The following is a 72,089-nucleotide window of genomic DNA, read 5'->3' as shown; positions in this document are numbered from 1 at the left end:
ATATATTCAACCCCTGTAATACATCTTGATATTACGATCAGAGGTTGAAATTTATATATTTATCTTATGCTTCCGCTGTGCATTATATAATTGTGTGGTTTGACTATATTGTTGCCAACATCGTCACGGTAATCCCCCACCGGGCCCACCGGTGAGACACGTGGAAATCGGGGTGTGACAGGTTGGTATCAGAGCCAACATTGAGTGAATTAAACAATATCCTATTGTGTTTAATCTCAGTGACACAATTGCACATACTTGAGTCTAGACAACAACTTAGGACAAATTCGGATTATTACTCCTTTTTGTCTTTATTTTCGATTTGATTTTTAATAAGTTTTGGAGCAGGAAAATGCCACCTGTTATATTCCGAGGAAGAGGAAGGGGACGAAGAGGCCGAGGAGAAATCGTGACACATCACGATAAAGAAGCTGGACCATCTGGTACAAGACATCCTTCGATGACACGGAGCGAAGAGCCACAACGACGAAGAGATCTTTACGAACCCGCGAGGCATTCCACTTCGCACAGCTCGACGCCATCCTACCGGCACTCCTTTGGGCCAGACTCAGAAAATAATCCCAACAACCCACAACCTTCCTTCATACCTCTACAACGTTCGGTATCGCACCGAAATTACGACGACCCTACTCCATACTACATAAGTCAGTTTAATCCGGCTGACTACATACAGGAACCTTCAGGTTTTGTTCCACTAGGGCCACAAGACCATTTTTCTGAAGATCCCATGGAGGAGGATGAGGATCCAACTGAACCAGCTCGTGGTACGCCCACGCATCCTATAGAAGTTTCTGATGGGTCATCCTTCCATGGAACGCCCTATCAAGGACCTGACAGTTTCCAAGCGATGTTTGACCGACATGAGTGGTACTACACGCCACCTCAACAGACATCTCAACAACCGAGACATCCACAGGATCCCTCTGAGGATTCACGCTTTGAGGCAGTTACGCCACCACCTCCGCCACCGGCACAACCAGTAATACCTGATCCGCCGAGGCGTAGGAGGACAAATGCTCGTATGTCTACACGAGGAGGAGGAGGTATCCACTTCAGCACTCCTCGACATTCTAGTAGTAGCCACTATCCGCCACTACAAGAAGAAGGACCTTCAAGTCCTATACAAGAAGCGAACTCCGCACCAGCTGCACGAAATTCGCCACCATTTGGGTATGACCAACCCATACCAGCTTACACAGGTCCAACGGCTTACAACCCGTTTGAACCATCACAAGCACAATACAACTACGGCTATGAGCGCGACCCATATGTGGTGTCGGCTAGATATAATGCGCGCTACCCTGACGGAGCACATGGAAACATGGGACCACCGGATTACTCAGCTCATGGGTATCCGATACCCCCCGGACCTCCAGTTCCGCATCAAGCGCCACAACCACGATTTTCTCCTCCTGAACAGGAAGAAATACTCCATCGACTAGATCATGTGGAGAGAGAGTTCGAGGAAGAAAAGAAAAGCCACCGAGGATTTCTCAAGGGCTTGGCGAACCTACTAAAGGGCAAAAAGAAGAAACGTGACCACTAGCCCTTAATAGTAGTACTACTGTAATTTCTACTTTAAAATAAGTCCCTGCGTGGACAACTTATCGTATTTCAGTCCCTACGTGGACTTATCTTTAGTCCTTGCATGGACACCTATCTTGTATTAGTCCCTGCGTGGACTTGTCACTTATTTTAAAACCTCTATGGAGGTATGTATTATTTGAAAGACCCATTTAGGGCAATATGTAATTGTATTTGAGATTTGGAATGTATGTTATGAGTTTTGTTTTAATATATATAAAAATAAATCAAAACCATTCCTTTTATATTGATCTGCCTAAATAAAGAATCTTAAAAGGTGAAACCTAGCTTGGGGTCTTTTAAGATCTAGTCAAGATGGTACGACCTAACTGAAAAGATTCTGATTCCCTGTTAACCTTTGTACGCATGTTAACATTCATGGCAGATGTGATTCGTTAAAATCACGCACGTCATTCTTATACAATAATCCTTTAAGGATTTCAAAACCCAACTAAATGATTATAAATCGTGGGTTAAATCACCAATAAAGGTGATCAATATTATTGAAACATCCATTAGTGATGTAGTGCCTACGGGCCAGTATTATAAAGACATCCATTAGTGATGCAGTGCCTACGGGCCAATATTATTAAAACATCCATTAGTGATGTAGTGCCTACGGGTCAGTATTATAAAGACATCCATTAGTGATGCATTGCCTATGGGCCAACATATTAAAACATCCATTAGTGATGCAGTGCCTACGGGCCAGAATTATTAAAACATCCATTAGTGATGTAGTGCCTACGGGCCAGTATTATAAAGACATCCATTAGTGATGCATTGCCTACGGGCTAATCATATTGAAACATCCATTAGAGGTGTAGTGCCTATGGGCCATAATAATTGTCTTATAACAACAAAAGACAGTGGTGGTCTATGACTCCCTGTCAAAAAGAGATAAAAGAACTACGGTTCAAATCTCTATGCCTTTGATTCTATGAAATCTCGGCTAATATTATAAAACATCATCATGATTAGGCTTTATGCCGCCAATACTATGTATATAGTTGAAATAGGATGTATTCAAATCCTAATATTAATGATATAATAAGTTAACCAAATATGGTCTCTGTACCATGGTTGATAAATTGTCATAAAAAGACAATTATATAATAATCTCCTAAATAAAATTTTGTTATCTTCTGTAACAGATTCAAGTTACAATGGCGGATCCCAATGGAGAGAACAGCCACACAAATGAAGATGACTATGACAATGCGTCAGTGCATTTGACAGGCGCACAACTGAAGGCTCTGATCAACAATGCTGTCCAGGCAGCTATTGATCGTCAACATACTGAGTCTCAAGGCAGAACTGTGTCAAAACCACCCTCTAAACCAAAGACACACTCCAAACCACCCTCTGAACCCAAGAAAGATGACGACAAACATTCGTCTACTGAGCACAGCGTTCATCGCGATAGAGAATATACTGATGCGTCAAGTGCTAAGGGTTGCACCTACAAATACTTTGTATCATGTAAGCCCCGTGAATTTACAGGGGAGAAAGGTGCGGTTGACTGTATCACCTGGCTAGACGAGATGGACACGATAGTGGACATCAGCGGGTGCGCTGAGAGGGACGTGGTTAAGTTTGTGTCCCAGTCATTCAAGGGCGAGGCCCTGGCGTGGTGGAGAGCTCTGGTGCAGGCTTCAGGTAAGTCTGCCTTATACAAAATATCATGGGGGGAGTTTATTACCCTCATAAAAGAAAACTACTGCCCTCAGCACGAGGTCGAGAAGATTGAGGCAGATTTTGTCTCACTAGTGATGACAAACCTGGATTGTCAAGCATATCTGACAAGTTTTAACACTATGTCACGCCTGGTGCCATATCTTGTGACACCAGAACCTAGAAGGATTGCCCGTTTCATTGGGGGCTTAGAACCGGCGATTAAGGCCAGTGTGAAGGCCTCTAGGCCGACGACCTTCAGGTCAGTTACTGACCTCTCCTTGTCTCTTACACTTGATGTTGTCCGTCTGAGGGCACAAAGGAGCAAGGAGGCCGAAAAGCGAAAGCGTGAGGATGATACCTCACGAAAGTCTGGGAAAAAGCACCGTGGAAACGGTGAGGGCAAGAGAGGGTTGGAGGCAAAGAAGGAGGGGCAAGCTGATGGAAGACCTTACTGCAAGGTCTGCAAGAAACCTCACTCCGGGAAGTGTAGGTTTGCGTCTAGTTCACAGTCGCAACAAAAGACTCCATCCTGTGGGCTATGCAAGTCCAGGGATCATAAGACAGTGGAGTGCAAAAAGATAAAGGATGCAACCTGCTATAATTGTAATGAAAAGGGGCATATAAAGAGTAATTGCCCGAAGTATGCCAAGAAGGCGGAAGAAACGAAGAAATCAAATGCGAGAGTTTTCCGCTTGGATGCAAAGGAAGCGGTTAAGGACGACAATGTGCTTACAGGTACTTTTCTCGTAAATAACATATTTGCAAGAGTACTGATGTGTGTAAAATGCAACATATAAAACACATCAATTAAGGCATAAAACTAACCCTTTTTAAGTACTAATGTTGGAAAAAGAGTGTTTTTGTCTTCCTTTTGTATTTTCAGGATGAAATGAGCTCAAAATCACAAAAGAAGCAAAAAGACTACTAAATCTACCATAAATACAAGAAAAGGAACAAAAGTGAACTGCCCGGACCCTCAACGGCACCTCCCAAGACAAAGAGAAGAGAAACAGAGCCTGAACACGCCCCGTGTCCAGTGAACACGGGGGCGTGTCCAGGAAGCAGCAGAAAAGACAAATCAGTAGAAGCTTCCATTGCTCACCACGGGGCCGTGCCCAGCGGACACGGGGGCGTGTTGAAAGTACAGCAGGCGCATTAATTGTAATTCGCAATTACAATTAATGAAGAGAGAGAATGTCAGACGGGCACGGGGCCGTGTTCAGCGAACACGGGGCCGTGCCCAGCGTTCTGTTCAGCCTATAAATAGAGGAGCTTGGCTTCATTCTCTCTCATCCCTTGGCACACCACCTCTCTCACACTTCATCCACCACCCACCACCACCATAACACCATCATCCACCACCATCATCCATTGTCCATCATAGAGTGTGTGAGTCGTCTCGGGATCCAAGATTGATCGTAAGAGTTCTTGACAATCAAGGCCATGTTTGCCTAAGTCTCTTACATCACTTGGTGAAGACAAGTGTTTAGTATAATACTTTTTATTTTTAATCTTTTGCACTTTTTATTTGGTTTTGTATTAATGACGTTAATAACTAGTTACTTATGTTGAAGGTGATCTTTCCTTATCGTTTGTCCGTGGTGTCTTGGCATTATTTTACTGTCTATATAAAATAAAAGATTTTCACCATTCATATCTCCACGGTCTATATGGAGGTATGTTGGCTACCTGGTCGGGGGTTAAGGGAACGGTTTGGTAAGGGTCTTGCCCTTGTTCAGCGTTTAGAGGTCCTGCTTGGGACCTGGGTCAAATTTAGTAGGATCTCCTTCAATGCCCATAGGTATTGGATGGCGGGAATCCAAACTCTTTGACCCCCTCATAAGCTAACTACTATTAATACTATAACCCGGCTATTTAGGACTGTATCCCTGCTGACTCAGACTACTTAGCCGAGGGTAACGTCACCGCCAAAAGCGGGGCCTACCATAATTTGCATTAATAACTTAATTCATTATCTTTCAATAATCCAACCCTTTAGGATTGTATCCTTGCTGACTCAAACTACTGGGTTGAGGGTAACGTCACCTCCGAAAAAGGGGCCTACTACAATAACTAAGATAATCTCTTAAACAAGTGCAAAAGTGCGAAAATAATCAAAGGTTATACTAATACACGTGTCGGATCCAAGTGATTCATCTTGTCTATCTGTTTTTATTTTATTTTATTTTTCAGCATTTAGTTAGTTTTTATTTTTCTTAGTTTAAAACATTTTTCTAACCTTTTGATTTGATTAGACGTTGAGGATAAACCGGTATTAAAAGCTCTTGTGTCCTTGGACGACCTCGGTATCTTACCAACACTATACTACGTCCACGATGGGTGCACTTGCCCATATGTGTGTTTAGTGTTAGTAAATATCGTGTTTTATAAATTTAAAACTTGGCTAAAAGTGTAAAAAGGGCTTAAAAATATATCTAAAATTATATACACACTGACACGCATCAAGTTTTTGGCGCCGCTGCCGGGGACACAAGGATTTTAAGAAAGTTAGGAATCAACGGCCTAATCATCTTTTTATTTTTCTTTAATTTTTTAGGATTTTTTTTTAGATTTTTCAGCTTCTGCAGAGCTCAGCACGGGGCCGTGCCTGGTCGGACACGGGCCGTGCTCAGCAACATTACTGGCAGTTTTTGTTTTTCAAGTTAACAGAAGGCTGACCACGGGGCCGTGTCGGTGTAACACGGGGCCGTGTCCAACTTCCAGTAACTGGGATCTGAAAAACAACCACTGTAACTCCGACCACGGGGCCGTGTTCGCTGAACACGGGGCCGTGGTGAACCTTCTGACCAACGTTCTTTTCTGTTTTTATTGCAGGACTTGGAACCCGACCCAACCTCACGTAGTGTATGAGCTCCAGTTCCAATAAAGACATAAAGGAACCATTAGAAGAACCCGAACGCTTTCTCAGAAAAAGGTTAAAAGCCAAAAATCAAGAGAAGGTTTCGGGTGACCCACCCCCAATGGCGGACCAACGTACCCTCATGGATTACTTACGGCCCACCGTAGGTAATCTCGGCGCCGCTATCAATGCCCCGAATGTCGAAGCTAATAACTTCGAACTTCGACCGCACTTGATACAAATGCTCCAAAACTCCGCAACCTTTCACGGGCTCGCGGACGAGGATCCCCATCTACATATAACTAATTTCTTAGAAATATGTGATACGTTTCGGATCAATGGAGCATCAAACGACGCCATCCGCCTTCGTATGTTTCCATTCTCACTAAAAGACCGAGCCAAAGCTTGGCTCAACACCCTCCCAGCTGGATCGGTAAACACCTGGGATGAACTAGCCCAAAAATTTCTATATAAGTATTTCCCTCCTTCTAAAACTGCTAAATTAATGGCTGAAATTAACACATACTCACAAGAGGACGGGGAATCCTTATATGAAACTTGGGAAAGGTTCAAGGAGCTACTACGCAAGTGTCCCCATCATGGTCTCGCGATATGGCAACAAGTATCCACTTTCTACAATGGATTGTTGCCACATACTAGACAGACACTTGATTCTAGCTCCGGGGGACTTTTAGGTAATCGACGCCCACACGAAATATATAATCAGATTGAGGAAATTGCTCAAACCAATTTTCAGTGGCACACCCCCCGGGGAAATAAAACTATTGCCCCGGGCGCCCATAAGGTAGACGAAAACACCTCTTTACAAGCCCAAATCGAGGCCCTTTCTTCAAAAATAAAAAAATTAGAAATGACAAAAACAGTCTCGGTTATGGCTTGTGAGGGGTGTGGTGGGTCACATGAAAATTGGAGTTGCATGAAAGAAACGGACGATCAACAAGAAATGGTAAACTACATTGATAATAGACCTAGGCCGTCGGGTCCTCCAACGGGGACCTACAACCAAGGATGGCGAAACCACCCAAACCTTGGTTGGAGGGAACCCGGCAATAGTAGTAACCAACAACCACAACGAACAAACTTTCAGCAATCAAGAAATGAGTCACAAAATTTCACTCAACAACAAGGTGGGAGAGAAAGGCTCGAAGATACTATATCTCGCCTCGTCTCTGACACTGACAAGAAAAATTCGGAAAGATTCCTACAATTAGAATCAAACTTTAGGAATCAACAAGCTAGCATTCAAAACATAGAAAAACAAATAAATCAACTAGCTCAAAATTTTTCCGAAAGACCACAAGGCGCGTTACCCAGCAATACCGAAACCAACCCGAAGGCACAAGTTCACCTCATCACGCTACGAAACCGAACCGTAGGGCCTGCAGAAGTACCTCCAACCGTGGAAGAATCAACGGCAACACATCTGCAGGAGAAGGAACCTCCCCCATCAACAGAGCCTACCAAGGCTCCTCGAGTTCCGTACCCCGGTAGGTTAATTCGTCAAAAAACCAACGAGCAATTCGCAAAGTTCGAAAGTTTGCTAAAACAATTGCATGTCAATATTCCTTTTATCGAAGTCCTAACCCAAATGCCCAAATACTCTAAATTTATGAGGGACTTCCTCACACATAAAAAGAAAATTGAGAATTTGCAATTAGTTAATTTAGGCGAAGAATGCTCTGCCCTCGTACTCAATAAACTACCCCAAAAGAAGATCGATCCCGGAAGCTTCACGATTCCGTGCTCAATAGGGGAATCGCCCGTTCGCAATGCCTTGGCCGACTTAGGGGCAAGCATTAACCTCATGCCCTCTTCAATGTTTAAAAGGCTTGGCTTGGGAACCACAAGCCCCACAAAAATAAGCATACAACTCGCTGATCGATCGGTCAAGTTTCCGCAAGGTGTCATCGAGAATGTCTTGGTAAAGGTAAGCAGGTTTGTTTATCCTGTTGACTTTGTTATACTCGACATGGAGGAAGACAATGAGGTCCCCCTTATTTTGGGGAGGCCTTTCCTTGCCACCGCACAAGCAGTAGTAGACATGAATGAAGGGACACTAACATTGAGGTATGGGGACGACGAGGTAAAGTTCGGAGTTGGGAAAAGAATAGAGGATGACGACCCGGTCCACTACATGAAGGTTATCGACTCAAGCTTGGATGCCGCTCTCCGACGGTGTAACTTGGGAGGCAAGGCACCCCAATCAAATGACGTGTAACCGGGAATTGGGTCTAGCCAAGGACCCTTATAAACGTGGCGCACCACGGAGGCATTCCGCGGACCTATCCTTAGTTTAAATTTAATCTTTTAGTTTTTGCAGAATAAAACACACTCATGGTGGTAATGGATGAAAAAAGGGAACGAGAAAAAATGGAACCATGCAGAAGAACAGAACAAACCGACAAAAATCTCCAAAACAGAAGACTCCACACGGGCCGTGCCCAACCAACACGGCCCCGTGCGGAGCCCCCTGCAGGAAATCTCCCAGTTCAGGTAACTGGACACGGGCCGTGTTCAGCGAACACGCCCCCGTGTCCAGGCTTCTGTTTCAATTCTATAATTTTTGTTACTGGCACTTGACCACGGGGCCGTGCCCGGTCAACACGGGGCCGTGTCCAGAGCGCCAGTAACACAAATCTTTGTTTTTAAACACACTTTTACATATTCTAATCAACCAAAAACTCTATTTTTGGACACATTGAGGACAATGTGTAATTTAAGTATGGGGGGGATGCTAAAACCTTGGAAATTTTGCAAAATCCTAAAACAAGCCTTACACAAAACTCTATTGGAACCGCTAAACACCCCAAATTTTTTTCAAAAACTTTTTCATTTTTTTTATTTACTTGTCTTAGTTTAAGTTGGGAATAACAAGTTATAAAAGGGTTATATTTTTACAAACTTACAACCGATAGCGTCGTGATAAAAAGAACTAACATAAGAAAATTATGAAACGGTATAACAAGTCTAGCTAAAATTCGATTATATATGCTTGGTCACATTAAAAACCCATTCCCACAAAAAGTGAGTTTTGAGCCTATATTGAGCATAAAAATACACATATTTAGATTAAATGCTCATTTTTCGTTTCTTGTGTGAATAGCCGCTCGGTCTTTACAAATCTAGAACTTGCCACGACGATACATTCCCGGTCCTTACCAACTTAAACCCAAGTAAGTAAATGATGGAGGCATTAGGACTAACTATTTTTCTTTCAAAACCATTATTTTTCATTTTTTTCACCTACCCAAAATCCCCCTAGAAAACCCCTTTGAGCCTAAACCTTTCATTTCATTACCCCCAAAACAATTTTCTACCCACCAAAAACCTTTTTCATTTTTTTCACTTTTATTTTAGTAACAAACTCGGTTTTTCATAAACATACCTTTACGTGATCAAAAAAAAAAAAAAAAAAAAAAAAAATATGAAGTCAAAAACAAACATAAGCTACAAAAAGCTTGTTTGGAGAAATACTTCAAAAATAAATGTCACCAAAAATAAGGTATTTTACAAAAACCGACACTTGTTACGATTTTCGCCCTTTTTACTAACCACTAACCAACCACCCACCTTTAAACCCAAGCCTTCACCCCAAAAGACCTCTTGATATTTACAAAGGTAAAAGTTAAAAAGGAGGAGGATTGATCGCTTGGCAAGCATATGGAAAATGTAAATCCGTGCCGCTCTCGAGCGATTCACTTAAATATACACCTTCGGCCGAGTGATTGAGTGATCTCCCGTGAGGTATGTGAACTTGTATATAAATGGAATTTTAATAAGGCATGCTATGCCAAATTAAATAGTTTATCTTATGAAAAGTTCAAAATAAACCATGACGAATAAGATTGTAAATAAAATAAAAATAGAACCTATACAAACCTTGGATTCCCGACACTCTAGGACAAGTTAAAAAAAAAAAAAAAAAAAAAAAAAAAAAAAAAAAAAAAAACTTCTCTTCTACCTATTCCATTTGGGAGTGTAAGCCACATTAAAAGAGTTTTGCTTGAGGACAAGCAAAAGTTCAAGTGTGGGGGTATTTGATGTGTGTAAAATGCAACATATAAAACACATCAATTAAGGCATAAAACTAACCCTTTTTAAGTACTAATGTTGGAAAAAGAGTGTTTTTGTCTTCCTTTTGTATTTTCAGGATGAAATGAGCTCAAAATCACAAAAGAAGCAAAAAGACTACTAAATCTACCATAAATACAAGAAAAGGAACAAAAGTGAACTGCCCGGACCCTCAACGGCACCTCCCAAGACAAAGAGAAGAGAAACAGAGCCTGAACACGCCCCGTGTCCAGTGAACACGGGGGCGTGTCCAGGAAGCAGCAGAAAAGACAAATCAGTAGAAGCTTCCATTGCTCACCACGGGGCCGTGCCCAGCGGACACGGGGGCGTGTTGAAAGTACAGCAGGCGCATTAATTGTAATTCGCAATTACAATTAATGAAGAGAGAGAATGTCAGACGGGCACGGGGCCGTGTTCAGCGAACACGGGGCCGTGCCCAGCGTTCTGTTCAGCCTATAAATAGAGGAGCTTGGCTTCATTCTCTCTCATCCCTTGGCACACCACCTCTCTCACACTTCATCCACCACCCACCACCACCATAACACCATCATCCACCACCATCATCCATTGTCCATCATAGAGTGTGTGAGTCGTCTCGGGATCCAAGATTGATCGTAAGAGTTCTTGACAATCAAGGCCATGTTTGCCTAAGTCTCTTACATCACTTGGTGAAGACAAGTGTTTAGTATAATACTTTTTATTTTTAATCTTTTGCACTTTTTATTTGGTTTTGTATTAATGACGTTAATAACTAGTTACTTATGTTGAAGGTGATCTTTCCTTATCGTTTGTCCGTGGTGTCTTGGCATTATTTTACTGTCTATATAAAATAAAAGATTTTCACCATTCATATCTCCACGGTCTATATGGAGGTATGTTGGCTACCTGGTCGGGGGTTAAGGGAACGGTTTGGTAAGGGTCTTGCCCTTGTTCAGCGTTTAGAGGTCCTGCTTGGGACCTGGGTCAAATTTAGTAGGATCTCCTTCAATGCCCATAGGTATTGGATGGCGGGAATCCAAACTCTTTGACCCCCTCATAAGCTAACTACTATTAATACTATAACCCGGCTATTTAGGACTGTATCCCTGCTGACTCAGACTACTTAGCCGAGGGTAACGTCACCGCCAAAAGCGGGGCCTACCATAATTTGCATTAATAACTTAATTCATTATCTTTCAATAATCCAACCCTTTAGGATTGTATCCTTGCTGACTCAAACTACTGGGTTGAGGGTAACGTCACCTCCGAAAAAGGGGCCTACTACAATAACTAAGATAATCTCTTAAACAAGTGCAAAAGTGCGAAAATAATCAAAGGTTATACTAATACACGTGTCGGATCCAAGTGATTCATCTTGTCTATCTGTTTTTATTTTATTTTATTTTTCAGCATTTAGTTAGTTTTTATTTTTCTTAGTTTAAAACATTTTTCTAACCTTTTGATTTGATTAGACGTTGAGGATAAACCGGTATTAAAAGCTCTTGTGTCCTTGGACGACCTCGGTATCTTACCAACACTATACTACGTCCACGATGGGTGCACTTGCCCATATGTGTGTTTAGTGTTAGTAAATATCGTGTTTTATAAATTTAAAACTTGGCTAAAAGTGTAAAAAGGGCTTAAAAATATATCTAAAATTATATACACACTGACACGCATCAGTACCATTCGATTCTGGCGCTGATAAGTCCTTTGTAGACCAGAAATTTTGCCAACTACTAAATATGCCTATCAAAACCCTCGACGTAAAATACGAAGTAGAGTTGGCAGACGGCACGATAGAAACCGTCTCTACTGTTCTAGAAGGATGTGAAATGTCCATTAGGAATCATTCTTTTCCTTTATCTCTACTTCCTTTCAAACTTGCGGGTTTTGACATTGTGCTAGGCATGGACTGGTTATCTCGTAATCAGGCCCAAATCATCTGCGGCAAGAGGCAGATAGTTTTAAAGACTCCGAGTGGTGAATCTCTTACCATTCGAGGAGATACGCATTACGGGTTGCCCGAAGACGTATCTATGCTGAAAGCTTCAAGGTGTTTGAACAGAGGCTGTGTAATTTACATGGCTCAGGTGATAATTGAAGAACCAAGGTCGAAGATCGAGGATCTTCCTGTCATTTCTGAATACCCCGAGGTTTTTCCTGAAGAACTACCTGGTTTGCCACCAGATAGACAAGTGGAGTTCAGAATCAACATCATTCCTGGAGCAGCTCCGATAGCAAGAGCACCTTACAGGCTAGCTCCAACGGAAATGAAAGAACTGAGGACCCAGTTGGATGAACTGCTGGCGAAAGGTTTTATCAGACCTAGTTCATCTCCCTAGGGAGCTCCTGTCCTATTTGTAAAGAAGAAGGACGGATCGATGCGGTTGTGCATCGACTATAGAGAACTGAATAAAGTTACCATAAAGAATAGATATCCTTTACCAAGGATCGATGATCTATTCGATCAGCTGCAAGGAGCAAGCTACTTCTCCAAGATCGACTTAAGGTCGGGTTATCATCAACTAAGGGTCAGAGATGAAGATGTACACAAAACTGCATTTAGGACTCGCTATGGTCATTACGAGTTCCTAGTGATGCCTTTTGGGCTCACAAATGCACCGGCTGCGTTCATGGATCTCATGAATCGCGTTTGCAAGCCATACTTGGACAAATTCGTCATAGTCTTCATCGACGATATCCTTATCTATTCCAAGAATCAAGCTGACCACGAGAAGCACCTCCGTTGCATTCTCGAATTACTACAGCGTGAGAAACTCTACGCCAAATTCTCGAAATGTGAATTCTGGCTAAGAGAAGTTCAATTTTTAGGACACGTTGTGAGCGAGCGTGGTATCCAAGTGGATCCCGCTAAGGTAGAGGCAGTCATGAACTGGCAAGAGCCAAAGACGCCTACCGAAATTCGTAGTTTCCTAGGGTTAGCAGGATACTACCGAAGGTTTATTGAGAACTTTTCAAGGATTGCTGCGCCCTTGACTTCCTTGACCAAGAAGAAAGAAAAGTACATTTGGGGCCCGAAGCAGCAAGAGTCCTTTGAAATACTGAAGCAGAAGCTAAGCAACGCACCTGTGTTAACCTTACCTGAGGGTACAGATGAATTCGTAATTTACTGCGATGCATCACACACGGGCATGGGGTGTGTGCTTATGCAGAAGGGCAAGGTGATTGCCTATGCTTCAAGGCAATTAAAGGTGCATGAAAAGAATTACACCACCCATGATTTGGAGTTGGGTGCCGTTGTATTTGCACTTAAGTTGTGGAGGCACTACCTTTATGGTATTAAATTTGTGATTTATTCTGATCACAAAAGCCTCCAGCATGTAACACCTCGAAAAAATTTCGTCCAATAATGTCTTGACACGTGTCATAAGATTCCGTTATGTGAAAACATACTTTAGAGGGACTAAAAGTGACAAACAGTGAAAACTATGGAACGTAAGGGTCCAAAGTGTCAACAATGGATAAATAGGCTCTATGATAACCCCACATAATGTTTATAACCTTTAACGGATGGTTCATGGATCATACGACGCGGAAATTGCACGAAAGTGAAGTATTGCAAACTATAGGGGCCAAAAGTGTCAACATGTTTAATTTATACCTCTGAGTGAACTTTTGGCAGACCCGAAGCTTTGTATAGCTAAAATATACTCACTAGAATATGTGGTAAAAATTTCATGAAGTTTCGTCAACGTATGAGAAAGTTGTGGCCAAAACCGTACTTAAGGGACTAAAAGCGTCAACGTCAAATTTCAGGGCTTTTCGGTTGAGCGCAAAGTTATCCGAGGGCATTACCATGTTGGTAAAAGTCCTAAGGTTCTTAAAAACCAAGTTTGGGGGTTTACGGGTCGAGAAAAATAGCCGAAACATCGCGTACAAGTTCAGGGGTCAAAGCTGTCAACAATTGAAAGTTGTTTGGCTGAACCAGGGGTCAGGCGACCCGCCTGGGAAAGACCAAGCGGGCCGCGTGGGTTGCCCAGCGACCAGAAATCGTATTTGGGTTGATTTGAGTCCGAATTTGAGTGCATTACAGTTGTAACTTGCCTCCAATTAGCCCAATAACATGCCATGCATGCCTACTACTACAGGAACCTCGAATTTGTACCTTTAAATCAGATTATTGATCATTTTCTTGGACATTTGCAATTGATCAAGAACACATTCTCACAAGAGCTCTCAAGAACTCTCAAGGCAAGCTTCCTGGAGACAATCTGATCATCAAGGCCGACTTCTAGTGTCCACTAAACATCTTTAGGACCATTGTAAGCTTTCAATTCGTTCTCTAATCCGTTCTTGTTGTGTTTATTGATAAAAGTCAAACTGGGTGTTCATAACCTTTGACTTTCTGATTAAACGGATTTCTTTCAGTCATTTCTCGAATTGAAACTTGTTATAGATTGGTATTTATGTGGGAAACAAACCCTCTAAAGGGCACTAACTGATTCCCACTACATGCATGCTAAATGTCGAGTCAAACCTATTTCTAAAAAGTCAACAGAAGCAATTTTTGTGAAAAATAACATGATTAATGATATAGATGACATGCAACCTGATTGATCATTAAAAATGACTTGTAATACATATAAGAATGTGTTCTAATCATCATCAACTCGACGATCTATAGTATAGCCACGAATCGGAACCGAAAGTCTTGTAAAACGATTATTTCGTAGACTATCGATTCGGATTCGTACATGCATGTTCGAGATCTGTATTGGAGAGTATTTTTGACTATTTTTATTTTAGTTGAACTTTCTGGAATTTTCTTTGATTGAGTCTATGCTTAGCCTATTCGAATGCATGTTTCCGGTTTATGCATAAAGTTGACTATTTTGCCCTTTTTGATTTAAAACGGGATTTTTGGAAAAGTAAAAGAGTAGAGATCTTCATTTTGATTATATAAACTTGCACCGAAAATTTCGGATCAGTTGGTGGTCCAGATTGTGAGTTATGGCCATTAGCGTAAACTATATTATAAATTTACATAAACGGTCCTTTTCGCGTAGAACCCGTTTCTGGCCACGTTTTGACACGAAACTTTTTACCAACTGATGTATTATAATATTCTGGGAATTTTGATGATTTTTAATTAATTTTTGGTTGAACGGATCCTAGATCGCCTAGTCATTTCGGCTTATGTTGGTTTTGACCGTTTTAGCCATAAAATGAGTTTTACACATCCTTTTGACCCGAAACCTTTTTCTACTGATTTTATATGATGAATAAATTATTTTAAGTGTTCTGGAAATATGAAAATCTCAGATTTAATTTGAAAACCCGAAAACGCCCTTGAATCGCATATTTAGCGTTTTAAGCGTATAGTAAGCGTTATACTTATTTTAAACCTATAAGACTTATACCTACTGATGTAAATTACATATTTTCATATAGTAACAGTAAGTATAATATTTTGAACTCAGGTTTCCAGTTTTGGCATTTTTAGCCCTTGTGAAATTACTAAATACCCCTACGGTGCATAGTTTGGTTTTAAATGATATATTTGGTATATGGGTCATACCCTACTGATATAATATGTTATATTAAGTATATTTACTGTATGAACCAGACCCGAAACTCAGATTTCTAATTTTACCCTTTTATTATCTTTTAAATGACCAAAATGCCCTTCTAAGGCATAAATTGGGTTTAAAATTATCCCGGGCAATATAAAACATAACTTACTGATATAGTATCATATTCTAAGCATATTACTTCAGGAAACTTGCATTAATCTTTTGGCTACCCGTATCGCCCTTATCGCGTTCGGTTCGGTTTACGTAACTAGTTTGCGTAAATTGACCGAGACGGGTCAAACATTATCATTTTTATCTCAAAATCCAGAATGTATTTAGTATACCCATATTATACAAGTATTCAAACTTGTCGGGTCTAAATCACATTCTATCCGGTCTTTCGCTTAATCGTGCGTAAACCGTATCATTCCTAAAACTAACCGGTCAAAGCTTAAGCTTAAATAAAAGGCCGTTAGGAATCTAATAGGTTAATTATAAACCTTTGTTCCAGATTAGGAAGCCCGGTAAAAGCTACCAACACTTATCGATTGTGACTTATACTTGCTCAGGTAAATACATTTTGACTTATTTTCCCTATACGGGCTTGGGGTACGGTATTTAAAATACCGCTTGATCGGGCGCACAAGTCCTGCGCCTTATGGGTGTACAGTCTTGAATAGCTTGTGCGACTCGTTTAAACAGTCTTGTCTTACTTTAGGCTTTGGGGGGTTATTGACCGTGTCCCGGATATCCTTGGCATTATCTTACGAGATGGCCACGACCAGAGCACGGGGTGTAGGCGTACACTCGGCGTGTATAACTCTTTAATGTGGTGTGTCATTTAATCTTTAGCCCGGACAGCAGATCCCGGGCCACCAAAGATACGAGTGCATGTAAATCGTTCACAAGTTTATATTGCATAATTATCCCAAGTTAATAAAAATATTTATGCCTTGTGCATTTAAATCAATTTTCAATCATTTTCAAAATGAGTCAGTCGATTTGTATTTACCAGTGTAAACTGACGTATTTTTCCCAAAAGATTAAGTGCAGGTACTATACGGAAATAGGCTGGCTGTTTCCTAGAGAGCGTCCACAATAGTCTCGCAAACTCGGACGACAATTATCTGTTGAACTATTTATTTCTATTTTTATTTGATCCGCCTGTGGATCCATTTCAACTACTGTGATATTTATTATTACACTTTATTTAAAAGTTGAAATATTTCTATTCTGCTTCCGCTGTGCATTATTATATTGTGTTGATTGTCTATGACGATGCCAACTACGTCACTGTACCCCACACCGGGCCCACCGGTGACACGTGGAATTCGGGGTGTGACAGGTTGGTATCAGAGCCAATGCTGAGTGAATTAAACACTATCCTAATGTGTTTAATCTCAGTTACACAATTGCACATTCCTCGATTTTCGAGTCTAGACAAAGAACTTAGGAAATGTTCAACATTTCGTTTAATTTCATTTTATTTATTATTGCATTGTCTTATATATATTGTTGTGCAACTCGTTTGATTTTTGACAGGATCACTATGCCGCCAAGAATGAGAGGTCGAGGAGGATTTGCTACTACCCACGACCATGAGGCAGGGCCCTCACATAGGCGAGCACCATCCGCCACACACAACACAGCCGCCAACGACCTTTGGAGGTCTTTCGCCGAGCCTGCTAGACACTCGGTGTCCGCCAGCACTTCACCGTCTTTACCCCACTCGTTTGGGCCCCACTCAGAGAATGGGCCCCATGGTTCGCATGGATCGTACATACCATTGCACCAGTCACCGCAGCAGTATCCAGCGCCAGCCTACCAGGGTTTATATAACCCTAATGCTTATGTGGAGGAGCCAGTGGGCCACAACCCACTCGGGCCGGAGGACCATTTTCCGGGAGAGCACGAGATGGACGTAGACGAGGATACGGACCCGTCGCTACCACCATCAGGTACGCCTAACCATCCGATTGAGATATCGGATGGGTCGCCATTTAGGGGATCACCCTATAATGGTGGGGACAGCTTTCAGGAGAGGTTTAAGCAGCATGATTGGTACTTCACCCCTAGCCACAACTCTCCGATGCTTCAATCACTCCATGGTACTCCGATGCTCCAATCGCTCCATGGTTCGCCGGTGCACTCGCAGCACCACTCGCAGCAGCTCCAGCAGCAGCCGCCTCTACCGCAGGACCTATCTGAGGCCCTGTGGCGTGACGTGATCACTCCGTCACCACCGCCGCCGCCAGTTTTACCTCCTCCACCTCAGAGGCCGAGGAGGAATGCGCGCATGTCTACGCGCGGAGGGATTCGCATAGGCACCCCTCCACGTGTTAGTAGCAGCCGCTACACGTCTCTTCCCGGGGAGTCCGAGACAGGGGAGTCTCAGCATCCCGTATCAGAGGTTACCTCTATACCGATCCCGCCTCTGCCGCCGCAGAATTTTGGAGAGCCGATTCCGGCTTATGCTAGTGCCGCTCAGTTCAACCCGTTCGAGCATGTACTCCCTCAGGGTTATGATTACACTAGAGACCCTTATTGGCAAGCTGTGAACTACAGCTTACTCCCTCCTAGCGGTCCATTGGGAGACACTTGGACTGCTGGGCAGTCTACTTTTGGTTACCCTCCGGGTTACCAGCAGCCACCGCAGCCGCAGCCTTACCAGCCGCCGCAGCCGCAGCACTACCAGCCACCACCACCGGCGCCTATGATGTCGCCGCCGCAGGTTCAGGAGATCCTGCATGGGATTGATAGCATGCGACGGGAGATGCAAAATGATCGCCGTCACAACCGTGGCATGTTCCAGAAGGTATTCGATTTGCTCAAGGGTAAGAGCAAGAAGGATCGTTGAATCCTTCGATTATCATTTCATGTACTCATGTCCCTGCGTGGACATTTATTCCAGTACTCTACCCCTGCGTGGGTATATCTATCTTATTCTACCCCTGCGTGGGTATGCTATTCTGTTGACCCCTGCGTGGGTTTGCTTTATTTTGTTTTGTTATTGTTGTTACTTGTTTAGCCCCTGCGCGGGCCTGTTATTCATGTTATCCATGTTATTTCAAGCCCCGTTTAGGGCAAATATGTACTGGTATTTTATTGGAAATTTAAATGGTTAATTTGAATTTATCATTTTATTTATATGCATGAATGATATTAAAATAATGGAAAATATCAATTTTTATTTGATTTGCCATTTTATAAGAATCTTAGTAAGGTATAACCTAGCCTGAATGCCTTATTAACAGGCCTGGCCCTGATGGTAAAACCTGGTTGAAAAGATTCAACTCTCTGTTAACATCTGAGAACATGTTAACATTCCTGGCCAAGCGTGATCTGTAAAATCACACAAGCCACATTTTTTTTTATTTTATTATCTACAGATTTTATCTGTACACAAGTCTGTTAATGACTTGATACCTACGGGTTATGACTATGTCATATAGTGGCAGTTGTGGTCTATGACTCCCTGCCTAGTGAAGAATTATCTACAGATTTTATCTGTACACAAGTCTGTTAATGACTTGATACCTACGGGTTATGACTATGTCATATAGTGGCAGTTGTGGTCTGTGACTCCCTGCCTAGTAAAGAAATATCTACAGATTTTATCTGTGCACAAGTCTATTAATGGCTTGATACCTACGGGTTATAACTATGTTATATAATGACAGTTGTGGTTTATGACTCTCTGTCTAGTAAAGGATTATTTGTTTAATTATACAATTTATAATCCTATAAAAATCTAAATTTATAATTTAGTAACTGTCCATGTGACTAGGCCTATGGTGCCAATATATATATTTTCATTCCTTGATTGCTAATAAGAGCCTGAATGAAATTTATTAAATTAACTGCTAAGGTTTTTGATACCATGGTTAATAAATCGTCTAGGACGATAATACTGTTAGGTTCTAAATAAGACCTTGTCCTTTATTGTAGCTTAAAGCTACGATGGCCAAATCGGAAGAAACCAACAGTCATTCTGGGGAACGCTCAGATAATGCAAAGATTCACGTTACCGGTGCAGAATTGCAAGCACTGATAGATAATGCTGTCGCCAAGGCTATGGATCGGCAGTTCAAGGAATCTAGTGGTACTCGGAGTAGGACCCGAACAGAAACACACGCAAAGCCCAAGACTCATTCTGAGGCTCATAGTAAGCCTCCATCTAAAAAGAGTGAGCCGAAGAAAGCTGAGGATGATAATCATTCCTCCAACCACAGCAGCGTCCCAAAGCAGGAGATTAAGCTGAAACATGACACGTACAGCAGGTCCTGTACGTACAAGTATTTTGTATCCTGCAAGCCCAGAGATTTCACTGGGGAAAAGGGAGCCGTCGATTGTATGACGTGGATTGACGAGATGGATACTGTAGTTGATATCAGCGGGTGTGCTGATAGGGACGTCGTGAAGTACGTGTCCCAGTCATTCAAAGGAGATGCGTTAGCATGGTGGAAGTCACTCCTACAAGCTGCCGGTAAGGCCACACTGTACGGTTTGTCATGGGAACAGTTTGTGGCCCTGATTAAAGAGAACTTCTGTCCGCAGCACGAGGTCGAGCGAATTGAATCGGATTTTGTATCCTTAGTCATGAAGAACCTCGATTGTCAAGCGTATCTTACTACGTTCAACACGCTGTCTCGTTTAGTGCCTTACTTGGTGACCCCGGAGCCGCGTAGGATTGCTCGATTCATTGGGGGTCTGGCACCGGAGATTAAAGCCAGCGTCAAAGCTTCAAGACCTACTACATTTAGATCCGTAGCAGATCTATCCCTCTCCCTCACTCAAGACGTGGTTAGATTGAGAGCTATGAAGAGCTCTGAGGAGAACAAACGAAAACGTGAGGATGACACCTCACGAAGATCTGAAAAGCGACATAGAGGGAACAACGACCACAGGAAAGGGTCGGGGTCTAGGAAAAATGATCATCAGTCGGGTGAAAAACCCAGATGCAAGATTTGTAGGAGACACCACTTTGGGAGATGTCGTTTGGAAACGAAATCCCAGTCTTCGGAGAAACGTTGTGGAATCTGCAAGTCCACAGATCATAAGGCTGTGGATTGCAAGAAGATGAAGGATGCAACGTGTTTTGGTTGCAACGAGAAAGGGCACATTCGGCCCAACTGCCCAAAGTTTGCAAAGAAGGCCGAGGAAGGAAAGAAGACTAATGCGAGAGTCTTCAAAATGGACGCAAAGGAAGCAGTCCTTGATGATAACGTCATTACCGGTACGTTTCTTGTAAACGATATTTTTGCTAGAGTTTTGTTTGATTCGGGGGCTGATAAGTCGTTTGTAGATAATAAGTTTTGTAAACTGTTGAACCTTCCTGTTAAAACCCTAAGTGTGAAATATGAGGTGGAATTAGCCGATGGAACCATAGAAACCGCCTCGACTGTTCTAGATGGATGTGTTATATCCATGAGGAATCATTCTTTCCCGCTATCCTTGCTTCCCTTTAAGTTAGCTGGATTCGACATAGTAATAGGCATGGATTGGTTGTCGAGTAACCAAGCTCAGATTCTGTGCAATAGAAAGCAAGTAATAGTTAAGACTCCGTCTGGTGAGTCACTTACTATTCAAGGAGACACCCAGCATGGATTGCCGGAGCAAGTGTCCATGCTCAAAGCATCCAGATGCATGCAGAAGGGATGTGTCATTTATATGGCACAAATTACCATTGATGAGCCGAAGCCGAAGATTGAAGATATTCCTGTTATCTCGGAATACCCTGAAGTGTTTCCTGAAGAACTACCCGGGTTGCCACCGGATAGACAAGTAGAGTTTCGGATAGATATCATACCAGGTGCAGCACCTGTAGCAAGAGCACCATACAGATTGGCACCAACGGAGATGAAGGAGTTGAGGACGCAGTTGGATGAGCTTTTAGCCAAGGGTTTTATTAGACCTAGCTCGTCTCCTTGGGGAGCGCCAATCTTGTTCGTTAAGAAGAAGGATGGGTCGATGCGTCTATGCATCGATTACCGTGAGCTTAATAAGGTCACTATCAAGAATCGGTATCCGTTACCCAGGATCGACGATCTGTTCGATCAGTTACAAGGAGCAAGTTACTTCTCCAAGATTGACCTCAGGTCCGGTTATCATCAGTTGAAGGTCAAGGAGGAAGACGTACACAAGACCGCGTTTAGGACTCGTTATGGACATTACGAGTTCCTAGTGATGCCGTTTGGACTCACTAACGCACCAGCCGCGTTCATGGATCTCATGAATCGCGTCTGTAAACCCTATCTAGATAAATTCGTCATCGTCTTTATTGATGACATTCTTATCTACTCGAAGAGCCAAGCTGATCATGAGAAACACCTTCGTTGTATTCTCAAACTTCTGTATCAAGAGAAGCTTTATGCCAAATTCTCGAAGTGTGGATTTTGGCTTCGAGAAGTCCAATTCCTTGGACATGTTGTAAGCGAGCGTGGTATCCAAGTAGATCCCGCTAAAGTCGAAGCAGTCATGAATTGGCAGGAGCCGAAGACTCCCACCGAGATTCGCAGTTTCCTCGGATTGGCAGGATATTATAGGCGATTTATCGAGAACTTTTCGAGAATTGCTGCGCCCCTAACTTCGTTGACTCGTAAGAAGATTAAGTTTGATTGGGGCCCTAAGCAGCAGGAATCCTTCGACATTCTGAAGTAGAAGCTGAGCAATGCGCCAGTGTTGACATTGCCCGATGGTATAGATGAATTTGTGGTGTATTGTGATGCATCACATACTGGCATGGGCTGTGTACTCATGCAGAAAGGCAAAGTCATTGCCTACGCTTCTCGACAGCTCAAGGTGCACGAGAAGAACTACACCACCCACGATTTGGAATTGGGTGCGGTTGTATTTGCATTGAAGCTATGGAGACATTACTTGTATGGAACCAAGTGTATCATTTATTCGGATCACAAGAGTCTTCAGCATCTGTTCAATCAGAAGGAATTGAACATGCGTCAAAGGCGTTGGATGGAAACTCTAAATGACTATGACTGTGAGATAAGATACCATCCAGGCAAGGCAAATGTGGTTGCCGACGCCTTAAGTAGAAAGGAAAGGGTTAAACCGATCAGAATCAATGCCAAGCGCATTGAAATAAGGAATAATTTGAATGAAAGGGTGTTAGCTGCACAGAAGGAAGCTGTGCTGGAAGCTAACTATCCTGCAGAAAAGTTGGGAGTAACTGAGGAGCAGTTATCCCACGACAAGGATGGAATGTTACGACTAAACGGACGAATATGGGTTCCAGTATATGGAGGACTTCGGAATGTTATCCTCCAGGAAGCCCACAGCTCTAAATACTCAGTTCATCCTGGAGCAGATAAGATGTACCAGGATTTGAAGTCAAACTACTGGTGGATTGGTTTGAAGAAGTCCGTGGCCGAGTATGTGGCCAAATGTTTGACTTGTGCGCAAGTCAAGGCTGAGCATCAGAAACCGTCAGGTTTGCTTCAACAGCCTGAAATTCCCAAATGGAAATGGGAAATGGTGACAATGGATTTTATCACCAAGTTGCCGAAGACGAAAAAGGGAAATGATACCATATGGGTCATAGTAGACAGACTGACTAAGTCAGCTCATTTTCTACCCATCAAAGAGACGTATAGCTCAGATATGTTAGCTCAATTATACGTCGATAAGATAGTAGCGCTACATGGTATACCTATATCTATTATCTCCATAGAGATACTAGATATACGTCGCATTTTTGGAAAAGTTTCCAACAGTCGTTGGGCACTCGTTTGAATTTTAGTACGGCTTATCATCCTCAGACTGATGGTCAGAGTGAGCGTACTATTCAAACTTTGGAAGACATGCTTCGAGCATGTGCGATCGACTTGGGTGGTAGTTGGGATAAGAACTTACCACTGATTGAATTCTCCTACAACAATAGCTACCATTCCAGCATAAAGGCTGCGCCTTTTGAGGCCCTATACGGTAGGAAGTGTAGATCGCCCATTTGTTGGGCAGAAGTTGGAGATGTCCAGTTTTCTGGACCAGATATCGTCTTTGAGACGACAGACAAGATCGTTCAGATCCGTGATCGTTTGAAAGCTGCCAGGGATAGGCAGAAAAGTTATGCGGATCCTAAGCGCAAAGATTTTCACTTCGATGTAGGTGAAAAAGTGTTACTTAAGGTATCACCTTGGAAAGGTGTGATGCGATTTGGAAAGAAAGGCAAGCTAAGCCCGAGATATATAGGACCTTTCGAGATAATCGAACGTGTCGGGGCAGTCGCTTACAAGTTAAACTTGCCTGAAGAGCTTAGTGCCATTCATAATGTGTTTCACATCTGTAATTTGAAGAAGTGTTTCGCTGACGATTCACTGGTTATACCGCATACAGACATACACATAGACGAAAGTCTAAAGTTTGTGGAAAAACCTTTGTCGATAGAGGATCGACAGGTAAAGAAGCTTCGAAGGAAGCACGTGCCTATTGTTAAGGTCAAGTGGGATGCCCGTAGAGGTCCCGAATACACGTGGGAAGTGGAATCCACGATGAAAGAAAAATATCCCCATTTGTTTGAATAAATCTCGGGGTCGAGATTTCTTTTAAGGGGGTGAGGATGTAACACCTCGAAAAAATTTCGTCCAATAATGTCTTGACACGTGTCATAAGATTCCGTTATGTGAAAACATACTTTAGAGGGACTAAAAGTGACAAACAGTGAAAACTATGGAACGTAAGGGTCCAAAGTGTCAACAATGGATAAATAGGCTCTATGATAACCCCACATAATGTTTATAACCTTTAACGGATGGTTCATGGATCATACGACGCGGAAATTGCACGAAAGTGAAGTATTGCAAACTATAGGGGCCAAAAGTGTCAACATGTTTAATTTATACCTCTGAGTGAACTTTTGGCAGACCCGAAGCTTTGTATAGCTAAAATATACTCACTAGAATATGTGGTAAAAATTTCATGAAGTTTCGTCAACGTATGAGAAAGTTATGGCCAAAACCGTACTTAAGGGACTAAAAGCGTCAACGTCGAATTTCAGGGCTTTTCGGTTGAGCGCAAAGTTATCCGAGGGCATTACCATGTTGGTAAAAGTCCTAAGGTTCTTAAAAACCAAGTTTGGGGGTTTACGGGTCGAGAAAAATAGCCGAAACATCGCGTACAAGTTCAGGGGTCAAAGCTGTCAACAATTGAAAGTTGTTTGGCTGAACCAGGGGTCAGGCGACCCGCCTGGGAAAGACCAAGCGGGCCGCGTGGGTTGCCCAGCGACCAGAAATCGTATTTGGGTTGATTTGAGTCCGAATTTGAGTGCATTACAGTTGTAACTTGCCTCCAATTAGCCCAATAACATGCCATGCATGCCTACTACTACAGGAACCTCGAATTTGTACCTTTAAATCAGATTATTGATCATTTTCTTGGACATTTGCAATTGATCAAGAACACATTCTCACAAGAGCTCTCAAGAACTCTCAAGGCAAGCTTCCTGGAGACAATCTGATCATCAAGGCCGACTTCTAGTGTCCACTAAACATCTTTAGGACCATTGTAAGCTTTCAATTCGTTCTCTAATCCGTTCTTGTTGTGTTTATTGATAAAAGTCAAACTGGGTGTTCATAACCTTTGACTTTCTGATTAAACGGATTTCTTTCAGTCATTTCTCGAATTGAAACTTGTTATAGATTGGTATTTATGTGGGAAACAAACCCTCTAAAGGGCACTAACTGATTCCCACTACATGCATGCTAAATGTCGAGTCAAACCTATTTCTAAAAAGTCAACAGAAGCAATTTTTGTGAAAAATAACATGATTAATGATATAGATGACATGCAACCTGATTGATCATTAAAAATGACTTGTAATACATATAAGAATGTGTTCTAATCATCATCAACTCGACGATCTATAGTATAGCCACGAATCGGAACCGAAAGTCTTGTAAAACGATTATTTCGTAGACTATCGATTCGGATTCGTACATGCATGTTCGAGATCTGTATTGGAGAGTATTTTTGACTATTTTTATTTTAGTTGAACTTTCTGGAATTTTCTTTGATTGAGTCTATGCTTAGCCTATTCGAATGCATGTTTCCGGTTTATGCATAAAGTTGACTATTTTGCCCTTTTTGATTTAAAACGGGATTTTTGGAAAAGTAAAAGAGTAGAGATCTTCATTTTGATTATATAAACTTGCACCGAAAATTTCGGATCAGTTGGTGGTCCAGATTGTGAGTTATGGCCATTAGCGTAAACTATATTATAAATTTACATAAACGGTCCTTTTCGCGTAGAACCCGTTTCTGGCCACGTTTTGACACGAAACTTTTTACCAACTGATGTATTATAATATTCTGGGAATTTTGATGATTTTTAATTAATTTTTGGTTGAACGGATCCTAGATCGCCTAGTCATTTCGGCTTATGTCGGTTTTGACCGTTTTAGCCATAAAATGAGTTTTACACATCCTTTTGACCCGAAACCTTTTTCTACTGATTTTATATGATGAATAAATTATTTTAAGTGTTCTGGAAATATGAAAATCTCAGATTTAATTTGAAAACCCGAAAACGCCCTTGAATCGCATATTTAGCGTTTTAAGCGTATAGTAAGCGTTATACTTATTTTAAACCTATAAGACTTATACCTACTGATGTAAATTACATATTTTCATATAGTAACAGTAAGTATAATATTTTGAACTCAGGTTTCCAGTTTTGGCATTTTTAGCCCTTGTGAAATTACTAAATACCCCTACGGTGCATAGTTTGGTTTTAAATGATATATTTGGTATATGGGTCATACCCTACTGATATAATATGTTATATTAAGTATATTTACTGTATGAACCAGACCCGAAACTCAGATTTCTAATTTTACCCTTTTATTATCTTTTAAATGACCAAAATGCCCTTCTAAGGCATAAATTGGGTTTAAAATTATCCCGGGCAATATAAAACATAACTTACTGATATAGTATCATATTCTAAGCATATTACTTCAGGAAACTTGCATTTGAATCTTTTGGCTACCCGTATCGCCCTTATCGCGTTCGGTTCGGTTTACGTAACTAGTTTGCGTAAATTGACCGAGACGGGTCAAACATTATCATTTTTATCTCAAAATCCAGAATGTATTTAGTATACCCATATTATACAAGTATTCAAACTTGTCGGGTCTAAATCACATTCTATCCGGTCTTTCGCTTAATCGTGCGTAAACCGTATCATTCCTAAAACTAACCGGTCAAAGCTTAAGCTTAAATAAAAGGCCGTTAGGAATCTAATAGGTTAATTATAAACCTTTGTTCCAGATTAGGAAGCCCGGTAAAAGCTACCAACACTTATCGATTGTGACTTATACTTGCTCAGGTAAATACATTTTGACTTATTTTCCCTATACGGGCTTGGGGTACGGTATTTAAAATACCGCTTGATCGGGCGCACAAGTCCTGCGCCTTATGGGTGTACAGTCTTGAATAGCTTGTGCGACTCGTTTAAACAGTCTTGTCTTACTTTAGGCTTTGGGGGGGTTATTGACCGTGTCCCGGATATCCTTGGCATTATCTTACGAGATGGCCACGACCAGAGCACGGGGTGTAGGCGTACACTCGGCGTGTATAACTCTTTAATGTGGTGTGTCATTTAATCTTTAGCCCGGACAGCAGATCCCGGGCCACCAAAGATACGAGTGCATGTAAATCGTTCACAAGTTTATATTGCATAATTATCCCAAGTTAATAAAAATATTTATGCCTTGTGCATTTAAATCAATTTTCAATCATTTTCAAAATGAGTCAGTCGATTTGTATTTACCAGTGTAAACTGACGTATTTTTCCCAAAAGATTAAGTGCAGGTACTATACGGAAATAGGCTGGCTGTTTCCTAGAGAGCGTCCACAATAGTCTCGCAAACTCGGACGACAATTATCTGTTGAACTATTTATTTCTATTTTTATTTGATCCGCCTGTGGATCCATTTCAACTACTGTGATATTTATTATTACACTTTATTTAAAAGTTGAAATGTTTCTATTCTGCTTCCGCTGTGCATTATTATATTGTGTTGATTGTCTATGACGATGCCAACTACGTCACTGTACCCCACACCGGGCCCACCGGTGACACGTGGAATTCGGGGTGTGACACAGCACCTGTTCAACCAGAAAGAGTTGAACATGAGGCAACGCCGTTGGATGGAAACCCTGAATGATTATGACTGTGAAATCAGGTACCATCCCGGTAAGGCGAATGTAGTCGCCGATGCATTGAGCAGGAAAGAAAGGGTAAAACCCATTCGAATCAATGCCAAGAGCATTGAAGTCAAAAATAATTTGATGGAAAGGATATTAGCTGCGCAGCGTGAGGCTGTGTTGGAAGCTAATTATCCAAATGAAAAGCTGGGAGTAACTGAGGAGCAGTTGACTCTTAGCAAGGATGGAATACTTAGGCTGAACGGACGTATATGGGTTCCGATTTATGGAGGACTACGAGATATTGTTCTCCAGGAAGCCCATAGTTCCAAATACTCAGTCCATCCTGGTGCTGATAAAATGTACCAAGACTTAAAGGCAAATTATTGGTGGATAGGCTTGAAAAAGTCTGTTGCCGCCCATGTAGCAAAGTGCTTGACTTGTGCTCAAGTCAAAGCCGAGCACCAAAAGCCGTCTGGCTTGCTACAACAGCCTGAGCTTCCCGAGTGGAAGTGGGAATGCGTAACTATGGACTTCATAACCAAGTTACCCAAAACCAGGAAAGGAAACGATACAATATGGGTCATAGTTGATAGGCTGACTAAATCAGCTCATTTTCTACCCATCAAGGAGACGTATAGCTCCGATATGTTAGCCCAACTTTATGTTGATAAGATTGTAGCCTTACACGACATACCTGTGTCTATTATCTCCGACCGGGATACTAGATACACATCACACTTCTGGAAGAGTTTCCAGCAATATTTGGGCACGCGTTTAAACTTTAGTACGGCTTACCATCCACAGACGGACGGTCAAAGTGAGCGTACTATCCAAACGCTAGAAGACATGCTTCGTGCATGTGCGATCGATTTAGGTGGTAACTGGGATAAAAACCTACCCCTGATCGAATTCTCCTACAATAATAGCTACCACACCAGCATAAAGGCTGCGCCTTTTGAGGCATTATATGGTAGGAAATGCAGATCGCCTGTTTGTTGGGCGGAAGTAGGGGAGGTCCAACTGTCAGGACCAGAGATTGTTTTCCAGACAACGGACAAGATTGTCCAGATCCGGGAACGTCTCAAGGCTGCCCGCGATAGGCAGAAGAGCTACGCTAATCCAAAGCGTAAGGATTTTCACTTCGAAGTGGGTGAAAAAGTATTACTAAAGGTATCACCCTGGAAGGGGGTGATGCGTTTCGGCAAGAAGGGCAAGCTGAGTCCGAGGTACATAGGACCTTTTGAGGTCATTGAGCGAGTCGGATCAGTTGCCTATAAACTAAACTTGCCTGAAGAGCTCAATGGAATTCACAATGTGTTCCACATCTGCAATCTCAAAAAGTGCTTCGCCGATGAATCATTGGTGATTCCACACACAGATGTGCATATAGATGAGAGCTTAAAATTTATAGAAAAACCTTTGTCGATTGAAGATCGACAGGTGAAGAAGCTTCGCAGAAAGCACGTACCGATTGTAAAAGTCAAATGGGATGCTCGTAGAGGTCCTGAATATACGTGGGAAGTCGAAGCTACAATGAAAGAAAAATACCCCTATTTATTTGAGTAAATCTCGGGTCGAGATTTATTTTAAGGGGGTGAGGATGTAACACCTCGAATTTTTGTGTCCAATGATGTGTTAACACGTGTCATTTGTTTACACTGGCATCTATAATAAATAAAGGACTAAATTTGACAAACCTTGAAAGTATATAAATTCGAGGGTTATAAAATGTCAACAAGGGTAAATATACTGTATAGTATCCCTAAATAATGCTTAAACCTTCAAACGAATAAATTATAGATCGTACAAAAACAAAACGCGAAAGAAAGTGAGAGATTACAAACTACAGGGGTTAACTGTGTCAACATGTTTAATAATACCTCTGAGTGACCCTTTAACGTTCCAAAGACTTTGTAACGGTATTATACCCTCACTAAAATAATATATATGAATTTCGCGAAGTTTCGATATGAAACGAGAAAGTTACGATCGAATTCGTAGAAGAAGGGTTAAAAGCGTCAACAGTGAAAGTTAAGGCTTTCCAATATAATTAATAAATAAGCCGAGGACTTAATAATGCGGGTAAATAACACGAGGCCCCTATCGGTAAATAACCGAGGGCCAAACCGCAAAGTTACCCCTTCAAAACCGAAAGGTCAGGTAAATCATTACGAAAGATTTCGTTATTAATTACCGGATTCTGATAATCATGACAAAAGATTTTAAAAATCTGAAAAACAGACTTCTCGCGACCCGCGTGAAGGTTAGGCTTAAGTGTAAGCGGGCCGCGAGCCTCCTAAATAACACGCCTAATATTTAAACTTTAGGCGACCCGCGTTAAAGTGCATGGGAACTCCCATGCGGGTCGCGTAAAGTGCCCAGATGCAGAATTGTTGTAACTACTTGGCCTTTGGACCATTTGAACGATCAAACCTCAATCAATGAGGCATGGGCACTCTACAATTGACCCATATCACTCAGGGGAAACCTACCCATCATCATGATCAGTAGTAGCATGTTGTGTAATGATTTTAGGCCTTGTTCTTGGCTATAAATAGCACCATTGTGCTCACAACATTCATCACATTCAAAACTCACTCATCTGATCATTCCAAGAGCTCTAAAGCATTCCCCTGTGTTCTTAAGTCTTCTCTTAAGCTTCTGTAAGTAATTCAACCTTTGTGGTTCCACATTTGCTTAGTATTTAGCTAAAAACCAAACCGTCGTAACTACGGTTTGACTTTACAATAAATCAGTAATGGTTCAGTCTTATGACGAATCAAAAGTGGTTATGAGTTGGTATTTATGTGGGTAATAAACCTCTAAAATGGTTCCCCCTGATCACCACTCTAACTATGTCAAATGTCGAGTCAAACGTGCGGTTAAAAAGTCAACAGAAAGCTATTTTAGCGATTTATGCATAATATGTAATATATATGTTATGGAACCTGTTTTGATAATCATAAAACATGATAATAAGTATATAAACTTGTTTGCGCTCGTTTGAATCGATCATTTACTATGTTGAACCGGTTCGGAGCCGAAAGTCGCAAAAGTTTGACTTTTGCTTTGACTTCAGTTCTGACCCGTTTTAGTGAGGTATAAATATACCTTAGGACTCTCTTAGGACCAGGTCACATGTTGGTATAAACCTCTGTGGTCGGTTCATGAGTTATCCGAGTCTTTTGCGCAATTCCGTCATTCGCCTAAAAGTTGACCGTAACGGCCTTTTAAAATTAAAACGAGTATTTCGGACACGCGAACGGACCAAAACCTTGCTTATTAAATTATAAGCATGTCCTTAAAGTTTCACGTCAATCCGAGGTCTAGAATGAGAGTTATGCTAAAAGGCGCACTTTTAAGAAAGTTTTGTAATTAACGGCGCAATTAGCATAACGCCCATCTAACCCAAGTTTTCGTCACCAAAACTTTTACCCACTGTGGTAAAATAATATTTTGGGAATTTTAAGGATTTTTAATAAATTTTACCTTGCTCATAACCTGCGGTTATGGCTACGGTTCGGTAAATACCGAATATGCCCTTTTTGGCCAAAACGGGAGTTCTACAAGGTCTTTTGACCCGATTCCAGTTGCCACTGGTTTTAAATAATAAATAAAGTATTTTAAGCTTTATAAGCTGTTCGGGAAACTCAGATTTCCTGTAGAACTCGAAAAGCCTTTTTAAAGTCTTTAAAATGACCGAAAAGCCCCTACGGGGCATAATATAAACTTAAACTCGTTACGGGCGTCACGGAAGGTATCCTACTGATACCAAAATACTTTTAAGGCATATTGACTTAGGAAATAAGCGTAGGACACTTATGGTTAACCGTTTCGCCTATCTGCGCACACGGTACGGCTCATGGAACTAGTTTTCGTGCAATAGCCGATATGGGTCAAATTATATTATTTGAACCCCAAAATCCAGAGTATGAACTATAAACCCATATAAAACGAGTCTCTGAACTCGTTGGGTCCAAATCATACTCCATTCTCGGTTTTCGCCTTTTTGTGCGAATTAACCATATCTATATATCGGAATCAACCGGTTTAAGCTACGGCTAATACAAGGACCGTTAGGATTCTAAGAGGTTAATTAAAACCTTTGTTCCAGATTAGGAGCCCCAGTAAAAGCTATCGGTGACTTGATCTAAATTAAGGATTTATACTTGCAAAGGTAAATACTTTTGACTTATTTCCCCTATATGGGCTTGGGTTACGGTATATTAATACCGCTTGATTGAGCATTATATAATTCCATCGCTTAGGTGGTTAATTGATTTAAATATGATCGGCTCATTTAAACAGTTTTGTTGCTTATAAGCCTTTGGGGGGTTTAATGACCGTTGTCCCGGATATCCTTGGCATCATTTTACGAAATGGCCACGACCATCGACATCCCGGTGTAGGCGTACACCCGGTATAAAGTGTCGACATTAAAATTAAAAGACGTAGCCGTTGGTTTTTGTACTACGGTTTTACGCAAACGTGGTGTGTCTATAAATCTTTAACCCGGCACGACCCGGGCCACTGAACGCATAAAAGAACATGTAAAACGTTCACAAGATCATTATGAATTTTCCCAAGTTATAAAAGAGTTTGTGCCTTGTGCATTCAAATCAATTTTAATAAACATTTTCAAATGTGTCAGTTGAATGTATTTACCAGTGTAAACTGACGTATTTTCCCCAAAAAGATTAAGTGCAGGTACCTAAACGTAAATTGGCTGGTATTAGCTCCCTAGCGTCGGGATAAGCCTCGCAAGCTTGATTGCAGTATCTGATGGAACAATACTTTATGTTTATTTACGATCCACTGTGGATATATTCAACCCCTGTAATACATCTTGATATTACGATCAGAGGTTGAAATTTATATATTTATCTTATGCTTCCGCTGTGCATTATATAATTGTGTGGTTTGACTATATTGTTGCCAACATCGTCACGGTAATCCCCCACCGGGCCCACCGGTGAGACACGTGGAAATCGGGGTGTGACACTGATGCCTTCACCGATCCACCTCCTGCAACCAAAGGTGCGCATATACCTAACCCTCGACCTCTGCGCGCTTTGACTTCTGCTGGGAAAGAGATTGTCTATCGTTCCAGCGAGGAGTCTGTCGGATCTTCCAATGGAGAGTTAAGTTCCTGGTCTACCATCTTTGCAGGTGTGCTGCGCGACTTGGGTATTGACCTTGAAGAGAAGAAGAAGAAGACCAAAAAGAAGAAGGTTATCACCATCGATGCTGAAGTTACCAACAAGAAGGGTGGGAGCAGCCGTGCAGCGTCTGGTGCTGCTGATAAAGGTAGCCTTAGCTTTCGCCAGAGTAACTTGGAAGATTATGTGATTATCAGTGACTCACTTGAAGGTTTGTCGCGCATAGGCGAGAATAAGATAGGAGCTGCTGGTTCCAAGAGCTCAGGTAGCGCGGGTTCTCGCAACCCAGATGCTGGCGCTACTCCATCCTCCGTCGCGCCTGGTGAAGAGGAGGAAGAAGATGAAGAGGAACCTGCTGCCAAGTTGGTAAGCAGGAAAAGAAGTAGAACTGAGACCACCGCTGGTGTGTCTATTGCTTCGAAAGTTGGAGGTATTCCCTTAATCGGGAAGCAGAGCAACCTGCGCTCTCTGTACAAATTTTCTCCTGGTTAGTTTCTTTGTTACCCTGCTTTCTTCGCTGTTCCGTCTATTTAATACTCCATTTTTGCAGAGGCCAAAAAGAAGACCCCTGAAAAGAAGGGTGTCGTCATTACAGAACCCTCGGAGCCGGCGCAGAAAAAGCCCAAGGTTACCATCAAAACCTTCAAGGAGAAGAAAACTACCGAGGAAGGGAAAGAGAAGGAGAAGACTAAGGAAAAGATCGTTGAAAAGCCTGTCGGAACTGATCCGAAGGATACCGGGGCCACTGCTGCAACTGCGAGCGAGAAGGCGCAGGGTCCGGAAATTACTCGAATCACGGGGCTTGACCAGCCCCATCATGAGAAGAGAAAGGAAATTGGGGTAGAGAACCCAACTGACCCCTCGCCAGCTAATGCCCCCGTTCAGACTGCTCAAGTGACTTCTACTACTGGGGGGTTCGGTTCTGCTCCTCGCAAGGAGAAAACGGCTGCTGCTGGTGGCGCGAGTTCCGGTGGTGCTGGAGGGTTTATACCACAAAGCATTGGGCCAAAGGATACCCTTGGTGATATTTATTACAAAACTTATACCGAGGAGTCGCGCGGTAACGCTCCACACCAAGCTCCTTGGGGTCTGAAGCAGAAGGATACGTTTAAGGAGTTCGGCCCGTGTCGTGATTGGTTTTTAAACTCTTTTCCTCTCGGTGAAGTTAACCGGCAGAGGGCGCGTACTCACGATGGGCTGTATCAAGCGTATATGGTTGGAGAAGCAAATACTCGCGCCGCCAATCACCAAATTGTTCGTGAGTGGCACACCATGGTTAAGGAGCGGGCTGACTGGGAGAATTATCGTGAGCGCCTTGTGAGGCAGGTGAAGGAGTTTGAGAAGGCTAATACTAAATTTGATGAGGAGAAGGCCAAGTTCGAAGCCGACAGGAAGTCAGAGGAATGGGGCCGCGAAGGCCTTAGGGGCAAGCTTCGCGCCGCTGAAGACCTTTTAGCAAAAGAGCGTGCTGATTGGAAGAAGATCTGTGCGAAAGACAATGATCGCATGTACGCGGCTCGAGCTAAAATTACCGATCTTGAGGGTCAAGTTACGGAGTTGAAAGGGAAGGTTGAAGATGCACAAGCTGCTAAGGAGCAGGCTGAGGTGCGTAGAGCGTTATCCTTTCTTGTTCCCGTGTTTTTACTTGTGGAACTTTCTAAGTGTTTTATCTTTTGCAGGCTGATTTTAAGGCGCAACTATCTAGTAAGGATAAAGATCTGGCTGCCAAGGATGTTGAAATTGCAGAGTTAAAACGTCGCTTGCAAGAGCAGGTTGATAAAAGTGAATCCTTGGAGATTGATCTTGAAGCCGAGAAGGGAAAAGCTGCTTCTGCTGAGGAAGCCAGGCAAAAAGCTCAAGAAACGCGCAATGTTAGCACGGCAGCCCTCAACGTAGCGCAAAATAACTACTCCGAGGTTCAGAGCATCGTTGATACTCTTGCCGCAGAGGCTGAGTGGATGCGTGGTCGGGGAGTAGTTCTGGTATGTTCTCCTTTTCCTTAAACTTTTGTTTGCTAAAGCTTGGTTCTGATCCCTTGCCTTTGTTACAGATCGCCAACTCGATCTTAAATGATGGAGAACTGGATGGCGCTGTTGCTACTCTCATAGATGCCTCACGCGCGGTAGGTCATTGTGGAGGCTATCTTGAGTGTGCACAACATGCTGAAGAGGTATTTGGACAAGAGTTTGACACTAGTCACTGCTTAGTGACTGATCAGGCTGACGCTGAGTTAGCCTGGGCTGAAAAGGCTTATGACCACCTATCACTACCTGTGATGGATCTGGTCGTAGATGCGCTGAAGCATGATGATTGGTGTCTCCGGCTAAAGTCCCTCCTTGACCCACCAGAAACTGTCTTGCTATCTGATAAAGAAGAGCTAGCAGGTGATGACGATGGTGGTGAGAAACATGATGGTGATGATGATGATGGTGGTAATGAGTAGGTAGTATTGATAGGCTTTGTGCCTTATAATTTTATTTTGGATGTTAAATGTTTTGGTTGTGCGGTTGCACTTGTTTCCAACTGACGGTGTTTTGTAATCATTGCGCGGTTGCGCTTGTTTAATATAATCTTTATGTTTGCTTTCCCTTTGTCTAGTTACAATTATTGCACTGTTGTTAGAAACTTTGGTTTAAGTTAGCGCGAATAAATGTAAGTGTGGCTCTTGTGCGAGTGTAACTGCCCGGTTTCGCGCTGTGTATGCGGAGGACCTTGGAGGCGTAACTCAATAGCTCGTAATTTACCGAAGTGTTTTCGTGCTAATCAAAAGTTTAACATGCATTTGTAACGTAGAAGTCATCATGATAAAAGAAAACATAAGACATATGCTTCCATTGATTAAGAAAACAGGCGCTTAGGCCAACATACATTGCGTACAAGTAAGGCGTTTAGCCAACATAGGAAAATAAAAAGGCGCATGGCCAATCATGAGAGAGTAAGGGCGTAAGGCCAAGAGTAGCTACATGTAGCACTTGCGCAGTTGTTGCGCGTTCCATGTGCGCGGAATGATGTATCCGTCCAGGGTGCGCAACTTGTAAGCCCCTTTCCCTAGCACCTCGTGTATTAAGTATGGGCCTTCCCATTTGGGTGCTAGCTTTCCTGGGCATTCAGCGTTTGAAGCTTCATTGTCTCTGAAGACATATTCTCCTGGAGTGAAAGTACAAATGCGCACTCTTGCATTGTAGTACCTTTCCAGTTGTGTCTTGTACTTGGCTTCTTTAATTCGCGCATTCCCGCGCCTCTCCTCTAGCAAATCCAAGTCAAGACGACGCTCTGCCTCATTATCGATAGTGTTGACTGCTGTCAAGCGCGGCGAGGGCAGGCCGATTTCAGCTGGGATAACCGCCTCTGAGCCGTAGACTAGGCTGAAGGGGGTTTCGCCAGTGCTTGTTTTTGGCATGGTTCGGTGAGCCCACAGGATGCTTGGGAGCTCATCGACCCAGCCTCTTCTCTTAGTGCCCAGACGGGCTTTTATCCCTTCAACAATGCTTTTGTTCACACTTTCGACTTGTCTGTTGCCTTGAGGGTGCACAACAGATGAGAAAGTGTGTTCGATGTTCATTTCTTTCATCCACTCTTGGAGGTCTTCAAAAGCAAAGTTGGTGCCGTTGTCAGTTACAATTTTGAGTGGGAGGCCAAACCTGCAAATGATGTGTTCCCAGATGAACTTGCGCACCATCATTGCAGTTGTTGATGCGAGTGCTTTGGCCTCCACCCATTTGGTGAAATAATCTACGGCAACGATTATGAATTTCACGGCTCCTAGAGCATCAGGGAAAGGTCCCACCATATCAATTCCCCACTGTTGGAAAGGCCAAGCAGTGGATACAGGGATGAGATCATTCTTCGGGCGCAGGGTTTTTGGGGAGTGTCTTTGACATGAGTCACACTTGCGCAACTCCTTTAGAGCGTCGACATGCATCCCTGGCCAGTAGTATCCAGCATTCATAATCTCGCGACAACCATGCGTGGGCCTGCATGGATGCCCAGATTCCTTCGTGAATCACCCTGGTCAAGTAGTTCGCATCTTGAGGGTCCACGCAGCGCAATAGTGGCCCTAAGAAGGATTTTCGGTACAGGATGCCGCCATTCATCTCATGATTCAAGGCCTTGTTCTGAATCTTCCTTGCCTCTGCTTTGTTTTCAGGGAGTATTCCTTCTTGCAAATACTTGATAATAGGGGTCATCCAAGATGAGTGCCCTATCTCGATCACATTCACTTGACGTAGCAGAACTGATGGGTTTTTGAACTTCAATTCTTACATCTTTGGCGAGATGTTGAAAAGAGGTTGAAGCAAGCTTGCTCAAGGCATCTGCTGGTTTGTTTTCGGAGCGATTGATGTGAACTACCTTGTATGACTTGAATCGTTGGAGTAATTCTTTTGCCTGATCCAAATATAGGGCCATAACTTCACTCTTTGCATCGTATAGACCGTTGATTTGGCTGGCGATCAAGAGTGAATCAACATGCGCTTGCAGATTTTTAGCTCCCATTTTTATGGCGAGGCGCAAACCTGCCAAGAATGCCTCGTACTCTGCCTCATTGTTGGTGTTCTTGAAATCCAACTTGATGGTGTAAGTAAATTCATGCTTCTCGGGACTCACGAGGCGCAATCTAGCTCCTGCGCCATCCTCGTTTGAGGCCCCGTCCGTGTACAGCAACCATAACTCATTAGACGTGTCCTTCACGGGTGTCTCAACAATCTCGCAATCCTTGATTTTTTCCACTGGGACTTCTATGATAAAGTCCGCAAGGACTTGACCCTTGATGGCTGGGCGCGGCCTGTACAAGATGTTGTGGCCCCCCAGCTCGATCGCCCATTTCGCTAACCGCCCTGATGTTTCTGGCTTCTGTAAAATAGTGCCGATGTGAAAGTTGGTGAGTACTGTTATCACGTGCCCTGTAAAGTATCTGCGCAGCCTTATAGAGGCATGTAGCAGCACAAGTACCAATTTTTCCATTGTTGAATATCTCGTTTCTGGATCGATAAGCACCCTACTGACATTATAAATAGGAGTCTGTACTCCATTTCTCTCCACAAGTAATACCGATCCTACCGCCTTATCCGAAGAAGATAAGTACAGTATGAGTGGTTCTTTTTCGAACGGCGCGGTCAGGGTAGGGAGCTTTATCAAACATTCTTTCATCTGCTGGAATGCGGTTTCTGCTTCGGGCGTCCATTTAAACTCTTGTTTCTTTACGCAGTTGCGCAAGGTGCTGATAAAAGGATATAACTTTGCAGCGTGGTTTGATAGGAAACGGTTGAGCGCGGCTAAACGGCCGGCCAATCGTTGCATTTCTTTGATTGTTCGAGGCGACGGCATCCGCTCTATGGCTTGAACTTTTTCTGGATTAACCTTAAAGCCGCCATTTGTTATGAAGCCCAAGAATTTCCCTTCTTCCATACCAAAAGAACATTTGGCAGGATTCAACTTCATGTTCACACTTCTCAATGAGTTGAACGTTTTCTCAATGTATTTCAACATTTAGTCCTCCTCGGGACTCTTAATTACCAAATCATCGATGTAAACCTCGATGTGTCTTCCGATATCTTCAGCGAAGATTTTATCCATCAGGCGCTGATATGTTGCGCCGGCATTCTTGAGGCCGAACGACATCTTTGTGTAAGAGAAGATGCCGATATCGGTTCTGAAAGCTGTCTTGTCTTCGTCCTCGAGCTTCATTTGAACCTGATGATACCCCTTGTAACAATCTAAGAAGCATTTCCATCTGTATGGTGTGAGAGAGTCTATCTTTTTGTCGATCTAGGGCAAAGAGTAACAGTCTTTAGGGCATGCCTTGTTGAGATCGGTATAATCGACGCACATTCTCCATCCTCCATTTGACTTCTCCACCATTACGGGGTTTGCCACCCAACTCTGATAGCGTACCTCTCTCAAGATTCCTGCTTTTAGCAGTTCACACACTTGCTCATTCATCGCTTTAGTATTATCCGCCCCTAAGTTGCGTCTTCTTTTCACTTTTGATTCGACAGAGGGATAAGTGTTCAGACAATGTTCAGTGACATCACGCGGGACACCGGTCATGTCTGCCTGAGTCCAGGCGAAAATGTCCATGTTCCTGAACAGGAGTTGTTTGAGGTGCGTTCTGATGTTTGGTGAGATTGCTTGGCCTATCGTCACCGTTTGCTCTGGGTACTTTCGGTTTAAAACCCACTTTTCTGGTTCAGTTGTTGAAACCTTCGCCGCTTTGGTTGGGCGCATCTCTTCCGCAGACATTACTTCCTTCTTTGCATAGATAATTGCCACCCCCGTTTCAGTTGGAAATCCGATGGCTGAGTGGGGTGTGGAAGTTACCATATTTCATTCGCCTTGGGTTTCTCTCCCAATCAACACATCATGCTTTGATTTGACAGGCATTACCATGAAATTCACATTTGTTGTTCTTGAATGTTTTCCGTCAGAGAATGTGACGGGAAAGCTGATTTGGCCTAGTGGGAAGACCATTTCGTTACAGAAGCCTGACAGAGGATAGTTGACTGGCTGGAGTCTCGCTTTATCTTCATCATCGAACTGGTTAAAGCATTGCTCATAAATGATGTCTACTGTACTTCCTAGATCAATAAAGATGTACTCTGTTTCATAATGACCTACAATACCGGTAATAACAACGGGGCGTGTTGCGCGAGGGCCCCCGCGTACTACCGGGAAAAAGACTTGCTGTTCTTGCCAAGATGGCTCATACAGGCGCTTGCCTTTTTCTCTCGCGCTGTATCTCGGTCCGTTGACCATATGTGTCTCCAGGCGCCGGACTTTCTTGTGATTCCCATCGTCATGGAGCTGGATCTGGCGCGTTTCTTTGCACACGTTTTTCACCAGGTGGCCTAACTTTCCGCTTTTTAGCACTTTCTCGATTTCTTGACATAAGCTGATACAATCATCTGTGAGATGGCATGTATCCTTGTGGAAGTCACAGTACAGGTTCGGGTCTTGCCCTTTCTTGTTCATCATAGGCCTTGGAGCCTTGAAGTCATGATTCTCCGTCATTAGCACCTCTTTTGGTGTTTTTATGAGCGGAGTCCAGTGTTTTTCTCAGTTATCATCCCTGACTGCTTTTCGATACCCAATTCTGTTAATTGTCTCTTACACGTCTTCGCTGTAGCGCGGTCTATTGTCGTAACCTCTTGCTTTTCCGGATTTCCAATCTTGACTTTTGTTTTTGTTGCCCTTATTGTTATCTCGTGAGCTTCCTTTGGAGAAGCGATCTTCAGTGTAAGAGTTCTTATTACCGGCCAACGACTCTTCAGTTTGCGCAACTATTTTCGCAGCTTCCATGAGCTTATCCCATTCTTTGGGCATTCCATCTTTTCCGGTGATAGTTCTGATGAGACTATCACAGCGGATGGCCTTCTTAAAATGAGCGCGCATGAGTTGCTCACTTACACCGCCAATCTCCAAACATTCTTAGTTAAAGCGAGTGATGAAGTCTTCCAATCCCTCGTTCTCTCTTCGGCAGATGTCTGTTACCTCGGCTGTGTCACGCTGGTAACGTCTTTGTTGGTTAAAATGGTTAACAAACTGTGTTCTGAAATCAACCCATGAGCTGATTTTTCCAGGCGGAAGGCTGTCGAACCAGGCGCGAGCAGCCCCCGTAAACTTCTGGATAAACAAGTGACACCACATTGGCATATTCCAACCTCCCATAACGCCAACACTTGTGACTACTCTAACGTGATCGTCTGGATCAGTTAGGCCGTTGAATTTCCCGACTGTTGGAGGTAACTTTTCTTTTATCAACGGTGCTAGGGCGATCTTCGGAATGAACTTTGAGTGTTCTGTAGCTTCAGCCGGCCTGTAGGCGAGGCTAAAGTCTCGTTCTGCTTCTTCGTTGTATGCGATGCGCTGTCTTGGCTTGTAATACTCATGATTCCTCTGCAAGCGATTGAAAACTGAGGAACCTTCGTCATCTTGCCATGTTGGGTCGTTTGGGTCTGTGTCGTCCCATTCATTGTTCAAGTTGCGCGCTCTAAGTGTAGTGTGAACTGGTCCTCTTTGGACGTTTGATGGGTAGTCATAATAGCTTTTTGTCTCTCCCCGTGTATCGTGCGTGTCGTGCACGCTTGGTCTTTGTAGGGGAGGAGGCCTGGTCATTCTTCCTTGTAGGATTTGCTGCGGGGGTATCTGGCGCGCCCCCTAACTTGGACCCGTGGGTGTAACCAAAGATGGCTTTGCTTGTAAAACTCATTGTTGTGCGCTCAAAGATTGATACGCGGCATTGATGGTTGCAATTTGTTTGGCATACCAAGAGGCTGGAGTTTCGCCTTCAGGTAGCCCTAATAGCGTCGAGATGTTCTAAGGTGGAGCTGGATTTGAGGGTCCAACACCATTGTTTCCCGGGGTTACCGTCTGGGTGATGCAAGTGATGCTCGCGCGGGGTCCCCTAGTGTTGGTTACTTCGATTTCACCGATTTCTTCTACATGTTGGACTTGGACGTTTTGATTGTCCTCCCCCAACACTGCATTAGAGTTTGTTCCAAAGCCAAAATCAGGAACGATTCCTTGACCAGCCATGATCGAAGGAAAAACAAGTTAAGACACTCAGAAAAAGGAGATGAGAGTGATTTGCAAAAAACCGGTGGGCGCCAATGAAGAAACACAGAACTAATTTTTGGGTGGATTAGTTTGGTTTATGTTTCTACCATAAGGGTTAATCTTCTTATCTCTTTCTGAGCTTCTTAATGACCAATTAATCCTGCAAAACAGAACACCGTTAGCTTGTTAAGAGGGGAATGTGGGGGTTTCCCTTTTAACCAGGCTCCGACGTGAGAATAATTATCTGCCTTGAGGAGATTAAAATGAATAAAGAGTGGGAGTAGAGAGAATGGAATGAATTAACCTGTGAACCAAGGTCTCTATTTATAGCCGGAGAGGTGTAAAGGATGTGGGCTGATGGGCCTTGGGCCGGAAGGCGACAACGCAGCGGATATACTTCTTGTCTCACTGGTGTCGACCGTTAGTGGCTTCTAGAATTTTCTCGGTGCTGGCGCACCATGATTGGAGCCACGTGTCACTGTTGTCGGCCTTGTTGTCCCTCTGCCATCAGCAGGTAAGTGGAGATCGTGGGGCAGATGTCTCTGCCCTGTGATTGGTGCCACGTAGGCGTCCTTTCGTACTTTTTGCCTCCTGCACGTCAGACGATCGTGGAGCACGATTGAGCAGAGCCTAGAGAATGCAGATTGGCTCTTTTCATCTGCCACTTGTACCTTCGTACCTTCTTAAGTGGTCCTGCGCTATAGATCCTGCGCGACCTTTTGCTAAGCACGTTATTAGCCCGCGCAGGATTATAGGTGTCGAAGACTCATCCAGAATGCTAAGTGTCGAAGTCAATGCTCTTTATTGCTTTAGCCCTCGCGCGAGCTCAGTTCTTACTGAAGTATCCCGCGCGAGGTTGAGGTTTGAACATCTTGTTGATTAAGGAGTATGGTCCTGCGCGCGACCAGGAGAAGGTCTGCGCGGCTTTTTAGGACCATACCCCTTCAAATCCCTCCAGTCCAGTGCTGCACCATGCGCGAAGTAAGTGGTTGGAGCTCTGGACTTAGAAAAAAGAAGTGTTAATGCTTGAAACTGCTTGGTTGATCCTGGTTGACGGCGTGCGTGTAATTGCTTGTCAGTTACTACGGCGCGACTACCAGGTTTGGCTCTTGGTGATGTACGGCCTTTAAGGTCAAAACACGCAGGTTTATTGAATAGTTGTTGATGACGCGCGGCCTTAGTAGCTTCTGCATGAAGTTTGTAGTAACTTCGGGCGGGAAAACTCTCGAAATTTGAACTCTGACGAGTTGGTGCAAATGTCGTTAATGGCGACGTTTGATTGACTTCTGACACGGCTGTCATCACGTTGTCCCTGACGGTTCGGCTTTCCGTCAGGCGAGTGAGGCCCACGCGCGCGTGGTAACCGTCACTCCGATAATCCCGCCTTATGTGGCGTTCTGTGATTGGGCACGCGCGTGCGTGATAATAATATATATATATATATATATATATATATATATATATATATATATATATATATATATATATATATATATATGTATAATAATAATATAATATTGTAAAATAATAACTAAAAATAAAACTTTTGTAAAATAGACAGTTTGTATTGACGCATAATATTATAAATATATGAATGTCGCAAGGTCGACGATTTTGGCTGTACATGTTGACTTAACTATGTTGTGATTGCTTGTTATGTTTCATGGTTATCCAATGTGTGACAATAATTTGTATAACTTGTACATATTGATAATTACTCAGATGGAAAACGCGATAAATGAACCGGTCAATGAAGTTAATCAATCTGAGCAACACAATGAGGATCATTTTCTTAATAGGCAAGACATAGAAAATATCATTGCCCAGGGAATAGCCAATGCTATCCCGGCAATCGTCGCTGCTGTTAAAAGTCCTGTTGAACCTTCGCAAGCCAACCACAGTAGACGCACGCGCGACGATAATTTTAGTAACAGTGTAAAAGGAGGCGGCGACAATAATAATAATGTGGTACAAGCCCCAATACTCAAGAAAATGAAAGTGGCAACACCTGGTTGCACTTATAAAGAATTTCTTGCCTGTAAGCCAGTCGAATTTGCAGGCAACGAAGGGGCGACTGCCGAACTGCGTTGGTTGGAAAAGACCGAAGCAGTAATTAAAATCAGTAAGTGCGCAGAGGAAGACAAGGTTATGTATGCATCCCATCTTTTTAAAGAAGAGGCCTTAGAATGGTGGAATACAGTGCTGCATGCGAAGGGGAGTGACGTGCCTTATGCCATGAATTGGGAAGAATTTAAAAGAGTGGTGGAAAGAAAATTTTGTCCGACTATGAAAAGCAACAAATGACGAATAAGTTCCTGAACCACCGGATGGTGGATGTTGACTGTCGAGGGTATACTTCAAAATTTTTCGAGTATGCTCGAATTGTACCAACTCTGGCTTCGCCAGAACCGGTGCTTGTTTCTCGCTATATTTGGGGTTTAATTAGCAAGATTCGTGATATCGTTAAAGCTGCAAGACCTCACACAATTGACGATGCTGTTGAACTGGCTAACACACTAACCGACGGATTGGTGCGCACAAGAGAAGAAATTAGGAAAAAGGATTTGGCCCAAAAGATCACCCAAGGATTTCGTGTGGGTAATAATAGTGGTAACTTCAAGAGAAGGGGAACTGGGCAATCTTCCACCCCGCCATTTTGCGGAAATTGTAAAAAGAAACATTTGGAAAATGTAGAGAAAATTGCAATTTCTGCAAGAAACAGGGCCACCAAGAGGAGAATTGCACGAAGAAATCTATGATTTGCTTCAATTGCGGAGAAATAGGACATTTCAGACCAAAATGCCCTAAATTAGCTAAGCCAGCTGATAACAAGGCCAAACCTGCTGAAGGAGCTAATAAAAAGAACGCACGAGCCATTCAGCTAACTACCCAGGAAGCAGATCTGATCCCCGATGTGATAGCTGGTACGTTTCTGGTACACGATGTTTATGCAAAAGTATTATTCGACTCTGGTGCAAACCAAAGTTTCATAAACACTTCGTTCTGCCAAGCTCTTAAGCAACCTTTAACCCAACTTAAGTAGATTTATTAGGTAGAAACAGCAGATGGTAATTCTGTTAATATAAATAAGGTTTTGCAAGAAGGAAATATAGAACTTTTAGGCCATAAATTTTCTGCAAACCTGCTACCTATGAATTTAGCCGGAATCGATGTCGTATTAGGAATGGATTGGTTAGTAGCCAACCATGCTCGAATCCTTTGTGATAAGAATTCTATAGAGATTCAGACACCCACCGGAGAAGTAATTGTGGTTATAGGAGAAAAGCCACGTAAACCAATGAAGTTCATTTCAGTAATGAAAGTTGATAGTTATGAACGAAAGCAAGGAATAGTGTATATGATTTCGGTAATCATTAACACTAAAGGTAAGGAACTTAAGGAAATTCCAGTAGTATCAGAATAGCCGGATGTATTCCCGAAAGATCTACCTGGATTACCACCTGATAGGGAAGTAGAGTTTAAAATTCATCTAATTCCTGAAACTACACCAATAGCTAAGGCACCTTATCGGTTGGCACCCACCGAAATGTTAGAACTGAAAAAGCAGTTAGACGAATTGCTAAGCAAAGGATTCGTACAACCTAGTTCATCCCCTTAGGGGGCACCAGTGTTGTTTGTGAAAAAGAAGGACGGTTCCATGCGAATGTGTATTGATTATAGAGAATTGAATAAGGTTACAATTAAGAATCGATACCTATTACCTAGGATTGATGACCTTTTTGATCAACTTCAGGGAGCTAAATATTTTTCTAAGATAGATTTACGCTCCGGATACCATCAGTTGAAGGTACAAGAAGAAGTCATACCTAAAACTGCTTTCAGGACTAGGTATGGTCACTACGAGTTTACAGTCATGCCATTTGGATTAACAAATGCTCCTGCAGCATTTATGGACATGATGAATAGGATCTGTAAACCGTATTTGGATAAATTTGTAATTGTCTTCATCGAGGATATACTTATTTATTCCAAAAATCAGGACGAACATTGCAAACACCTGCATACACTCTTAGCACTGTTAAGGAAGGAAAAGCTTTACGCCAAATTCTCAAAGTGTGAATTTTGGCTACAGGAGGTGTAATTCTTAGGACACATGGTGAATCACAAAGGTATTTACGTAGACCCCTCCAAAATAGAAGCAATCACTAATTGGAAGGTCCCGCAATCAGCTACTGAAGTTAGAAGTTTTCTGGGATTAGCTGGATATTATAGGCGCTTCATTAAGGACTTTTCTAAGATAGCTGTGCCGCTAACTAAATTAACTTGTAAAACAATTAAGTTTGAATGGGGACCTAAGCAAGAAGAGGCTTTTAGGATTTTAAAGCAAAAGTTAACGAATGCCCCAATTCTTGCCTTACCAGAAGGGACAGAAAATTTTGAAGTTTATTGTGATGCTTCTAAGCTAGGATTAGGATGTGTGCTAATGCAACGTAAAAAGATAATTGTGTATGCATCAAGACAATTGAAGAAGCACGAGGAAAATTATACGACTCATGATCTAGAATTTGGAGCAATAATTTTTTCCCTTAAAATTTGGAGACATTATCTGTACGGAAGTAAGTTTACTGTCTATACAAATTATAAAAGTTTAAGGTACATATTTGGGCAAAAAGAATTAAACTTGAGGCAAAGAAGATGGATGGAAATTCTAAGTGACTACGACTGTGATATTCAATATCACGAAGGAAAGGCAAATGTAGTAGCAGATGCCCTAAGTCGTAAGTACCATGAAAAGCAACGGCGAGTTCGTGCCTTAAGATTAAATCTACAGTTTGATTTAATGGAACAACTGAAGAACGTTCAGGAAACAACAATCAAGGATGATGCTGAAGGAATGAACAGTCAAACAAAGGAATTAGAGCAAGGGACAAATAGAGTTTGGAGATTCCACAAGAAAAGGATTTGGGTACCTAAGCAAGGAGATTTAAGAGATAAGATTCTAGAAGAAGCCCATAAGTCTAGATATACAATGCACCCTGGTAATAATAAGATGTACCAAGAATTAAAAAATAACTTCTGGTGGATAGGAATGAAAAAGTACATAGCTAGATACGTTTCTAAGTGTCTAACTTGCTCATAAGTTAAGGCAGAACACCAGAAACCTTCCGGGTTACTTCAACAATTAGAAGTGCCTGTGTGGAAACAGGAACTAATAACAATGGATTTTGTTACTAAGTTACCTAAAACCCGAAAAGGTAATGATGCAATCTGGGTGATTGTAGATCGATTAACCAAATCGGCTCATTTCCTGCCAATGAAGGAAACCTTTAGCATGGAGAGATTGGCTAAGTTGTACGTGGATGAGGTAGTGTCTTTACATGGAGTTCCACTCTCCATTGTATCAGATAGGGATAGTCGTTTCACTTCACATTTCTGGACAAGTTTTCAAGAAGCCATGGGGACACGATTGAATTTAAGTACAACATACATCCCCAAACAGATGGACAAAGTGAAAGGACGATCCAAACCCTGGAAGACATGCTCAGGGCATGTGTAATAGATTTTGGTGGAAACTGGGACGACCACCTACCCTTAATTGAATTCTCCTATAACAATAGTTATCATACAAGCATTGAGGCTGCCCCATTCGAAGCATTGTATGGACGAAAGTGCCGAACACCCGTTTGTTGGGCAGAAATAGGAGAAAGTCAATTATCAGGTCCCGAGATTGTTCAGGAAACCGCCGACAAAATAACTCAGATCAAGGATAGACTAAAAACGGCTCGAGATCACCAAAAGAGTTATGCAGACAATCGACGCAAGCCGCTGGAATTTCAAGTTGGAAACAATGTACTCTTGAAAGTTTCTCCCTGGAAAGGGGTAGTTCGATTCGGTAAGAAAGGAAAGCTAAGTCCAAGGTACATAGGACCATTTACCGTTACCCAACGTATAGGATCAGTTGCCTATCGCTTACAACTACCAGAGGAACTAGCTGGAATACATGATGTGTTTCATGTATCCAATCTCAAGAAATGTTTGTCTGATGAATCCCTGGTAGTACCTCTTCAAGACGTAGAGGTAAATGAGAAGTTGAAATTCGTGGAGAAACCTCTTCAAATAGAAGACAGAAATATTAAATTCCTCAAACACAAAAGATTGGTACTGGTCAAAGTAAAATGGAATTCAAAAAGAGGACCAGAGTATACATGGGAACTGGAGTCGTAAATGAAGCGGAAGTACCCTTACTTGTTCTAATAAATCTCGAGGACGAGATTTTAAACAAGGTGGGGAGGATGTAACAACTCTTGCCAAAATTAATATTTCTTATGTTAATAATGCACATTAGGAAACCCTAATTGAGACCCCCACGTGATATGGCGCGACCCGTAAATTTTTAAAACAGTCGAAAATAGGATCAGGGCCCCCTAAAACTAAAGGGGGTATCCCCTAATTGATATTATCCGTCGAAAACGAATGTTAAACACGTATTTTCGAGAATTATTGACTCATCAGGGCTATACGTACAACAAGGCAGGCCTAGCCTACTTTGGATTGCCCCGCGACAGGTGCAGAGGATCCGGTCGCGACACGCGGGGGGGTCCAATATTAGCTATAAAGCCAGGGGCTTAGGACTTGAATTGTTTGCATGTTTCGACGAAAAAATCAATTACGTACGTTAAATTATACGTTGTTTACTTCAAAAACACACACTGTTCCGAACCTCTGTTGTGATAACAGGGTAATAATTTGATCACTGCTACGATACAATGTCCGATCGATTGAAACCGATCCGATGGATGTTTAAGTGCTGCCCGAACTCGGGCTACACTTTGTCATTCGTCGTGAGGGTTTTGATTTCGTGAGTTATCGTAAAGGTTGTATTAAGTTACTAACCTAGTTTCGTGTGCATTGTTATTTAACTAGGTTACCAGGCTTAGAAGTAGACGAAACTCAGTCCAACTAAACTTACAATGTGATTCATTCTCTTTTTGTCAAATTGTTTTACAAAACCCTAAATGTTTTCCAGTTATACTTTGCAGTGATTAAGTCTTTGCTAATCTTTAATTACTGGCAGTATGTGGGGGTTTTGTGCACATTACTACTAATGATTTATCACGGTAGGTGGGCGAGCCTAACTTAGTGATATGTCCACGGTCATAGATACGGTCGAGTGACAACTGAACCAGCTAATTAATAGATAAGGACAAATGTGAAAACTCTTAATGCTGTAAATAATAGCAATGTGTCGTTTTGTATTAATTGAATGACTCGCCAGTATTTCCCCGCTGATAAAAAAATTTTAAACATGTTTCAGGTGATTTACTGTGAATCAGGAAAGGTGCCGTGTAGCACTACTAGCTTGGATAAAATAGCCCAGGAAATAAATAAATAAACATGTTTTTTTTTGTAAACAGGGAATTTCCCCGTGAAATTCCTTTATTGTAAATTATGGGGTCTGTCCTAAGAATGTGAAATAAAATAATTGGGCATTTTCAGTTTAAACGATCCTCTTAAAATTTCCGCTGCTAAACTAAATAATAATACCCCGGGTTTCTGTCTCGCGGTGTTCGAACCAGGAAACTGGGTCGGGGGCCGTGACAATGGGCCCCTCTATACAGTTGAAGCGTCGCTTACCAATAAGTCTAGGCCCACGTGCCTGAAAACTCATGACCCTGCACTAAGGATGACTTGTCGACAGGGGCCCTGACTAGGCTCCCTTTCTGGTTAGTCTTGTTGGGCTCCCTTAGCAGGCCAAATTATTATCCATAATAAGTTGTCCATGAATGAAGCGGGAAAGGAGCAAGGCCTTTCATATCATCTTCTCTGCAGAGCTATTTTGTGCCTGCAAGAGGAGAGAGGGTGAGGCGGCCGGTAAAGTACGAGGTAAGTACTTACCTTATTAATGGCAAGGGCCGTTTCTCCGGCCAGAAGGTGACACGTAATTTGCGTGGTCAGGAGTACGGGCTGGCACATGGAAGACCGTTAGGTCGACCAGAGGATCTCATCAACTTAATATGCTTATCTTTCTATATATAAGCCACTTTCATGATCGTCCATGGTATGCATTCAATGTCCCAAGCATTTACTCTCACATGCAGAATAACTCCGAATATTCTCTAAATCACATTGAATACACATAATCTTGGATTCATACCAACTATTCCGGCGACATCAACACGTCGGAATAACCTTATATCTCCGGCAAGTTTTCTTGTTCTCACACTGGAGCTTGGTCACGGATCCCCTCTCCGAAGCCCTCCGTAACGAGGCTAACAATGTTTTATTTTGTAGGCTAAAAGGAAGGCCCATCAGAGCATTGACGAGTCTCATTAACCTCCAGCCAGAGTTAAGGGATTTGACAGCTATTAAAAAGATAGTCACTCATTAAGTTGACGAATTAAAGAAACGGTTTGAGAATAAAGTAAACCGTTCACAACTAATAGCAGTCACATTATAAGGCAACATTTATTAAATGGCCACCATTTTCATGACTTTTGTGCTTCAACATTTCAACATAAACCTACCTATGTGTACGTGATATTATTAATTTGCAAATTTAATATATGCATTTTTTTAACAACCAATAAATACTATAGGAAAGATAGTTTTTTTTTAACAGCCAACGAATCCTCTAAATGAGCTACTAACGAAATTAATCACATCGGGATACACTCGCCTTCCGAGCCAGGGAAAACCCTCACCTAGGGCCGAAGCCCGTGAACACTCGCCCGAAGGCACGACAGTGTGGTGAGGTAAAACCCTCTCAGTTCAAGGATCGAACTAGCGACCGCCGCCTACTCGCCTAGTCTCTCATCATCACCAGGTGCTGCAGAAACTAAATGTTGAGGATAGGAATTGAACCTAGGTCTCTAGGAACACCAAGTCTTTCCTTTACCGCTCCACCACTAGCTCATTGGCTATATAGGAAAGATAATGGTTACTCTTAAAATAGAGGAACTATAGGAAAGATAGTGGTTCTCTTTTTAAATTGTGGAAGCTTTTTTATTAGGCTATAGGGTGTGGTCATAACCCTCATGACCACCATGACCCTTCATGTTAGTGCCATGTAACTCATCTTTAATTCAACATTCAAAACCATTACCCTAAGGGTGTGGTCATGACCCAAACCATTAGCCCCTTATTTATTATCTTTGTTTAAACAAAAAGGAAATAATTTGTTGAAAAATGGAAAGGAGGACCATGGTTGCCATGGTTTAATCCATGCAAACCATGGTGGATCAATCAAGGGGGTGGTGTAGCCTTCCATTCATGTTCCTATGTGGCAAATCATGTCCCAACCATAATCCCCACACCCTATAGCCTTAGGCTACAGGGTGTGGGGGTCATTATTGGGACATGATTTGCCACCTAGGAACATGAATGGAAGGCTACACCACCCCCTTGATTGATCCACCATGGTTTGCATGGATTAAACCATGGCAACCATGGTCCTCCTTTCCATTTTTGAACAAATCATTTCCTTTTTTCTTTAGTCAAAGATAAATTAAAATAAACAAGAGGCTAGTGGTTTAGGTCATGTCCACACCCTTAGGGTAGTGGTTTTGGATGATGGATTAAAGGTGGTTTACATGGCACTAACATGGAGGGTCATGATGGCCATGAGGGTCATGACACACCCTATAGCCTTAGAGGAAATTTGAGTTCCTATTTTTGGTAAATTATTCTTTTAAAAGTTTTTCTTTTTTTCTAAAAGTCGTCTCAAGTCATGTTCAACTAATTTCAGAGAGATACCAAAGTAGTTATTTTTGTATGCATTAAATTTTTCATTTTATAATAATTAAAAATTTATACCCGTTGATTATATCAGGTAATTATCCGTATGATGCATGATTCAGGTAAACAATCAAAGTCAAGTGAAATTCTTGATCTAAGAAGACAACCTTCTTTTAAAGGGTTTTTTTTTTTCAATACATGTGGTATAAGAAGTAGAAACAAGGCTATAACCTTCAAGCTTTGTCTCCTAGAGTGTTTTAAGTGGTGTATAGGTGAATTGAGGGGCGACTAAACTGTGGAGGGGGAGCTCCAACTTATAGGCATATTTAAGGTTGTGCATAGAGGATGCACGATCGTGTCATTATCTTATCGCCTACAACACTTCCCCCCCCCCCCCCCCCCTCAAAAAAAAAAAAAAAACAAAAAACAAAACAATTGGGGATGGGATGGTCCATGAAACATATCCTCAATCATTTTATTAGGTAGTTAACTAGAAATATCGATATGATACATTAAGTACGTGTGATATGATGTATTAAGTATGTAATCAATAACTACACGTATATGAAAAAATATATAGAGTTCGGTTGGTCCACTAATCACACTATATGTGGATCCTCATGCATAAAAGGTGCAAGCCATCTATGAATTTGGTTCCATTCTCAGCCACACAAACAAACTACTTTTTAGTACTCTTGCAATGGTCGGGTCCGGTTAGGTCCAGCAGCCCACTCAGTCCAATCTGGTCCGCTTTCTTTTTCCAAACAATGGAAAAGCTTATAAGTTCGTGAAAAAAATAAATAAACTTTCCTTCCATGCCGTGATTAAACTTGAATTAGTTCAAGTAAATCAAGGGAATATTTATCAGTTTTTCAACCATACATGGTAAGCGTTTCTATGAAACAAACATGGCCCAAGCCTCAAGCATTACATTACCATCTACTTGTTGTCTTGTACTTTTATATTTTATTATTGATTTTTTTTTTGTCTATGATAGATGTACTTCAACACTCACAAACACATATATGGCATGTTCATTAAATTATCTCCGAAGTGACAAGGCCAGGAATTTTATTCTATGACGAAATTTTTTTGGACATTGGGGTTTATAATAACCCGGAATCAAAATTTTCGGATCAGGTTGGGTTGAATCATATGATAAAAGCCAATATTTTAATAAACATACAATGTCATCGAAAAATTATACATAATAAAAATACAAAGACATTTGAACTATAAAAAAATACATTTTAGGTTAAACAATTGAAATAAAACCATTGGACATTGGCCTACTATGGTTATTCGGTTAAAAAAATTGAAAGAAACATGGGCCTTTAATGTTATAAAGTCCATTATTAAAAACCAGGCTTAATTTTTAAACTATAAATTTGTTTATCTGTAAAGTGTTTAAAATAAACAATGGTGTCGCTTGAAATCTTCCTATTACACGTTACATATGATACACGAAATTCAGTGGTGTCGGGAGAACCCGTTCACCACAATGTGGCTCTGCCACTAATCTGCCGTAAACAGAAAACTATAAAAATTGTATAATGTACTTATATATATTGCATGAAAGATAAATAGAATGCGTTAAATTGACTTTATACCTTACTCCCTTTTCGTTCTCCTCTCCACACGCAACTCTAAATGTATTCATATCTTATGCGACCAATAGCATTTGTTACCTATCTGCTCTTGATTCTACTCTGCAAGCTTCGCGCTACAATTAAGTACGAACTAAATAGAAAATGAACTATGTGACCGATCTCTGGATTTTAAACTAGAGTAAATAATTATGATTTCGGTTAGATTGTACACTCTATGTCAACTCACCAGAAGAGTTTTCAATTGTCTTCTTGACCTAACTCTATTTTTTATAATTTTGGTTCTAGCCTTCTAGGTCTTCAATGTTCGATGGATTCGAATGTAATCAGTTATAATGTAGGAGAATCAAGTATGTATGTTTAAAATGATGATGATATAGCTATAATTCCTCATATTGAAAAATAAAATCTTAATATTTCACATATAGTAGAGTAGTATCATGTAACATATTGTATCTACCAGTGATTTGCTTAGCTCAATTTTTTTAGGTGATAAAGCCTCTTGTACTTAGTTTATAAATAAATATTAAGTTAAATTTTTTATTGCATAGTTATTGGTCCTGGTTGTTGATTAAGTATTCATTCTTGTGACACAAGGATACATAAGTTTTCAACATTTTGTCATATAATATATCTAACTTAACATAAACAAGATTTTTATTTTTTTGATGTACATTGATTATTTGGTTTATTTTTTCACCCCTTTCGAAACAAATTACTCCTTACAATCTTACATATACATGAAACTATCTATGTCGAAATCTCCATCATTAAATTCAAACATTTGATCGATCGTCTCCTGAGTGTGAAGCACGTTTTCAGTTGAACCACTATCTAGACATTTACTATTCTGGCTGCTCTCTGTTGATCCTTTATTATGCTGCCATTCATGCTCCATGGTGCTTAATTGATTGTTTGAATCATGGCTAAGTGGCTGACCACTTGACATGTCTTGAAACTCATCTAGGCTAATCCAGTCAGCAAATAAAAGTTTTGGTAAGTTGCGGATATGGGAAACTAGTGGCACCGACTGAACCATGTGAGCGGACGAACTGCTGGTGAAGTTAGATGTATTTAGGCACGATGACGACGCCTTTGTACTTGTCATGTTTGTGTTTGTGTTTGTGCAATCAAGTTTAGGATTAACTTGAAGATGAAGATGTGCTGATTTGGCTACTTTCTTCTTAAGACGAGAATGCCAATAATTTTTTATCTCGTTATCTGTCCTTCCAGGCAAATGTCGTGACATCTGAGACCACCTGATCAATTAAAGTTAAATAACAAATTAATTCAAAATGAATTGAAACGAATCAATCTAGACAATGACCGTCGAATAGAAGCGTATAAAATCGATGTGGTCAATTACTTGTTGCCTAAGAGTGCATGAAGGGTCAAAATGGTTTCTTCTTCTTGTGACGAAAATGCTCCTCGCTTTAATCCGGGCCTAAGATAATTAATCCATCTTAATCTACAACTCTTTCCATTCCTTTCAAGACCTAAATTAAGAAAGGTAATGTAGATTATCAAATGTTGAATATTAGTAAACTCATTTTGTTCTTATAAATAGTCTAGATAAGTTTAATGCACAAACGAATGAAGTTACCTGCATTAACGGGGACGGAACTCCAGCAACCATGGCCATAGTTCATGACATAATGTGTTAGCTTCTGGTCCTCATCGGGTGACCATAAACCCTTCTTGTGCTTCGTCATTGGCTTTTCCGATAGCTTGAACCAGAAGGGAATGATTACTGATGATTAATTGAGTATTTAAAGGGACTATATGATAGATTAATCCATCTCACCAACAACTTAAATAAAAATAAAAAATATTCTTTGAAATCGTATATAGAAATAAAAAATATTCTTTGAAATCCTACAGATTCCATCTAACAAAGAACTCATGGACTTAATTCTATCGATCAACACTTCAAGTTTTACAAGAAAATAAATAAAGCATTAAGTTGTCATCTAACACTCATATGCCATGACTAAGCTGATCAGAATAGATTAAACAAGTAGATATATGTATGATCAATCATGTCCCTCCACAAACTCCGAAAATATATCTAGTCGAACTCAGGCTCAGCTCATTTAACATTTAGCAATCGGTAGAAAAGCCGATTTGTGCATGTACCCCCTTGTCTTTCAGCTATATGTCAACGCCACCACATGATGCATGATTAGTCATCCCCCACTTTTAACGTTATTTTCACGAAATTAGTAAAATAACGTTAAAATTGATGCAATTTCACTTTTACCTCTGAGAGCCATATATTGATTATATGCGCACACCGCAAGCAGGGCGTATTAGTATTATAATTTTATCATAATAACTAATAAATAATAAATAAAACTAAATTGTTACTAATAAGGCCTTATTTTATCTTTCAATTAATAAAAGACTTTATATGAAAATTTAGTTGTTGCGACTTGCAACCGTAATTTTATATCAAGTGATGATGTTTCATATGACAATTAAATATAAGAGCTTAAAGTTGACTAATTTTCTGCAACCAATTGGAAGCTCGATTAGGTTATGTCAACAAATACCATAACAACCTTAATTCCTAATGGCTACTACCGATTAAAGTACCTAGCTAGGATGCAAAGCAGACAATCGTTATCAATCATTTTAGCGTGCATTGCAAAAAATATCTATATAACATATAAATATTCCACCAGTTTTTATTGCAATGCCGACAAAGTAAGGATGTCAGCATATGCTGTCGACTTTGGCCTTCAAGAAATTGGTTCCATACACAATTTTGACATCAAAGTTAACAGTTTGATATTAGGGCAGGCGGGGTGGGCTTAAATATCCCCGTGATATTTGAGTTTCACGCGTGATAAATGGAAACAAACCACCGCCAGCAATCAACTTCCACGTGTGAATCAATATTTCTGTGATAAACTTAACGCGTGATAAATGGAATGTGAGGGGATGTGAGGGTTTATTGTTGGGTGTTGTGAGTGATGGGCATTTCCACTAAAAAGGGTTGTGAGTGATGGAATAATGGTTGATGAGTGATCACCACCCCCTCCCCCCTTATAGGGCGTGCTCAAACTTAGAAAGTACAAAACTGTATAAACAATCGTGCGTAATGTTTGCCACGAGGGAGTGAAAGAGAGTGGATTATTCCGTTATATAACCCTTTTATGTCTTACAATTAAAACAGTAAGTAGGGTCGGCCCATGGGAGGTCATGGTGGACGACCGTCCAGTGCCCACTCTCCTATTGGGACCGCTTAAAAAAGTTCTTAGGTTTAACACAATTTTTCATAGGTTCAACACTCTCCTGTTGATAGTTTTAAATTTGTACTTTATCATATTTACAAGGGCAAAAAGCGTGTTAAACATGTGAACCCGACCACAATACAATAGTTGTGAGTTGACACGAACATGACCTGTTTAACTCGAAAATGTAAATATGATAAAGTACAAATGAAAGAATGAAACGATACCATCAAGCCGTATAATCCTATACGACCCATATAAAGGGTGTGAAAATAAGATTTTGTGGTGTAACTTTATTACCACCCTAAATTTATTGTCTCTTTCAAGATCTTGACAACATCATTACCATAGGCATCAATGACGTGTTTGTGTGGTTTACAAGGGTTAACGTCGTTCTTGTGTGTACTTATACGGGTCGTATGATGTTATAGTGCTCATATACATGTAGACAAAAAATCATTCTCCGACATTTTTTTTCATTTTGTGAAAGATTCTCCTATACTGCCCGTAGTATTGTAGGGGTGTGAAAATAAGATTCTAGGGGTGTGGGAATAGTGCGAGCCTAAAAATATGATCCCTCTTCTTGATTTTTGAATGGAATTTTTATGAATTGAGTTCCAACGATCATTTTAAGATCAAAAGACAGTGTGTATAGGGCATCTGAACAACAAAACAAAGATCTTGATTGTAATGTGTTTTATGGGTGTATGTGTGTGTGCGCGTGCGTTGGATCATTAGTTCATGACAAACGGGTGAAGGTTGTGTGTGGATGTTTGTGAGTGTGAATCATGGAAGGATGAGGTGTCCAAATAGAAGAGTAGTTAGGGTTGATCCTACAAAAACGATGGAATATCAAGACTAGACAATATTTTAGGAACGAAGATATGACATGCTGCAGTTCCTGTATAGACACGTAATAAAACAAGAATTCTTTTAAATATTTGTTCAATTATTATTGTTATTATTATATTATATTGAAGATCTTTCCTACCAAATGCCAAAAAGAAAAGACTCATTTATTTGTAGAGTTGGAATGTCAGTGGCTTTATTTTAGTTCATATGTCTATTCCCTCTCCTAAACCAAATTCACAATTTAATATTAAATGTTTTCCTGTCCGGAGGCATCCAACCTAACCTAATGTATATTACTCTGGCATGATGTCTGACATCACTACTAACTAGATGTAATCGTATGCATACGTATGACATTACTACTGATGTGGCGCTGAGGTGGCGTGATAAAGCCCCTAAGGACTTTATACCGCCTAACACCCCAATATGTACACATGATGGAAGCTTCCACACATATTTTGGACTTTAGATGAAGAGTTGATTTGAACAATATTGATTGACATTTACTCGATGCAAAGGAGACACCGCGTTTTATTATCGTAGCACATACTTGAAAGCCTTATACACATCTGTTGTACATGGCTTAAATTAACTAGAATTCACAACTATACAACATTACATCACTGTCATTGAAGTTTTGACACATAATAATATTCTCTTCAGATATTAAATCAAGAAAATCGGAATCTACATGTTGTTGCTCGGTTTTCATTTGCAAAGAATCATCAAAACCATAGCTTGATCCTTCTTGGATGTTACCACTGAATGATCCTTCATTCTCTAGTTCACCATTCATAACTGTTGTTTGACTTCCTGAAAAGTCAAACTTCTGAAATTGATCAAGTGACATCCAATCAGCAAATAAAATCTTGGGTAAATTTCTGGAACCATAAGCTTCTTCTGAAGATTCAAGACTTGAGTCTGTTCTTGTACATGGTGTTTGTTTATTCAGTGTGTCTTGAGGTTTCTTGTTATCCAAGTTTTTTACTTTCTTCTTCAGATAGGAATGCCAATGGTTCTTTATCTCGTTATCCGTCCTTCCAGGCAAATGGCGTGACATCTGAGACCATCTGATTAAGTAGACCTCACATTAGTAACCAAGCGTTATATCCCATTGTAAACAAACTAAAATCCGTTGCTAATCCTTGCTAGCAACGGATTTAGCAAAAGAATCAAGACGTTGGAATTGTCAACTGGTTAAAATCAATAATTATTGCTTACTTATTTCCTAGCATGCCATGAAGAGTCATTATCAGCTCCTCCTCGTGTAATGTGAACTTTCCTCGCTTTAATCCTGGCCGTAGATAATTAATCCATCTTAATCTGCAACTCTTCCCATTCCGTTGCAAACCTGTCAGTCAATGAATGCACCTAAGGATTAACTAACTAACTAACTAACAAAAACACATGTTAACTGCATGGAATTTACCGGCATGAACGGCGACAAAACTCCAGCAGCCAACACCATTGTTTAGAATGTAGTCTCTCAGCTTTTGATCTTCATCAGGCGACCATAATCCCTTCTTGTTCTTTATCTTTTCCTTTTCTGAAGATTCAGGCCGCATTGTGATGAAATGAGAATCTGATCAATGTATGGATCTTATGGTTATATGTATGTGATATATATAAGTATACTCCTAATGATTTCAACTTATTAAATGATGAAGTTGGTAGAACCTTTTTCACACTTGTAGTATATGCAATTACATGTGTGTATATATTACTTCACTAGCTGAGTAGATGAGGTAACAATAAATGAGACAAACGAACGAGCCAAGTTGTAAAAAGATGCAGCAATTCGATAAAGTCGTGGTCTACGATGCATGCTTAGTCCTATTTGAGATTAAAGAAATGGAGATTTGGTAGGTAATGACATAATAAGATGCTTAAATCTATGGTAATAGTCATCATCATACTTAATCTACTACAATATGTATGTAGCAGACGGAGTAAAAAAATATGTTTCTTTTGACCAGTTCAGTCTTAGTTTACGTTTGATAATATGTCTAGTTACGTTTTAATTGGTAAAAATAAAACTAATTAGTTTTATACCGGCCACTTCATATTTTTCAAATCATCAAAGTCTTCTGATTCTCTAGATGTGTGTCACTATCCGCGATCGGTTATGTGTTATTACAATAATCATTCACACAAGTATGTTATAATCATGGGAGGACCTTTGATAGTGTGCGGGTGCGGGGAGGACCTCCGCACAAGGCCCACGATTTCGAGGGATGAGATTTAAAAAAAAAATCCGATACATATATGTTATTTTTTTAAATAGTAAACACATACCACTTTCAATAGGCCCATTTACAAATACTATGGTTTAGAATTTAGCTCACTTGGAATTATGTTTATTAAGCCCAATACTGATTTGATCTTTTTTAACTAATAACAAAACATAACAGAAAGGCACATTTTTTTCAATCTCGAACAGGGTACGTGAATTCTCAGAGACGCCTCTGGTTATAATACATCACTAGACAGCTACACTGTTACCCTCATGTATATTATTAGTTTTACTTGTACGTTGAACACAAAGCCATAATATTAAGACTTTGAAACTGCAACTTTCAAAATATTGAAAAAAATAGATAAAAAATGTAATCGGTTGAAAGGTTTCCAGCCTTTCTTGTATACAAAGTTATGCACCATGAAGTGCATATAAAAAAATCAACTTTAATACAAGATCTTGTAAAAAAAATTTCCGGAACTTAGCGAAAACCATGATGGATAAACTCATAAACATATGTCATCACAGTCGTTGGGGTTACAACGGGAGTTGTCTGTTATTTTGGTGGTCTAGTTCTGGCCATTGGGTTTGGATTGGGCTAGTGATATCGGCATGGAACAGATGGTGGTGGACTAAGGAATGTGTGGGTCGTGGATTGGGTCTTATGCAAGACATGAGGACGAGTCTTTTTCCAAACCCAGGGGATACGATGCTGGAGCATCCATGGGCTTAAGTGTAGCCTTTGTGGTTGGGCTTGTGGTGGAAATAACGTGGGTCAAATGGTTACAAATATCTCATTCTATTTATTTTTCTTAACATTCTAATATAAATTGTAGAAAAAAAAATCAAATTGTTTTTAAATAAAGTTTTTTAGTGTCGTAATCAGATACACCTTTTTTTAGTTTTTTTTCTCAATATTTAGATTCATAATTTGATTTGTTTACCAGGGCCGGCTTTCTTTTAGCAGACCCACCCAAACTTAAGAGGCCCCAAGTTTAGAATACAAAAATTTATATTGGGCCATTGTCATAGTTCTAACAGGCCGAAGGCCCTATTTAAGTATTAGGATTTTGGAGTATGGTAGTTGGTAACTAGTAAAGTAGTAAGGCCATTAGAAGTTATCGGTTAATCAAGTTTTTGATTTTGTCAATTCTAAAATACGCGTTCATGACAAATGCAACGATGACAACCTAAGCGGCAACACAATCATAAAATTTATTTATATCTTTTGTTCTTTTTATAGTTCTTATTGAATGATCACAGTCGACAATTGGTACTCATGTAAGTCGTTTGTATTCTCGTAACTTACAAACTCACAATCAAAATCAATTCACAATTCGGTCAACTCTCAAGACTCTTATGATTCAAATTTCAAATTTCATCTTCTGATTTGATTTCTATAATTATAGGACCTTTCCCGTAAGGCCCAGGAGGGCCAAGTTTGTGATGGTTGCCATTGACTATTTCACAAAGTGGATAGAGGTCAAGCCTCTAGCAAAGATCACGGGTGAACAAATGAAGAGATTTGTCTTGGACAACATCGTCTGCCGATTCGGGATCCCTCTGGAGCTAGTCAGTGATAAGAAATATATACTTAATATATGAAATAAAAATTATGTAAGTAATTAAAAGATAGAGCCTGAATTTTTAGCAACGCACCATGTTTTGTCTGACATTAGATCCCATTTTTCCTATAAGGGCTATATTTGTCTGAATATATCTTGTATTGGTCGTAATTGTAAACATATATACTTTAATTTATGAATAACGAGAAGGCCTGCTGTTAAGCTCCACATGTTTATGTTAGAATGTGAACACGCTTTTTACTCTAATATTTTAAAAGCATAGATCGACCTTCGTGTGTCCATGATTGTAATATACCAACATTGATTTCGTAATCCATAAACAAAGTCAACTCCATATGACATTGTCACATTCCATGAATCAGGATTTATGTGGATTAATAATATATGTCAACTACCGAATTATATTGGACAGAAAAATATAATGAGCAATGTCAACCTTATAAAATGATTTTGCATATTTTAATAAAATTATGTTTAGAAAATCGATTATTGTGATCTCATCAGTTCTAGTGATAATAAAAAGAAAACTAAATGATGTAAATAGATAACTTATCTTGAAGGTCGTTATAATATATTCGGATATGTAAATTAAGTGAAATCTATTTTCTTAACATTAATCCTCTACCTTATGAAGTAAATTTAAAATAATTATGGTTAAATTCTAAATTTTATAATTTTTGCGGGTTGTCATATTGATTAAAACCATTTGTAGCCTTAGAAAGTGTTCTTAAATCAGCTAAAGGTTGTCATGTTGATTAAAGCCATTTGTAACCTTAGAAAGTGTTCTTATATCAGCTAAACGTATGCATGAGCTATGATTTTACTCTTTAACCAAACCATAACCAGTGGCGGATCTCGCCCGTTGAACGTGCCAGGGCCGAAAGACACGGGCACTAAAAAAAGCTTGGGCAAGCCCGGGCCAAACATAGTATATATAAAAAATATCGATCGAAATGCGGAAAATTAGCACTACGGCCGAAAAACTTGCCCGGGCCGTGGCCCTGCCATAGGCCTTCTAAGAACCGCCCCTGACCATAACCGAGCAGTTCGGTTATACGCAGTGGCGGAGGTTGAGATTTTCGATCGGAGGGTCGAAAACATATATACCAAAAAATTTCTCTAAAACTGGGGGGTCGAAAACGTTATACCCAAAAACTTCTATACGAAAACTACATACTCTCCACTACTGAGCAAAAAGTTCGATGCGTTGGCCGCCCCCTCCCACCCCCACTATGCTACGCCCATGGTTATACGTTCTACATGAAACCAATAGGTCTGGGTTGTTGGTTACATATTTACATGACGATTAAATTATTGGTTTTGAATAGTGGTTTGTTACAGTTAGTGTTGGTTGAGAAATAGTGGATCCTTCTCGCTTACAAGACCGAAATGGAGATGTAAATTCATCGCTGATGTGGTTATAAACTTACAATCTTAACAGTTTTGAGCTCTTGGGATATAATTAGGGTTTAGTTAGTAATTATTATGTTTGCTGGCCGTCTATATTTGAGTTGTCAACTATATTATTCTATTTTTAATCTTTTGTAACGGTTGACAACTGAAATTTGTCTATAAATAATCTTGTTTAAACCACCTGAAGCCACATTCCATTTTCAAAGATCTTCAACATTCTTTGTTCTTTATCTCCTTATCTAATAACACATATGAAGATTCAAATTTCTGTCTTGCTTGTGCTTACGATCCTGCTTCTAGCGTCGGTGCAGGAGTCAAGTTGCAGAAACATCATTGATCGGTCAGTTCGTGAAGAAAAAATACGAGCCAATTTCATTTCAACATTCAAGCGCCATTTTAATGTCAATCCAAAGCTCGGAGAAAATCGGCTAACTCACGTGGTGTCACGTCGGCTCGTCCCTTGTGGACCGAACCCACTTCACAACTGATCATGGTTCTTTTAGAAAGCAATGATACATATCTACCTATATACTTTTTCAATTTTATTTTCAGTTTATAAATGTAACTTCGGGCCTCTAGTACCACCATGTTACATTAAATATATACAAATTGTATTGTATTTACTAGTGAGGAATAGCTCATGAGTATTATTATGTACTGGAAATAACTCATTTGAGTTGTAAGTGGCAAATATATATGTAGCAAATTAAATATATTTTGGTGAAATTTTTACTTGCTGTTTATAATTTTTAGTTGCAAAAATTTCCATGGGAAACGCTATACTTCTCCATCATTATAGTATTTTTCGATCCTTATATAGTTATATTTGTATAGTTAACTGCAAACTAATTGTTGGTATGACGCTATAACCATGTGCGAAGCTTTTAAGGGGCCACCCCCTCCCCTCCCGAATAGATTTTGCCTAAAAATTCTCGCCACCCCTGATATGTTTAATTTGCTAACGATGATGATGAAGAGTACATATATATATATATATATATATATATATATATATATATATATATATATATATATATATATATATATATATATATATATATATATATATATATAAATATATATATATTTTGTATTTTAAGTTAGTGTTCAGTAAGTATTTTTTTTTGTTATGTAACTGCTTTAAAATTACTAATATTCTTTATATTTTATAATTGAATACGATTGTAAATGTAAACTAGGTTCGTTGACATCGCGTGTTGCGGCGAAGCGAAGCAAATAATAATACAAACAAACGTCATTTGAAATTGAAGTATGTTGTTTAGAAAGGCAAACCGTCAGAATCGGTTTAGTTTATAATCATACCATTTTACGACACTAAATAAATACTCTATTTTGAATACAATTTCATTATAACAAAACTTATACCGGAATGTAGAGTGAAATGATTTAACACAACTCGACCTAATTTTTTAGAAAAAAGTAACAAACGTAAATTACTAGAGAAATTTGAAATTAATTGATATTGGAAATACGATTAAAAAAAGAAAATAAATTACTAAAAGTAAAAATAAAAGATAAACGAAATATAGTTTTAAAAAAGTAAAAAAAAAACAAAAGGCGTGTTAAACTTAAAAGTAAATATAATAATAAACTATTATTATAATAAATAATAAAATATTATTATAATAAATAATAAAATATTAAAAAACTAAATATTATTATAAAAATGAAATCATTGTTTATAGTCTCGGAAAAAATTAACGAACATAAGTTATTAAAAAAATATCAAACTAATCGAAAACATAAATTTGATTTAAGGAGAAAAAATAAATTAAAAAAATAAACAATAAATGAAAAGGAAAATATGGTTTTACAAAAGAAAAATAATAATATAAAAATATGTTAAACTTAAAAGTAAATATACTATTATAATATTAAATAATAGAATATTAAAAAGCTATATTATTATAAAAATAAAGTTACTATTCATGAAAAAATAAATAACAGATGAAAAAGAAAATATGGTTTTGCAAAATAAAATAATAATATAAAAATATGTTAAATTAAAAGTGAAAATACTATTATAATATTAAATAATATAATAATAAAAAGCTATATATTATTATAAAAATAAAATTACTATTTATGAGCCTTCGTCAACAATATATATACATATAATGGTTAAGTGATGAGTGGCAGTGAGTCAATTTATATGTTTACATGGAAACTTTTTTATAATTTTATCAAATAAATAAGTAATTGGTTGTATTAAGTGTCACAATACCAATGAGTCTAAACTTTTTTTTTCTATTTTATCTTATTTCATTCATTAGTATTTTATTTCTTAATTTATAAAAAAAAGTTATTTGAAGTGTTTACTTATACGTACTTTTAATCATATCTTATATCTAAATATCATTTTACAATTTTTTAAATTTCAATTATTAACTATTTAATTTTTTTTATATTCAAAGTGTAAATACATGAGTTTCTAACCTATTAAGATAAATATACGTGTTTCCAGTTACATCACACGAAAAAACCTCTAGTTATAAACTAAAAGCCAGATTTAAATCGAAATTTAAAGACCTTTGACAATTAAAAATTAAGCTTGTTACCCAAAACCTTTAAATAAGCACAACTTACACACCTTCAATCCTACTTTAAAATGCACACTTTGTTCACTATGATACTTGAAGAAGTAAGACCTGAAATAAAAGGGATTTGGATGTTAACTTCATAGGAGATTCTTCCTAGCACCAACGAAGTATGGTTGCCAATGTAATCTACAAAACAAGATTTCGTTAGCCTCACAACAGGAAGGAAATTCTCTCTATGACCACCAGGGGCGAAGCTATGAGGGGGGGGACCCCAAACTTTTCGCTCAGTAGTGTTATGTATGTATGTATGTTTCGTATAGAATTTTTTAGGTATATACGTTTTCGACCCCCCGATTTTATAAAAAAAAATGGGTTATTGGATTTTAATAATCCAAAGTTTCACCTGTTGGCCGATAATAATCTCAACTTTAAAAATTCCCTCCAACGATCCCAACTTGTAATAATTTGGCCCCCATTAATCCTTTTATAACACATAAGAATTTGACCTCCTCAATAGATTCAAGTGCACCTGCAACCTCCTTAATTGAATTAATTGCACCTACAGTTTGAAAAGGATCGATGAGGGCCAAATTCTTACAAGTTGCGATCGTTGGAGAGAATTTTTGAAGGTGGGATTATTATCGGCCAACAGGTAAAACTTAGGATTATTAAAAACCAATAACCCAAAAAAATAGGTATATACTTTTAGGTCCGGTGACTTCCAACCCTCCGGTGGAAATTTTCAAGTTTCGCCACTGATGACCACCCTACGACGTGAGAATAAAAATACGTTTGTCACAAAAAAAAATATACGAGTAAAAGAGACATGCAATATCTTGTATCTACGATCATATGTAGCAGGGCCGTCTCTGAGAATCCTTAAAAATTCTTGGGCCCTGTGCGAGTAAAAAAATTGGTCCCTAAATATATAACACACACATATATATAGAGGCTGGATAACGTACAAAATGTCTTAACGTACATTGCGTACGCGATGCGTTATCAACACACAAATTAGGTTTATAACATGTGATTTCCTTTTTTATGTTACAAATAAACTAATACACCTAACATTAGTTTAAATACCTTCTGAACAAACAAAAAGAACTAACACTTAAATTCTTTAACCAAAAAGAAGTCTAATGCATGTAAAAGTATCAAATTTGTTTGACAACACAATTGGCTTGGCAATACAAACATTTTTATACAAATAAAACAAATAGAACTAGAAATTGAGTTCAACTAGGTTTATATTTTAAATAATTATAAATAAGAACTAAAAGAAACTACAAATTTAAACAAGAAAAGATGTAAAGTTTTTTATTTAAATGATTGAATGAGAAAAAAAAGACTTACAAATTCATGGACGTTTAAATTTACATGTGAAAAATAAAAATTAAAGACTAAAATATTGGCTTGAAATTAGGGAGTTGGGGCCTTTCCCCCTGTTTCCCATTATTAAATCAAATCAGTTCTTCTTGAGGCACCTAAACAAAATAAAACGAACCCAAAAATAAGTAAAAAGGATAAAAAAAAAAAACAATTACGGGAATCGAACACTGAAACGCTAAGGCCACAGACAAGATGCGCACCAATTGAGCCAAACAGTGAATTTGTATATCTAATTTCTACAATATATTTATATATAACATAAATATTTTTTTAAACAATTTTGGGCCCTCTGATATTATGGGCCCTGTGCGGTGGCACTTCTCGTACAGGCCCCACAGCCGGCCCTGATATGTAGTCACTAGTGTTTATGGAAAAATCACCTAGTGATTTGGTTTCAAACTTTCGTATTCTCTTTTAGCTTCCTTTTCCAAAATTCTAGTTACATAATTATATTTGATTTTTTAGTATTTCGATATGAATTTTATTGAAAATGATGTATTAAAAATTGAGTATTTTTAGTATCATAAATGACTTCTCACGTGCTTTGGATCGGTAATTTCGGCGAAATCTAATTACGCACTTCAACTACCGATGACGATTTGTTATGTATTTGCTTTAAAATTACTAATATTGATGAAACAATGGTTAACCGAGGTGGTTAACTCACTGGTCTCGTCAAGTAGGGTTAATCCCTTCTTTCCGAGGATCGCTAGCTAGATCGTCCGCTGGTTGATCTCCTACACAAGGAAACAAGCCGTGACTCGTAATAAGAAGGATGGGGTGGGGGTGCTCCTTGTTACCACTCTCCGGCAAGTGTGATACTAGTAGTGAGAGAGTTGTGAAGAGATACCTCAAACCTGGTTTGGGGTTGGTATTTATAGCCGAGGAGTGAAGGAGGGGACAGACTGGCGACGTGCCGCCCTAATGCAGGTGTGTCAGGCTTGTCGGTTGTGGAGGTGAAGCCACGTCCTACTGCAGTGTCAGCCTGTTGCTTACGTACGGACTGACAAGCGACTGCCAGTGGTACCACTTACTCTGTGGTGTCAGTCCCACTTGCCTTATGGGCAAGATGCGGTGCCGGGCGGCATCGCTGCCTGTGGTAACCTTTGTTGTTCCCGCGTTCCCGTTCTGATGAAGACATATGCGGGATGCGGTGCCAAGCCGCATCGCCGCTTGTGGTGGATGTTGTTGTTGCCCAGATCCCTTGTCGTGACGAAAATGTTCATAGGATGCGGTGCCAGCCGCATCGCTATGTACACCCGTTTTCATACACAAGGTAATGCTTCTTCTTATCCCTTGACTGGTCGGATTCGAAAGGTGTGTTCGTGCGTGCCCGCACGGACGCAGATAAGTTCTTGCTGGTGGGGGTTTTTGATAAGAGTAATGGTCACTCGCGGTCAGTTGGCGCGAGATCTATCACCATACCCCTTCAGATATTCTTTATATTTTGTATTTGAATTATAATAATATATAGTTTTTTGTTTCTCTTTTATTTAATATATTATAATAGTTTATTATTATATTTACTTTTAATAACATATTTTTTTATCTCCCCCCCCCCCTTTTAAACCATTTATTTCCTATACCATTTTTTAATAATTCTTTTTTTTAGAACATGTATTAATTTATCAATAAATTTGATACTTTTTTAATAATTTATGTTTATAACTGTTTTCTAAAAACTTAAGTACGTAGTTGTGCTTGATCTTTCCCCCGACATTATGTTATAAGTTTTGTTAAAAACGAAGTTGTACTCTGAATAAAGTATTTTATTTAGTATCATAAAACGATACGATGATAAACTAAACCATTCTAATGGTTTGGTTTTCTAAACAACATGTTTTATTTTCAAATCATGTTTGTTTTACATTATCATTTACTCGGTTCCGCCACAACGCGCGACCTAAAAAAACTAGTTATTTTTATGAGTGATATTTAGCTAAATTTTAAAGTTTACAATTATCAGTTTATATGTTTAGATGGACACTTTTTGTATAATTTTATCAAATAAATAAGTAATTGTTGTATTAGGTGTCAGAATACCAATGAGTCAAAACTTTTTCTTCTATTTTATCTTATTTCATTTATTAGTATTTTATTTCTTAATTTATAAAATAAAAGTTATTTGAAGTGTTTACTTATACGTACTTTCAATCATATCTTATATCTAAACATCAATTTAAAATTCTTGAATTTCAATTATTAACTATTTTATTTTTTTTTATATTTAAAGTGTAAATACATAAGTTTCTAACCTATTGAGGTAAACATACGTATTTCCAATTACATATATCGCACGAAAAAAACCTCCTGGTTATAAACTAAAAGCCAGATTTAAATCAAAATTTAAAGACCTTTGACAATTAAAAATTAACCTTGTTACCCAAAACCTTTAAATAAGCACAACTTACACACCTTCAAAGTTCAATCCTACTTTAAAATGCACACCTTTATTCACTATGATACTTGAAGAAGTCTTCAAGACCTTAAATAAAAGGGATTTGGATGTTAACTTCCATATGAGATTCTTCCTAGCACCAACGAAGTATAGTTGCCAATATAATCTACAGACTACAAAACAAGATGTAGTTAGCCTTGCAATAGGAAGGGAATTCTCTCTATGACCACCATACGACGTGAGAATAACAATATGTTTATCACCAAAAAATATAAAGAGACATGCAAGATCTTGTATGTACGATCATATGTAGTCACTAGTATTTATGGAAAAATGACCAAAATGAACTTTGACCAAAGCCTTTTTACCAGAATAAACATTTGATGCGGTTAAGGTTAGGAAATACAAGAAAACCTATTTATTTCAGAACTTGACAAGTGTCCGAAACATTTAAAAATAGACTCTGAAATCATGTAGTCCCCATCCTGATATCCAATAAGAAACAATCATATGTCTAAAGAGTCTTGATAGACTGTATTATCTGTTATGCATCTAAACTTTATACACTACAATTTATTTTAGATAAAAAGGCTAAACTTTTTACTAAAGAGGCTATGTTTCGATGTAGAGTCTGAGCTATCCTATACCTTAAAAAATGGTTGCCTCCCTTGAGTGACTAAAAAGGCTTTAATGGCTCACAAGCCAAAAAAAAAAAAAAAAACTAAGAAGATGCATCTTGAAGGGGTATGGTCCCGAAACGACCATTACCCGCATCAAACAAACCCTTACCAGTAAGCAGACCGCACCCATGCGGTCACATCCTTCGGACCCATTCGGTCCGAAGATGAATAGCTTGACCCAAGTGCAGAAGAAGATGAACATATCGATGCGGCTGGCACCGCATCATATGGGCATTTTCGTCACGACAAGGGAAGCGAGCATATAGTCTCCACAGACGAGGATGCGGCACACACCGCATCTCGCGTATTTCTTGATCACAAGTAGGAGACGCGGTAACTTCAGATGCTACCGCATGCAGCGATGCGGCTCGCACCGCATCCTGCATATCCAACCAGTGGACTGACACGCCATGCAAGTGGCTGACACCACAGGGCAAGTGGCGCCGGCGACAGTCCCCTGTCAGAACTATTAAAGCGATGGGCTGACGTGGCGTAACCCCCACGGCCGGCGAGACTGACACACCTGCAACGGTGCAGCTCGTCGTCAGCCCATCCATCAATCACCTCCTTCACTCCTCGGCTATAAATACCGACCCCAAACCAGGTTTGAGGTATCTCTTCACAACTCTCTCACTACTACTATCTTACTTTGCTTCCCAAAGCAAACTACTGATTCTCACGCCGGAGAGTGGTAACAAGGAGCACCCCCCACCCCATCCTCCTTGTTACGAGTCACGGTTTGTTTCCTTGTGCAGGAGATCATCCACCGGTGACCCAGCCAGCGATCTCCGAGAGGAAGGGATTAACCCTTCTTGACGAGACCAGTGTGTTAACCTTGCCCGGTTAACCATTGTTTCATCATTGGCGCCCACCGCTACTCTTAGCACTTTTTAATCCATCCCTCTCCCTCTCAAGATCATGACTGATAACCAAAACACCAATGCGGATAGTCCAAATCCCCCGGTCCCAACAGGGATCCAACCTCCGACCCCTGGACACATTGGCACGTCCACCCAGAGGATCCCATCCTTTGCGTTCGGACATGACTTATCACAGGCCCCACCTGTGCTCCCACCAGGCGTGGACTTACACTCCTGGTACCAACAGCAGACTGACCTGCTGGTAGCGGCTTACAACCGCGCTTGTACGGAAGCAAACGTACAAGCTGGGCCTAGCCCAATACAACACGCACCTGCCAACCGTACCTTCCAATACGACGGCAGGTTGCACTCACGTCCGGCTTCCAGAAGCCGACCAGACGATCGTGGATCCTCTTACTGTTCGGTCCACACACTCAACGAGGATACTTCCTCCTATGAGTCCCGCCACAGAGGACCAGTACACACTCGCCTGGGCCCCCATGGCGAAGATAGGAGGCGATCAACCTCCCGGCGCGGCCTCGGCATCCAGAGCCGACTAGGCCCGCAACCTTACACGGAAGGGTACGGTCATACCGACCCCGACGATCAAACCTACCGCGGGGAGTCTCACGACACAAGCAGTAGACCGGGGGGACGCAACTATGTTCCTCCCAGTCACCCCCGCACTACATACCTCAGGGCGGCAAAGCGCCCTGTACACGAACCATACAGGCCAAGGGCCGCGGCCGAAAATTCTAAATTCGTCCCGCACATCGCCAACGCCGATATCACCACGACAAAATTCCCAGTCAACATTGGGAAATACAGTGGCTCGACCGACCCGGACGACCACATGAACATCTTCACTGGTGCAGGCGTCAATGGCAGGTGGGACGAACCCACCTGGTGCAATTTTTTCCCCCAGACCCTTATCGGTCTGGCGAGGGCGTGGTTCGATTCTTTACCAGTGGGAACACTGGATTCTTTCGAGGACTTGCGCGCCAAGTTCCTCGCCCATTTTAGCCAGCAGCGACGCCACGAACGCGATTCGTTGGACGTCATGAACATCTGGCGCAGGGATGACGAATCGCTCGAGGCATTCGTCATCCGATACAATAAAGAATGCCTAGAAATAGGCGACGTGGCGGACCAAATGGCGCGAAACCATTTTATCCGGGCCGTCAAAGACAGAGAGATGATCATGACCATCTCTGGCAAGGAAGGCTTGCCTAAAAAATGGGAGGATGTCATGACCGCGGTCAAGACATACGCCCAGACACAGCGGTCGCTCGAACCGCATGTCAAGAAGGCAAGGCCCCAAGCCGAAACATCCCAGCAAGGGTCCAAACGTAACAACAAACGAAACCGGGATACTACTAAACCGTATCTCCCGCCACCCAACACGTTTGACCCACAATGCTACAACCCTGCCCGAGACACTCGGGCACCAAGAAAAGAATCTCGGGACCGCAAGTGGACCGAGATCAATCAGTCGCCAAGAGAGGTCCTCCTCGCGGACCCACAGTTCTTGCGACCGGCCCAACCAATGAAGTCCAAGAAAAGTCAAGACCTCACACTCTACTGTGAGTACCACAAGGACTCGGGCCACACCACCAACAACTGCATCAGTCTCCGGCTGGAGATTGAGCGAGCGTTGAAGGAGGGGAAACTGCAACACCTTTTGCCAGGTGGGCAGAAACCCACCAAGCATATCACCCCTCACAACGAAGGTACCTCTTCCGGGAAGAAAGCCATGTACGTGGCTTCCACCCACATGATCTACGGAGGCAGGGGTAGGCCGCGCAAACCGGCACGAAGACCGGACAATGATTGGAAAGACGAGCAAGTCGTCTTCCCAAAAGTCCGAGGCGGACCGCGTGATAGACGCGCCGTCGTCATTTCAGGCCAGTTGGCCCATTACTGCACCGAGCGTCTGTTCATCGACCCG

At 40.6% G+C, this 72,089-nt stretch overlaps 2 protein-coding genes and 1 non-coding gene across 3 annotated transcripts; all 3 read right to left on the bottom strand.

Moving 5' to 3' along the window:
* Positions 1-6,641: 6,641 nt before the first annotated feature.
* Positions 6,642-6,748, bottom strand: LOC118487019. Its single transcript, XR_004880186.1, has one exon. It is a non-coding gene; the product is annotated as a small nucleolar RNA R71 (small nucleolar RNA).
* A 46,909-nt stretch (positions 6,749-53,657) lies between these two features.
* LOC110906310 (transcription factor LAF1) lies at positions 53,658-54,639 on the bottom strand. Its single transcript, XM_035983180.1, has 3 exons — positions 54,531-54,639; positions 54,294-54,423; positions 53,658-54,186 (listed from the first exon to the last, which is right to left on the bottom strand). The coding sequence occupies exons 1-3, from the start codon at positions 54,637-54,639 to the stop codon at positions 53,658-53,660; spliced, it is 768 nt and encodes a 255-aa protein (XP_035839073.1).
* Positions 54,640-57,607: 2,968 nt separating this feature from the next.
* On the bottom strand, positions 57,608-58,075 carry LOC110906311 (transcription factor LAF1). Its single transcript, XM_022151473.2, has one exon. The coding sequence runs from the start codon at positions 58,073-58,075 to the stop codon at positions 57,608-57,610; it is 468 nt and encodes a 155-aa protein (XP_022007165.2).
* Positions 58,076-72,089: the final 14,014 nt, after the last annotated feature.

Source organism: Helianthus annuus, chromosome 14 (assembly GCF_002127325.2).
Source record: "Helianthus annuus cultivar XRQ/B chromosome 14, HanXRQr2.0-SUNRISE, whole genome shotgun sequence".
NCBI classification, from domain to species: domain Eukaryota; kingdom Viridiplantae; phylum Streptophyta; class Magnoliopsida; order Asterales; family Asteraceae; genus Helianthus; species Helianthus annuus.
Note: the sequence above shows the minus strand (reverse complement) of the source record. Positions and strands in the feature narration are given on the sequence as shown.

What these genes read in the sequence shown, in the direction of transcription:
- LOC110906310 (XM_035983180.1), bottom strand. Translation starts at nt 54,639, where the DNA reads ATGACGAAGCACAAGAAGGGTTTATGGTCACCCGATGAGGACCAGAAG. An exon ending in TTCCGTCCCCGTTAATGCAG is followed by an intron (nt 54,424 to 54,530) that starts GTAACTTCATTC and finishes TTCTTAATTTAG; the next exon opens with GTCTTGAAAGGAATGGAAAG. An exon ending in CATGCACTCTTAGGCAACAA is followed by an intron (nt 54,187 to 54,293) that starts GTAATTGACCAC and finishes TTAATTGATCAG; the next exon opens with GTGGTCTCAGATGTCACGAC.
- LOC110906311 (XM_022151473.2), bottom strand. Translation starts at nt 58,075, where the DNA reads ATGTCACGCCATTTGCCTGGAAGGACGGATAACGAGATAAAGAACCAT.